Raw genomic sequence first — 72,089 nt, 5'->3', positions numbered from 1 at the left:
AAGGACCAGTTTTATCAATTTATGAACTTATTGTGAATACAGTTTGGGGGATTTATGATATATTGTTCGATTAAATGTTTTTATGTACAGTACAGACCAAAAGTTTGGACACACCTTCTCATTCAAAGAGTTTTGTTTATTTTCATGACTATAACACAAAAAAGTGTGAAACAACTGAACATATGTCATATTCTAGGTTCTTCAAAGTAGCCACCTTTTGCTTTGATTACTGCTTTACACACTCTTGGCATTCTCTTGATGAGCTTCAAGAGGTAGTCACCTGAAATGGTCTTCCAACAGTCTTGAAGGAGTTCCCAGAGATGCTTAGCACTTGTTGGCCCTTTTGCCTTCACTCTGCGGTCCAGCTCACCCTAAATCATCTCGATTGGGTTCAGGTCCAGTGACTGTGGAGGCCAGGTCATCTGGCGCAGCTCCCCATCACTCTCCTTCATGGTCAAATAGCCCTTACACAGCCTGGAGGTGTGTTTGGGGTCATTGTCCTGTTGAAAAATAAATGATTTTCCAACTAAACGCAAACCGGATGGAATAGCATGCCGCTGCAAGATGCTGTGGTAGCCATGCTGGTTCAGTATGCCTTCAATTTTGAATAAATCCGGAGTGACATCATCAACAACATCAAAGGTCCTTTACCTGTATTTAATGCTCACCACAGGTCCTATTCAACAAAGGAGACACAAGGAGATGGCGGGCTTCGCGATCAAGTGGACTAAGGTGAGTTAAATTATTATTATTATTTTTTTAACCCCTCCAGCGCTGTTTTACTATGCATTCTGTATTCAGAATGCTATTATTTTCCCTTATAACCATGTTATAAGGGAAAATAATACAATCTACAGAACACTGATCCCAAACCCGAACTTCTGTGAAGAAGTTTGGGTACCAAACATACGCGATTTTTCTCACACGAGTGCAAAACGCATGACAATGTTTTGCACTCGCGCGGAAAAATCGCGCATTTTCCCGCAACGCACCCGCCTCTTATCCGGGCCAAAAATAAGAGGCTCATGTGAAAGAGCTATTCAGTGGGACACACCTTCTCATTCAAAGAGTTTTCTTTATTTTCATGACTATAACACAAAAAAGTGTCCACCTGACTTCTCCACAACGCAACTGATGGTCCCAACCCCATTTATAAGGCAAGAAATCCCACTTATTAAACCTGACAGGGCACACCTGTGAAGTGAAAACCATTTCAGGTGACTACCTCTTGAAGCTCATCAAGAGAATGCCAAGAGTGTTCAAAGCAGTAATCAAAGCAAAAGGTGGCTACTATGAAGAACCTAGAATATGACATATTTTCTGTTGTTTCACACTTTTTTGTTATGTATATAATTCCACATGTGTTAATTCATAGTTTTGATGCCTTCAGTGTGAATCTACAATTTTCATAGTCATGAAAATAAAGAAAACTCTATGAATGAGAAGGTGTGTCCAAACTTTTGGTCTGTACTGTATATGTTTTTTGAGTAAAAATACTTGCAAAATATTGTGAGCCAGCCATTCTTTTAAATATATTTGTTACAATCTTTGAGACTGGTGGGTGGCCAGCAGCCCGGGCTCCAATAAGATGGTGAGCGTCCTCAATCTTTTTGTATATAATTTATGAGGAGACCTGCATCTCATTAAATAGCATTCTCCAACAGCACAGGGGTATCGAAGACCACCAGTCTGTGGGAAAAAGACAGGAAAGATGCCACAAAAGCCAGAGCAAGAAATGCATGTAGAAAAAATTCAGGTGTGCCAGATTGAGGTGTTTAGCAGTAGTTACATAACATGAACTAGTCACCAGTAGATGGCAGTATGGGTCTGTGTATTACTAGCATATTCAGGCCTACTGAAAATCTTTCTCCTGAGGAAGGGGAAATGTTGATCCCCGAAACGCGTTGAGCCATATATCATACAATAAAGGTGATTTGATCAGAAGCGCTCTGCCTCGCTGCCATCATTCACTGAGATTCTACACACGATCCTGGCCAGGGGGGAACCGTCACAGGTGTTTTATGCTTATCCTGCTGACGACCCCCCAGTGAAGTAAGTGCCTCACTGGATGTTTCCCATCCATTTTATCTTATATTTCTTGTTTTTAACCTTTTGTTCTTAATCTCCTACTGATACCGTTAGCAGGAAGTGAACTTCATCTGTCTATCGGTTTCAATCCACTTTGTACTTTTTAAATATACCTTGTACTATTTTATTCCACTTTATATTGTGTTACTATACCACCAAGATACTACATTCTTTACCCACTCATAGCTTGGTCTGGTGCTTTTGTACGTTTCCCCACCTCCCTTGGTCATTTGAACTCCGTTCAATTGACCTCCCCCCTCCCTCATTTTTACATTGAGTGCCTTCATTGGACACTTCTTGAGCTGCCTTCCTTGCGTTACTCGGACCCACTTTACCACCACTGTTGGCGCCTACTTTCAGACACTCTGGGGATTTTTCCAGATCCTTGAGTGGTTGAATAAACTTCCTTTTTTCCTTTTTCTTCCTATTCTCCAACAGCACAGGGGTATCAATGACCACCAGTGTGCGGGGAAAAAAGACAGGAAAGATGCCACAAAAGCCAGAGCAAGAAATGCATGTAGAAAAAGACCACAGCCAAATTCAGGTGTGCCAGATTGAGGTGTTTTGCAGTAGTTACATAACATAACATGAACTAGTCACCAGTAGATGGCAGTATGGGTCTGTGTATTACTAGCATATTCAGGCCTACTGAAAATCGAATCATAATGGAGCCTAGGTATTACCATAATCTGTCTAAAGAAGAAAAAAATGTTGCAAGTGCAATATTTATAATATGTTATCATAATTATCAATAGATTAGATTATGTGCCCTCTAAATAGTGATAATAGCTGTCAGTTTCCTAAAAAAGGAAAAAAAACTTGCAGATTTGGCAGCATGATATCATATCCAGGGGCGGATTGGCCATAGACCTTACGGGGAAATTTCCCGGTGGGTCGATGCCCAGGGGGGCGCCTGAGTCCTCCTCCCGGCCAACCAGTGGAAATTTTTGGGTATGTATTTTCTGCTGTTGGTTGCAGTATTTTGTGATGGACTGTGGTATATGGGGTGGTATAATGTGCCACAATATGGTATAGCTGGCCCTGCCTTCCATCAGATTGGACTCAACTACAAAAAGGGACACTTTTAGTATTTTTTCCAGGGTCACTTTGAATTCCCAGTCTGCCCCTGATCATATCTATAGCCACGTTTATAGCCCACACAGTTTTATAGAATAAAGATGTGTCTAGTCTTATGGAAAGTTAAATAACTATATAATAAAAAGTTACACACATTTCTTGTGTATTTTTTAATTCAAGATCTCTGAGCAGAAACATTTATATTCGCACAACTGATGGGCTTGTGACAGTGTTTATGGTGTAGACAATATTCTTCTAGCCAGGACTAGTTTTCAGCCTCTGAATGTGACCAGGATTTTTCCATTCACTGACAGCAGAAATTATAAACCTTATGAGGAAATAACACAACTAATACAGTATTAGAAGGAAACAAACATGCTACAATAGCCCACAGCCTCACAGAACTGTCTAGGTAGTTGCTTCAGTCTCATGCTTTGTGAGATCTACTGTAGCTCTGTGATTATGAAGTCAATATAGCACCACCAAGAAGAGGCAGATGGTGGTCATCTATTCTATACAGGTAACTGAAATTATTTTGCCATTCCAAAATGGATGTATTTAGACATAAAGTTAAGTTCACACCGTTAGGAGCCTTCGTCACAGATTTCATAAAAGATGCTGGAGAAAATAGCTCAGGATGCAGCTCTAATTTGTCCAGTAATATACAAGATGCCATGACAGAAACCCAAAAGATTCCATTATAATTGAGTTCCATTGGTGAATGTCCTGTGACAATCCAACACTGCCAATATTATTATAATGGAAAAAAAATATGAAATAATAGCAGAGATGCGAATCCGGACTAGGACAACAAAACAAACAGCCTGTGGCATAAAAAAGAAATGAGCTTCTTTTTATCTTCAGAATTTAACTGGCAAAGACCCAGAACCACTGCCATTCAATTACCTCTATTTTATCAGTAGGATAGTAAATTATGTATTATGTTTTTATATACACGGCTATAAAATGCTCAACACAGTAACAAAACGTATCATAACATTTATCAATATGAAACTGAATAATATATTATGTTCCAAATACACAAACAATACTAAGAATCCTTATCAGGTCCAAAATATAGACTAAAGATCTGCCAAATTTATCACCTTGGCTCAGGCTGGATCATAAATCTGGCACACCTTTAGACACATTTGTTTAACCTTATGATTGGCTTACTTTACAACAGAATTTAGTGCCAGAATTTTGGAGCAAAATGACGCATTTTAAACCCTTCCCCTTATCCACACTCTCTTGGCAGTTGTAACACAGTGAATACAGGTAAGTTTTTTTGTTTACTTGTTTCCTAAATACAGTGGGGAAAATAAATATTTGATACATTGGCAATTTAGCAAGTTTTCCCACCCACAAAAAATGGAGAGATCTGTAATTTTTATCGTAGGTACATGTCAACTGTGAGAGACACAATCTAAAAAAAAATCCAGAAAATCACATTGTATAATTTGTAAATAATTAATTTGCATTTTATTGCATGCAATAAGTATTTGATCACCTACGAACCAGCAAATATTCTGGCTCTCACAGACCTAGTTTTTCTTTAAGAAGTCCTTCTACTCTGCACTCATTACCTGAATTAATTGCACCTGTTTGAACTCGTTACCTGTAGAAAAGACACATGTCCACACACTCAATTAATCACACTCCAACCTCTCCACCATGGGCAAGACCAAAGAGCTGTCTAAGGACACCAGGGACAAAATTGTAGACCTGCACAAGGCTGGGATGGGCTACAGGACAATAGGCAAGCAGCTTGGTGAGAAGGCAACAACTGTTGGTGCAATTATTAGAAAATGGAAGAAACAAAAGATGACTGTCAATCTTCCTCGGTCTGGGGCTCCATGCAAGATCTCGCCTCGTGGGGTAGGGATGATTCTGAGAACGTTTAGGAATCAACCCAGAATTACACGGGAGGACCTTTTTAATGAACTGAAGACATCTGGAACCACAAAGATTACCAATAGTAACACACTACACCGTCATGGATTATAATCTTGCAGGGTACGCAAGGTGCCCCTGCTCACGCCAGCACATGTCCAGGCCCATTTGAAGTTTGCCAGTGACCATCAGGATTATCCAGAGGAGGCATGGGAGAAGGTCATGTGGTCAGATGAGACCAAAATATAACTTTTTGGTATCAACTCCACTCGCCATGCAGTATCAACTCCACTCGCCAGCATCATTGTATTGAAACAGGCTAATCAAAGCTGGCAGTCTTGGTCCCATCCCCATCTGTGGCTTTAGTTCTGAGAAAACTGAACTTTTAATATACAGTCGTGGCCAAAAGTTTTGATAATTACATAAATATTGGAAATTGGAAAAGTTGCTGCTTAAGTTTTTATAATAGCCATTTGCATATACTCCAGAATGTTATGAAGAGTGATCAGATGAATTGCATAGTCCTTCTTTGCCATGAAAATTTACTTAATCCCAAAAAAACCTTTCCACTGCATTTCATTGCTGTCATTAAAGGACCTGCTGAGATCATTTCAGTAATCGTCTTATTAACTCAGGTGAGAATGTTGACGAGCACAAGGCTGGAGATCATTATGTCAGACTGATTGAGTTAAAATGGCAGACTTGACCTGTTAAAAGGAGGGTGATGCTTGAAATCATTGTTCTTCCATTGTTAACCATGGTGACCTGAAAAGAAACGCGTGCAGCCATCATTGCGTTGCATAAAAATGGCTTCACAGGCAAGGATATTGTGGCTACTAAGATTGCACCTCAATCAATAATTTATAGGATCATCAAGAACTTCTAGGAAAGAGGTTCAATTCTTGTTAAGAAGGCTTCAGGGCGTCCAAGAAAGTCCAGCAAGCGCCAGGATTGTCTCCTAAAGAGGATTCAGCTGCGGGATTGGAGTGCCACCAGTGGAGAGCTTGCTCAGGAATGGCAGCAGGCAGGTGTGAGTGCATCTGCACGCACAGTGAGGCGAAGACTTTTGGAAGATGGCCTGGTGTCAAGAAGGGCAGCAAAGAAGCCACTTCTCTCCAAAAAAAACATCAGGGACAGATTGATCTTCTGCAGAAAATATGGTGAATGGACTGCTGAGGACTGGGGCAAAGTCATATTCTCCGATGAAGCCTCTTTCCGTTTGTTTGGGGCATCAGGAAAAAGTCTTGTCCGGAGAAGAAAAGGTGAGCGCTACCATCAGTCCTGTGTCATGCCAACAGTAAAGCATCCTGAGACCATTCATGTGTGGGGTTGCTTCTCATCCAAGGGAGTGGGCTCACTCAGAATTTTGCCCAAAAACACAGCCATGAATAAAGAATGGTACCAAAACACCCTCCAACTGCAACTTCTTCCAACAATCCAGCAACAGTTTGGTGAAGAACAATGCATTTTCCAGCACGATGGAGCACCGTTCCATAAGGCAAAAGTGATAACTAAGTGGCTCGGGGACCAAAACGTTGACATTTTGGGTCCATGGCCTGGAAACTCCCCAGATCTTAATCTCATTGAGAACTTGTGGTCAATCCTCAAGAGGCGGGTGGACAAACAAAAACCCACTAATTCTGACAAACTCCAAGAAGTGATTATGAAAGAATGGGTTGCCATCAGTCAGGAATTGGCCCAGAAGTTGATTGAGAGCATGCCCAGTCAAATTGCAGAGGTCCTGAAAAAGAAGGGCCAACACTGCAAATACTGACTCTTTGCATAAATGTCATGTAATTGTCGATAAAAGCCTTTGAAACGTATGAAGTGCGTGTAATTATATTTCACTACATCACAGAAACAACTGAAACAAAGATCTAAAAGCAGTTTAGCAGCAAACTTAGTGAAAACTAATATTTGTGTCATTCTCAAAACTTTTGGCCACGACTGTACAGTATGCAATATCCAATTGTCTCAATTCTCCCTGCTGCTGCCATGTCCTCTGCACTTTGATTGACATGGCAAGGCAGTGTAAACGTCATCACACTTTGCCCTGACTTCTCCTAGTCTTGCACCTTTGCAGTGCACTTCAGTACCCGTCGCAGGCACAGTACAGAGGAGAACTGCTGGTGAGCCTCTCACCTGTACTGTGCCTGCGCCGGGTACTGAAGCACATGACAAAGGTGCAAGACTAGGAGTGATGACATTTACATTGCCTGGCCCTGTCAATTAAAGTGCAGCGGGTGCGGAAAAAGGATATGTGTGTGGTGTCTGTTGTAAATACTACGTATTATAAAGCACAGATCAACAGAAGAAGTTCTATACAGACATTGAGCCAGTCTGATGAGTATTACAGGCTGTAAATCAATAGTACAATATTCATAAATGACAAGGTATGCATATCTTAAGGAAAACAAAGCAATAAAAATGCTAAAGGTTACACACAAACTCTTACAAATCACGAATGTAATGCAGATATATATGAATTTAACATACCACCAAATCCTAATGTTCAGTATAGGTTACATAATTGCAATTTTCCGTTTGCAGGTTTTGCCAACCCGCCCCCCACACACACCAACACAGACATTATTGCACGACTCCTTTAAAGGGAACCTGTCATCAACTTTATGCTGACCTCACTGAGGGCAGCATAAAATAGTGACAGACATGCTGATTTCAGCGATGTGTCACTCATGTAAGTGGTTGCTGAGAACCAGCATCATAATCATTACAGCCCGGGCCTTGAAAAGAGTCACATCTACCTGAGAAGAGTCCTGGTTATCCATAATCTCCTGCTCTCTCACCCATCTGCTGATGATTGGCAGTTCTCTCCTAGAGAGAAAGGGAGAAAACTAGGTAGTAGACTGTCAGTCATCAGCAGGTGGGCGAGGAGAGCAGGGATCCATGAATAACCAGGACTCTTCTCAGGTGGCCGGGACTCTTTCCCAGGCCCAGTCTGCAATGATTGTGATGTGGTTTCTCGGCAACCACTTACTTTTAACTTATAAATGACAGACCTGCTGAAATCAACTCACCGGTCTCTACTTTATGCTGCCATTAGTATGGGCAGCATACAGTTGATGACAGGTTCCCTTGAAAGAGCCAGAGGGAATATGTGCCCCACAGGTAGAAAGAGAAACTGCAGGCAGGAAAAGAGAGGCTGCAACCCCAGCTTGGATTGAACAGGCTTAACACTATTTTGTAAAGTAAATAGATGAAGGTGGGCATGGGTCACAGAAGATTCCAAGCTGAGGTACAGGTAAGTATTCCAGTAGACGTGTCTGCCAGGAGCAGGGAGATGTTGCTGGGCACGGACTGCCAGAATTGCAATTATAAAGTAAATCGTGTAATATTGTATAAAGCTACTGCAGTGGAAGAATTGTGTCTATCCAAAGTGCTAAGAGTGCAAATGAGAAGTGGCGATTGGAGAAAACAAGCACTTGTTTGAGGATGGACTCTGTAATCTCCAGAAAAAGCTTGCTTAATACATGTGGCAATTCATAGATAGGCCAACTAGAAAATAAAACTCCATACTATAAATTCTGAAATGTTTGCACTTTCAAAGCTTTAGGTATAGCACTCTAAAAGTCCCGGAGGCAAGAATGGTCTGTGGTAGACAAGCATGACAAAATCTGTTGGCAACACAAGAGTAACTGACCTACTGTAGTTTAGATATGTATTGTACATAAATGTGTCTACAAGTGTGAAGAACACTTGTTTACACATCGTGGAAATTTGCACTGCAGGACAGGCTAGGACATCTGCAAAAAAAAGATTTTGCTGTGGATATGACTATCGATTAACCATCTGCAATGCCGAAGGGTGAAGTCTGGAAAAACATGGATTGGGGAATCTGCCATGTCCTCAAATCCAAATAAGTTTCCCCAGTGAGTAAATGGCGTTTGTAAATACTTGCATTGCACAATACTTGATTCAGTGTAGAATCTGAACTGAAAATCTTCCACTTATAAAAATGGCCTCACTATATACAGTATCTCACAAAAGTGTGGGTACACCCCTCACATTTTTGTAAATATTTTATTATATCTTTTTATGGGACAACACTGACGATATTACACTTTGATACAATGTAAAGTAGTCAGTGTACAGCCTGTACAGCAATGTAAATTTGGTGTGCCCTCAAAATAACTCAACACACATCCATTCATGTCTAAACAGGTAACAAAAGTGAATACACCCCAAATTGTAAATATTTTGTGTGGCCACCATTATTTTCCAGCACTGCCTTAACACTCTTGGGCATGGAGTTCACTAGAGCTTCACAGGTTGCCACTGGAATCCTCTTCCACTCCTCCATGACAACATCATGGAGCTGGTGGATGTTAGAGACCTTGTGCTCCTCCACTTCCGTTTGAGGATGCCCCACAGATGCTCAAGAGGGTTTAGGTCTGGAGACATGCTTGGCCAGTCCAGCACCTTTATCCTCTTTAGCAAGGTAGTGGTTGTCTTGGAGGTGTGTTAGGGGTTGTTATCATGTTGGAATACTGCCCTGTTTCCCAGTTTCCAAAGGGAGGGTATTATGCTCTGCTTTAGTATGTCATTGTCACAATACATGTTGGCATTCATGGTTCCCTCAATGAACTGTAGCTCCCCACAGCTGGCAGGACTCAGGCAGCAGCAAACCATGACACTCCCATCGCAAAGCTTGACTGTAGGCAAGGCACACTTGTCTTTGTACTCCTCACCTGGTTGCCACCACACACGCTTGACACCATCTGAACCAGATAAGTTTATTTTGGTCTCATCAGACCACACAACATGGTTCCAGTAATACTAATCCATGTCCTTAGTCTGCTTGTCTTCAGCAAACTGTTTGCAGGATTTCTTGTGCATCATCTTTAGAGAGGCTTCCCTCTGTGACGACAGCCATGCTTTCACGGCTGAGGATGGGGAAAACCCTCAGCCATGCGAGGCCAGAAGATGGTAGGTCGCTACTTGGCCAGGACCACAGAATTAGGGAGCAGGTCACCTCCTAGAGCTTCCCTAATCTGACCCTGACTCCTAGCTACATGAGCCGACCTTGAAGGTAGGAGGGCTCATGCTCAGAAACCTCGGATCCCTACTCACCCTCCGCAGATCTCCGAGCTAGGAGCTGGGTAGACAGCCCGTTCCTCCTGGACGCGGAGAAACAGGAGTCTAAAGTGGCCAAGCTGCAAGGGGATAGGAACATGAACAGCCTATGGATATGGCAGGAGGATGAAAAGTACTTCCACACCTACCTGCCACAGACACACAGACTGGATCCCGTGCAATACAAGCTAGTGTCCACACCCAAACATAAATGGACACAGCACACACACAAACACACAGGAACCCAGATCCATAGGTGCATAAAATATGAAAGAGAAAAGAACATCAACTAAACATCATGTATAACATTTTATGACCACAAGGGTGGCCCTCACTGGCAGATGGTATTAGAGACCAGGAGGGTGCCTCCAGCTTACTACAAGGCTGGAGTACCCCTCAGACATCAGGTCTCAACTGAGGTTAAATAGCCCATGTAGCCACACCCACACAGACACACCCAGTGCACACACACTAGGAAGGAAGTTAACCCTTCCAACACCAGGGAAGGGAAGAAAGCCACTTAAAGGGGACGTGCACCCATAAATAAACCTCGTGCACAGAAACAGAAACAAGGCACACCTAAATAGACAGGTTGCCAGGTGCAACCGCATGCACAACATAGCAAGCTGCCTCACAACAGCTCAGGCTGCTATGCTGCCACATAAACAATGTTGCCAGCGGCAACCACAGGTGAGGCAACATACTACAGCCCTCACCTGTGATTGACAACCAGACCTAGACCGCAGGCAACTGCATGCGGTTACAGGAGTCACGACCATGGCCATGGCCGTGACATATGCAGACCAGTTTAATAAAGTGTGTGGAGTATGGTCTGAGTACTGACAGGCTGACCCCTGACCCCTTTCTCCTCTGCAGCCATGCTAGCATCACTTATACGTCTATTTTGAAAAGACAACCTCTGTATATGACACTGAGCACGTGCACTCAACTTCTTTGGTCACAATGGCGAGGCCTGTTCTGATTGGAACCTGTCTTGTTAAACCGCTCCATGGTCTTGGCCACCATGCTGCAGCTCAGTTTCAGGGTGTTGGCAATCTTCTTATAGCCTAGGCCATCTTTATGTAGAGCAACCTTTTTTTTTTTTTTCAGATCCTCAGAGAGTTCTTTGCCATGAGGTGCCATATTGAACTTCCAATGACTAGTATGAGAGAGTGTGAGAGCAATACCATCAAATCTAACACATCTGCTCCCCATTCACACCTGAGACCTTGTAACACTAACGAGTCACATGACAGCAGAGAGGTAAAATGGCAAATTGGGCACAATTTGGCCATTTTTCACTTTGGGGGTGTAGTCACTTTTGTTGCCAGCAGTTTAGACATTAATAGCTGTGTGTTATTTTGAGGGCACACTAAATTTACACTGTTATACAAGCCGTACACTGACTACTTTACATTGTATCAAAGTGTCAGATCTTCAGTGTTGTCCCATGAAAAGATAAAGAAAAATATTTACAAAAATGTCAGGGGTGTACTCAATTTTGTAAGATACTGTGTGTGTGTGTGTGTGTGTGTATATATATATATATATATATATATATATATATATACTTTTAGCCTTACAGTTTTGTTTCTCAAGTATAAATACCTACAGTCGTGGCCAAAAGTTTTGAGAATGACACAAATATTAGTTTTCACAAAGTTTGCTGCTAAACTGCTTTTAGATCTTTGTTTCAGTTGTTTCTGTGATATAGTGAAATATAATTACACACACTTCATACGTTTCAAAGGCTTTTATCGACAATTACATGACATTAATGCAAAGAGTCAGTATTTGCAGTGTTGGCCCTTCTTTTTCAGGACCTCTGCAATTTGACTGGGCATGCTCTCAATCAACTTCTGGGCCAATTCCTGACTGATAGCAACCCATTCTTTCATAATCACTTCTTGGAGTTTATCAGCATTAGTGGGTTTTTGTTTGTCCACCCGCCTCTTGAGGATTGACCACATGTTCTCAATGGGATTAAGATCTGGGGAGTTTCAGAGCCACTTAGTTATCTCACTTTTGCCTTATGGTACAGTGCTCCATCGTGCTGGAAAATGCATTGTTCTTCACCAAACTGTTGTTGGATTGTTGGAAGAAGTTGCAGTTGGAGGGTGTTTTGGTACCATTCTTTATTCATGGCTGTGTTTTTGGGCAAAATTGTGAGTGAGCCCACTCCCTTGGATGAGAAGCAACCCCACACATGAATGGTCTCAGGATGCTTTACTGTTGGCATGACACAGGACTGATGGTAGCGCTCACCTTTTCTTCTCCGGACAAGCCTTTTTCCTGTTGCCCCAAACAATCGGAAAGAGGCTTCATGGGAGAATATGACTTTGCCCCAGTCCTCATCAGTCCATTCACCAAATTTTCTGCAGAAGATCAATCTGTCCCTGATGGGTTTTTTTTTTAGATAATTGGCTTCCTTGCTGCCCTTCTTGACACCAGGCCATCTTCCAAAAGTCTTCGCCTCATTGTGCATGCAGATGCGCTCACACCTGCCTGCTGCCATTCCTGAGCAAGCTCTGCACTGGTGGCACTCCTCTTTAGGAGACGATACTGGCGCTTGCTGGACTTTCTTGGACACCCTGAAGCCTTCTTAACAAGAATTGAACCTCTTTCCTAGAAGTTCTTGATGATCCTATAAATTATTGATTGAGGTGCAATCTTAGTAGCCACAATATCCTTGCCTGTGAAGCCATTTTTATGCAACGCAATGATGGCTGCACGCGTTTCTTTTCAGGTCACCATGGTTAACAATGGAAGAACAATGATTTCAAGCATCACCCTCCTTTTAACAGGTCAAGTCTGCCATTTTAACTCAATCAGCCTGACATAATGATCTCCAGCCTTGTGCTTGTCAACATTCTCACCTGAGTTAATAAGACGATTACTGAAATGATCTCAGCAGGTCCTTTAATGACAGCAATGAAATGCAGTGGAAAGGTTTTTTTGGGATTAAGTTAATTTTCATGGCAAAGAAGGACTATGCAATTCATCTGATCACTCTTCATAGCATTCTGGAGTATATGCAAATTGCTATTATAAAAACTTAAGCAGCAACTTTTCCAATTTCCAATATTTATGTAATTCTCAAAACTTTTGGCCACGACTGTATATCATGTTCACATTTCATTAAATAACTCCATGCTTCTAACCCTGTTTTACACTCCAATATTTGTTTTAGCATTCCATTTTTTTTGTTAATTCTTTTACTTACTTATGAAACACTGACATATTCTGCAGTACTTTACAGATGTCTTTGGAGTGTGGGAAGAAACTGGAGAACCTAGAGGAAACACAAGGAGAACATACAAACTCCATGCAGATTTGGCCTTGGTCAGACTCAAATCTAGAATCCCAGCTCTGCAAGCCACCAGTGCTAACCTCAAGTAATGGTGTACTGTATTCTCTTTTTACAGACGTATGCGAAAAATGTCTATGATTAGTGACCAGACTAATTTGGAAGGAAAGCATCTGTATCAACTCACAGGATGCATACCAACAGCAGGTAAACACTATACTAATATACTAGATAGATAGACAGACAGATAGATACAGTAGATAGATCCATTTGTCAGACATGTCCCATTGGAACCTGTGATGATGTCCAGTATTATCCCAGGATGATGACTTGCAATACAAAGCTGATCACACTCATACATGTGCAGTGACCTGACAGTTCACTGCTAAAGGGTTAAAGTTATAATACAGACAATTCACAATGGTTTACTTCTAAAGTTCTTAAAATGTTTACTGAGATGCGAACTCTTTAACTGCACTTTCAGTTAATGTGACTTTACTATGCACTATGTATTCTAAAGTTCTGTATATGGGTAGGAAATAGTTAACAGGCAGTGTGCTGTTCCAGCTATGGTTTTGATCTAGAATTGTATTCTGTGTTATCTGTTCACCACTATACTTAAAAGGGTTATCCTGGAAAAGATAATCATGACTTATCCTCCGGATAGGTCATCATTATCACATCAGTGAGACCAAGTCCCGGCACCCCCACCCACTGTTTCAGGGAGCTGCATCTCTGGTGAGTAATGCGGGCTCCCAGCAGCTTTCCAGCGGGCTCCCAGACAGCGGCATACATTGTATAGTGGCAGCACTTGGTATTGCAGTCAGTCCCTTTGACTTGAATGGGGCTGAGCTGCGAGTAGGCCATATGACCGATGTACAGTAATGTTATTAGGATGAGGCTGCGGCACTCAAGGCCTATTCTAAGAGCTCATCAGCGGGGGACCCAGGTGTTGCACCCCCGCAGATCTGATAATGATGACCTATCCTGTAAAACCTCTTGTCAGTGATGGCGAACTTTTTAGAGACCGAGTGCCCAAACTGCAACCCAAACCCCAGTTATTTAGGCTACTTTCACACTAGCGGCAGCCTTCTCCAGCAGGCTGTTCTGGCAGGGGAACAGCCTGCCGGATCCGTGCTGCCGCTAGTGCACCGTGCGCAGGAAGTTCCTCTCCGTCCCCATTCACTATAATGGGATGGGCAGGAGGTCCGGCCGCAGCACGGAAAACATGCCAAGAGGCGGCTGGAATAAAACCATGACATGTCTATGGTGTACCAATAGGCCTTAGGCCCCTTTCACACGGGCGAGTATTCCGCGCGGATGCGATACGTGAGTTGAACGCATTGCACCCGCACTGAATACCGACCCATTCATTTCTATGGGGCTGTTCACATGAGCGGTGATTTTCACGCATCACTTATGCATTGCGTGAAAATCGCAGCATGCTCCTCTTTGTGTGTTGCGGTGCGATAATCCACGCAACGCAGGCCCCATAGAAGTGAATGGGGTTGCGTGAAAATCGCAAGCATCCGCAAGCAAGTGCGGATGCGGTGCGATTTTCACGCACGGTTGTTAGGAGACGATCGGGATGGAGACCCGATCATTATTATTTTCCCTTATAACATGATTATAAGGGAAAATAATAGCATTCTGAATACAGAATGCATAGTAAAATTGCGCTGGAAGGGTTAAAAAAAAATAAAAAATTATTTAACTCACCTTAATCCACTTGCTCGCGTAGCCCGGCAACTCTTCTGTCTTCATCTGAGTTTTGTGCAGTAACAAGGACCTTTGGTGACGTCACAGTCATCACATGCTCTTTTACCATGGTGATGGATCATGTGATGACTGTGACGTCACCAAAGGTCCTTGTTACTGCACAAAGCTCAGATGAAGACAGAAGGAGATGCCGGGCTACGCGAGCAAGTGGACTAAGGTGAGTTAAAATTTTTTTTATTTTTTTAACCCTTCCAGCGCTATTGTACTATGCATTCTGTATTCAGAATGCTATTATTTTCCCTTATAATCATGTTATAAGGGAAAATAATACAATCTACAGAACATCGATCCCAAGCCCGAACTTCTGTGAAGAAGTTCGGGTTTGGGTACCAAACACGCGTGATTTTTCTCACGCGAGTGCAAAACGCATTACAATGTTTTGCACTCGCGTGGAAAAATCGCGGGTGTTCCCGCAACGCACCCACACATTTTCCCGCAACGCCCGTGTGAAAGGGGCCTTAGACTTTTCATGCCATTCATCAGCGCAGGTCGCACTATGAACAGCACAGGCAGCGCACTGAATGTAGGCAGGCTATAATAGCTAAATGATAAATTACATGGAAGATATACTATACTGACTGATACGTTAACTGGCTTTCTATGACATTAGTCTTGGTGTATCTGTGTGTTTGAGGGAAATTGGTATTGAGACGATTTCAAATGTAATCAATTAAGATGCCTGATAAAGACTTTAGTTCAAGATTAAAGGGGTTCTCTAAGACTGAGAACCCCTTTTCATATCACCAGTGGGGAGAAAGGAAAGAAGAGCTCGGTGCTGGAACCAAAGCAACAGGCGAGTCTTATGTTTTTTTTAAATCTCTGCACCCTGCATGGAAAAATTAAAAGGAGTTCTATGTCCTGGAGAACCCCTTTAAAACTTGTTGCACTTGCCTCCTAATAAAATACAGCCACTTCAGCAAAGTCTTACAAATTGCCATTTGGTGTGGTTGTGTCTGTAAATGTTAGCATCAGGGAAGAAGCAATTTTTGACAATCTTTATTAAATGCATTAAATCCTATGGTGAGACCTTTGTAGTCATTGGCTAATTACAATATCTTTAAGAGCCCTTTTCAGGGGCCACTGATTGGAAAATAATGTTTCTTTTGGCCAATAGTTGCGCTGTGTAACAAGGGCCTTTATGTAATCATAAAAATGCTTACTGCTTGGCAGCACATTATGTAAACAGGGGACACGCTACCTATGTAATGTAAAGTGTAAGGAAGTTGGATGAACCGTCCCCCAGGCCGTTTTGATCAGCCCATGTAAAGGCTTTTTAAATTAGTGCCAATTATCTTGTCTTGTCTAGCCATAACTAAAGATGAACTGTATAGTGGTGGAGAACGATGTGCCTTGCAGTAACCCGCATAGAGAGCTTTCTATGGTAGTTAAAGGGAACCTGTCACCAGTTTTATGGTGTCCTAACTAAGGGCAACATAAATAAGTGACTAATTCTCTTAGCAAAATGCTGGGTCACTTTCTTTAATTGACCCAGTCAATCTGCCAACATCTTGTATTGAAAAGCTCCAGCTCATAATGATGAGTGTAATGAGATGAATGTAATATTTGCATGTCTTCTGTGTTTTGTACCCACTTCTGCTTTTGGCTACCAAATCATAAGCCAATTCTGATGGGACCGTAGTCCACAGAGTGGCCCAATGGCATAGTGGGTAGGTGGCAGCAGCATGAGGAAGCCACAGAGTGGCCCAGTGACATAGTGTTGATTTAGCAGCAGCATGAGGAGACCACAAAGTGGCAAGGTGACATAGTGTGGAGGTGGCATCAGCAGCATGAGGAGGCCACAGAGTGGCACAATGACAGAGTGTGAAGGTTATTGGCTGCTCGGCCAGGACAACAGAATTAGGGAGCAGGTCACCTCCTATCGCATCCCTAACCTGACCCTAACTCCTAACCATCTGAGCCAATCCTGATGGTGGGAGGGCTCATACACCGGAACCTAATACTTCCTACTCGCCCTCAGGATTGCCCTGGAACAAGGAGCAGGGTAAGACGACCTGTTCCTTCTGGACACGGAGGAACAGGAGTCTCACTGGCCAAGCTGCAAGGCGATGGGGTACATAAACAGACATATGGATATGGCAGGAGAACTACTCTTGTTCACACCTACCTGCCACAGCCTTGCTGACTGGATCCCATGCTCACAAGCTGATGTCCAGACCAAACATAAATGGACACAGCAAACACACATACACACACAGGAACCCAGATCCATACCTGCATTAAACATGAAAGGAAAACAACATCATCTTAACATCACATATAAACATTTATGACCACAAGGGTGGCCCTCACTGGCAGATGGTATAAGGGACCAGGAGGGTGCCTCCAGCTTACAAACAAGGCTGGAGTACCCTTCAGACTACTGATCTTAACTGAGGCTTTATAGCCCATGTAGCCACACCCACACACAGACACACCCAGTGCACACACACTAGGAAGGAAGTTAACCCTTCCAACACCAGGGAAGAGAAGACAGCAACTTAAAAGGGAATACACACACAATAAACCCTGTGCACACCAGACAAGGAAAGTGCACACATATAAACACACGTTGCCAAGTGCAACCGCATGCACAACATAGCAAGCTGCCTCGCAACAGCTCAGGCTGCTATGCTGCCACATAAATAATGTTGCCAGCGGCAACCACAGGTGAGGCAACATACTACAGCCCTCACCTGTGATTGACAACCAGACCTAGACCGCAGGCAACTGCGTGCGGTTACAGGAGTCACGACCATGACCATGGTCGTGACAGGAGGCCACAGAGTGGCAAGGAGACAGAGTCTTGAGCTAGCAGCAGCATGAAGAGGCCACAGAGTGGAAAGGTAACATAGTGTGGAGGTGGCAGCAGCATGAGGAGGCCTCAGAGTGGCAGGGTGACATAGTGTTTAGTTAGCAGCAGCATGAGGAGGCCACAGAGTGGCAAGGTGATATACTGTGGAGGTGGCAGCAGCAGCATGAGGAGGCCACAGAGTGGCAAGGTGACATAGTCTGGAGGTGGCAGCAACATGAGGAGGCCACAGAGTGGCAAGGTGACATAGTGTTGAGTTAGCAGCAGCATTAGGAGGCCACAGAGTGGCAAGCTGACATAGTGTGGAGGTTGCAGCAGAAGTATGAGAAGGCCACAGAGTGGCAATGTGACATAGTGTGGAGGTGGCAGCAGCAACATGAGGAGGCCACAGAGTGGCCAAGTGACATAGTGCCGATTAAGCAGCAGCATTAGGAGACCATAGAGGGGCAAGGTGACATAGTGTGTAGGTGGCAGCAGCAGCATGAGGAGGCCACAGAGTGGCAAGGTGACACAGTGTTGAGTTAGACAAACAAAAATGACCCAGGGTATCCCCAAGGCGGGTAAGAAACAGTGCCCACCCTGAATAGCCACAGGGGATACACCTAAAGTGTAACTCGGTAAAAGCTCCCGAGTGAAATAGCAGAAACAAATGAAAAGAGAGCTCATATTACCAAAAATATATAAATTTTATTACAATAAGTTAAAAAATGATAACAAAAAAAGGAGAAGGGTAAATTAATACATGAGATGCCGTGAAACAAGGTGATGGGAGCGGAGAAAAAACAACAGCACCACCCTGGGAGGAAGGAGCACACGGTTGAGACAAATGAAGAGATGTAATATACATAGTATCTGACATGGGAATAAGCGATCTTGGGTGCAGTGCCCAGTCCATGCAAGAAGTGAATGGAGAAATAGAACCATACAATATCAGGTAAAGCACGGTCAGCTCATGCACCCCCACTAGAAGTAGATACAAACATGTGAGGATGGAAATTGTATCAAACAGGGCAAAGTGCCGGTGGACAAGAATTGACCACACAATCAGCGGGGGGCAATGGGAGACCAGAGCTTACCTGAAATAACCGTGTGCAAAGAAACCCAGGGTGGAGTTAGCAGCAGCATGAGGAGGCCACAGAGTGGCAAGATGACATAGTCTGGAGGTGGCAGCAACATGAGGAGGCCACAGAGTGGCCAAGTGACATAGTGCCGATTAAGCAGCAGCATTAGGAGACCATAGAGGGGCAAGGTGACATAGTGTTGAGGTGGCAGCAGCAGCATGAGGAGGCCACAGAGTGGCAAGGTGACATAGTGTTGAGTTAGCAGCAGCATGAGGAGGCCACAGAGTGGTAAGAGGTGGCAGCAGCAGCATGAAGAGGCCACAAAGTGGCAAGGAGACATAGTGTTGAGTTAGCAGCAGCATGAGGAGGCCACAGAGTGGCAAGGTGAGATAATGTGGAGGTGGAAGCAGCATGAGACCCCATAGTTGCCTAGAGACAGAGTTGTCAGTTGGCTGCAGCATGAGGAGACCACAGAGTGGCAAGGTGACATAGTGTGGAGCTAAATCAAGGTGAATACAAGCAGCACACAATGGTATCCCAGAGCTTGTATGTGGAATGCAGCAGCTGTATCCAATACCACGGATCCCAGGTGGACACAGAACAATTGTAAAAAATTATGTTACAGCAGCATCTCCAACGATCTCCCTTATTGTAGTATTTCAAAGCATATGTGCAAACAAATAATGCAATGTTTCGGCTATCTTCAGCCTTTGTCAAGCATATGAGCATGCATGCTTGACAAAGGCTGAGGACAGCCGAAACGTTGCATTATCTGTTTGCACATATGCTTTGAAATACTACAATATAGGAGATCGTTGGAGATGCTGCTGTAACATAATTTTTTACAATAGTGTGGAGGTGGCAACAGCAGCAGCATGAGGAGGCCACAGAGTGACCCAGTGACATTGTGTTGAATTAGTAGCAGCATGAGGAGACCACAGAGTGGCAAGGTGACATAGTGTGGAGCTGGCAGCAGCAGCATGAGGAGGCCACAGAGTGGCCCAGTGACATAGTGTTGATTTAGCAACAGCATAAGGAGACCACAGAGGGGCAAGGTGACATAGTGTGGAGGTGGCAGCAGCATGAGGAGGACACAGAGTGGCAAGGTGACATAGAGTTGAGTTACCAGCAGCATGAGTAGGCCATAGAGTGGCAAGGTGACATTGTATGGAAGTGGCAGCAGCATGAGGAGGCCACAGAGTGGCAAGGTGGAATAGTGTTGAGTTAGAACCAGCATGAGGAGGCCACAGAGTGGCAAGGTGACGTACTGTGGAGGTAGCAGCAGCAGCATGAGGAGACCTGAGTGGGCTTTAGAACATATAACTGCACAGCCCCTTCATCACCCAGCTCCCATTTACGATCGGCTACATCATCATCGAGTATTGACTGCACGTCACTGATGTCCTCCTCAATGGTCTCTGAGCCAGGAGCCTGACCGCTCGCAACGCCAGCTCCCACGCCACTCTCCTCATCACTACTTGCCCATCTACCGGAGGAAGCGGCGGATGTCTCCCCCAGATCTTGGCTGGGCGGTAGCTGCTGACTGTCCTCTAGTAGCTCATCCTCGCTGTATAGTGAAGCTAAGCTCACAGCATATAATACTTCTCTGGCTGAGGGAACAGAAAAGGACAGAGGCAGGATGATGACAGGTTTGGGCACAGGGCCTTTTCCCCAGCCATGCCAACTAAGGGTTGTGTCTGACGAACCCACCGGCTCTTGGCTGGAGGTGTCTGATGTGACTTGGGACAACCATTCAAGAACTGCTGGGTTGCTGGTCAAGACACGACCGCTAGCTGACACTGGGAGCTCAGGCCACTGGAAGTAACCCTGCTGCCACGCCCTCTTACTCTGCTGTAACCTGTCCCTGCGCCAGAAACATTTAGACCTGTGCCCCTCCCCTGTGCAGGGCCTGTCACTTCTCTGTCTGACATACTGTTAGATCAAATAAGTAAATAAAAAGGAAATTAATACACCCCAAAAAAGGCTGCAATTTTGTCACTTTACCACACAACGGCAAATAATACATTTTTTGGGCCACTAATACACGCCCAAAAAAAGCTTTAGAACATATAACTGCACTGCTGAATGACCAAAAAAGCTTTAGAACACATAACTGCACCGCTAAATGGCAAATAATACTTTTTTTGGGCCACTAATGCACACCAAAAAGGGCTGTAATTTTCTCACTTCACCACACAACGGCTAATAAGCCCTTTTTTCCCACTAATGCTCACCAAAAAAGGCTTTAGAACATATAACTGCACAGCTGAACGGCAAATAATACTTTCTTTTTGCCACTAATACTGTCACGGCCTAAGGTGTACGCTGTGACACTGTTGCCACACTTGCAGTTGCCTGCAGCGACGTATTGCTGTGAGAGCATGTGGTGGCAGTGTCTCGGCCTTCTGTGTGATTGCTGTGACATGGTTGCCACGCATGCTGTTGCCGGTGGTTATGTGGTTTAGTATGCTTGTGTGTGCACTTCCCCTTTAAGTTGTAGCCTCCCTCTGTCTGGTACTGTAAGGGTTCACTTGGCTTATATCTTCTGTGGTTTCCTGGCTGGAGTCAGTGGTACTTCAGCTGTCGTTGGTGCTGGAGCTCTGCTCTAGTCCAGGGTGTTCCATCTGTCCAGTGAGGGCCACCCTTGTGGTCATAGATGTTCAATGTTATCCCGGTGTCTCCTTCCCTTCCTGTCCTTATTTGTATGGAGTGGGTTATGTTCAGTGTGTTTGTATGTCTTGTTTGGTGTTACATGTCTGGTGGTGTTTGGTGTCCAGCTTGCTTACTAGACATTCCCCTGTCTCATGTTTATTGCAGCTATGGGTGTCCTGTGTTCCTGTGTGGTTTCTGGTGTGTGCTGTGTCTTTTAATGTTGGTGTGGACAGCAGCACTAGTGCACGGGTTCCAGTCAGTGTGTCTGTGGCAGGTAAGTGTATTATTGGTTTCACTTATCTGCCATCTTCTTAAGCTGTATGTGTTCCCCTCTCCTTGCAGCCTGGCCTCAGATAGGGACTCCTGTTCCTCCATCACTGGGATGGACAGGTTGTCTCTTCCCTGCTCCTTGGTGAGGGATTATCAGGGCGACTTAGGGTCTCTAGGAATCCTGAGTATGAGTCGTCCTACCATCGGGGGCCACTCATACGGTGAGGAGTCAGGGAGAGGATTAGGGACACTGTAGGAGGTGACCTGCTCCCTTATTACTCCTTTTGGCCAGGCTGATCCCCTTTTACCCTTTGACACCGCACGGTGGGGGGTTTTCCCCACTCCCCGCCGTGACAAATACACGCCAAAAAGGGCTTTAATTTTCTTTCTTCACCACACAATGGCAAATAATACATTTTTTTGCTACTAATACATGCCAAAAAAGCTTTCGAACATATAACTGCACCTCTGAACGGCCAAAAAGCTTTAGAACATATAACTGCACCGGTGAACGGCAAATAATACTTTTTTTGGGCCACTAATGCAAACCAAAAAGGGCTGAAATTTTCTCATTTCACCACAAAACAGCAAATAATACTTTTGCCACTAATACACAACAAAAAAGGCTTTGGAATATATAACTGCACTGCACAAGGGCTAATAAGACTTAGAGATATGTCCTAGTAATACACCTTGTTAATGGCTGTATCACACAGCACTTGCACCCCAATAAAAACAACGGTTTGCTGGAATTACAGAGTTTTCATCTATTGCAAACCTGAAAGCAGCAGTATTGTGGCAATTTGGATTCGCAGTCAGTGCAGCAAGGTGTAATAGAATTGTTCTTATTACCCATGCTTTAAACTTTCCTATTGAAGCCTGCTTCAATACTGTGGAATAATTCCTCCCTATCCTTTCCCTACACTTCTAATGCTCTTTCCCTGAACTTCTATTCAGCAAAATAAAAGTTTTCAAGTCTTTCTTAGCACTTTCCCTAGCACCTGCTGACGTCTCTCCCTGCACTAAGTACACTGGAAAATGGCTGAATCGAAGATGGCTGAGGCTATTTATAGGGCTGTGACATCACAGGGCTGGCTGGCTGCTGATTGGCTGCATGCATGGCATTATGGGTGATCCCTCGTTTCCAGAGTTCCTTGCTCCATGTCCTAACATGTCCAGCAGCCATTTTAGGAATTCGTTACCACAAAGCGTGAGGAAATTTGGATTTGGTGTGAATAGAATTTTTCCAGAAATTCTGATCGAATTCCACTTCGTCAACTTCGATTCGCTCATCTCTAGCGATAACCTAAAAGTCTATACAAAAAGAGGGAAGCTGGCCATATACACTCACCTAAAGAATTATTAGGAACACCATATTAATACGGTGTTGGACCCCCTTTTGCCTTCAGAACTGCCTTAATTCTACATGGCATTGATTCAACAAGGTGCTGATAGCATTCTTTAGAAATGTTGGCCCATATTGATAGGATAGCATCTTGCATTTGATGGAGATTTGAGGGATGCACATCCAGGGCACGAAGCTCCCGTTCCACCACATCCCAAAGATGCTCTATTGGGTTGAGATCTGGTGACTGTGGGGGCCATTTTAGTACAATGAACTCATTGTCATGTTCAAGAAACCAATTTGAAATGATTCGAGCTTTGTGACATGGTGCATTATCCTGCTGGAAGTAGCCATCAGAGGATGGGTACATGGTGGTCATGAAGGGATGGACATGGTCAGAAACAATGCTCAGGTAGCCCGTGGCATTTAAACGATGGCCAATTGGCACTAAGGGGCCTAAAGTGTGCCCAGAAAACATCCCGCACACCATTACACCACCACCACCAGCCTGCACAGTGGTAACAAGGCATGATGGATACATGTTCTCATTCTGTTTACGCCAAATTCGGACTCTACCATTTGAATGTCTCAACAGAAATCGAGACTCATCAGACCAGGCAACATTTTTCCAGTCTTCAACAGTCCAATTTTGGTGAGCTTGTGCAAATTGTAGCCTCTTTTTCCTATTTGTAGTGGAGATGAGTGGTACCCGGTGGGGTCTTCTGCTCTTGTAGCCCACCTTTCTTTCCCATTCTGACATTCAGTTTGGAGTTCAGGAGATTGTCTTGACCAGGACCACAACCCTACATGCATTGAAGCAACTGCCATGTGATTGGTTGACTAGATAATCGCATTAATGAGAAATAGAACAGGTGTTCCTAATAATTCTTTAGGTGAGTGTACATTACAGTTGTTTAATGAGCACATTACCCAAATGTAGAATACATGTTAGGATTAGCATGTGGGTGACTAAATCTGATATTAGTGCTGATGTCTGGATTAAGAAGGACCAGATTAGTGCAACCTACTGATGCTAGTACACATAAATAGCCAGGGTAAATTCACATACGGCAGATCTGTTGCGGAATTTTCTGTGATTGAATGGATTTCTGCAAGCCCCATTGAGATAAATGGGACAGTCGCAAAAATTCCTGCAACAAAGCCCTTTAAAGGGATGTATGGGGCATTCCATATGGGCTGCCTGCAAGCTTGATTAGGTGCACATTTTAGGAGAGCTACTTGTAGCTATAAACATGACGGGCACAGTAAATACCGGTGTACATCAGTTATTAGAGATAACTAAGAGGTGCAAAGAAGAAGCTATAGCTTAAACTTCCAAATAGAAAGGAATACAAAAAGAAGAAAAGAATACAAATATTGGATGACGGATAGTTGCACAACCCTTAGTTTTGCAGTTGAGTCTTGTACTATATGGACTGTATAAATAATGTTAATTTGCATTTTCCCTCCTTTTATCATCTGTCTAGAACTAAGGCAAAAGCAAGAGATTATGATGAGAAACCAGATGATGTCTGTCAATCCTCAGGTTGTGGTGCCAGTCCAGCAAAGGATGCCATTTATTCCAACCCAGTTTGACTCGCGACTGTTAGACAGGTGCCAACAATGACTTGCTTACTGTGCTCCATATACTGAATTTCTCTCCCAAGCTGCATTCATGGGGGAGAAATACCAAGTGTTAGGTTCTGTCGTTGATCATCAGAACCTATGTTACTGTCTTAACAGTAAAAATGATATATAGACCAAATGACTGTTCTATTTTAATCTGTTAGTTCCCATTATTGTAAACTTGATTGTATGGTAAGAGCCCATTTACAAGGGCCAATAGGAAAGGCAATAATCAGAAACAAACTGTCCCCAATAATTGTGCAGAGGGGAGAGCTGAATTCACATGTAGCAATGATCTCCTCTGCAAGGGGACAAATGATCACCACTATGATCTTTCATGCCCATAGCGATTAATTGCTTGTGCTGCCACCAAACAATGATTTTATGTGCCACAGAAATGACTGATCACCTAACAAATCAGCAGATTGCTCTTTTTTCAGGTGATCAGCGGCACATTAACATGAGGCAATTATTGGGAACGAGTTTTCGCATGAATGTTCATTTCTCATATTGACCCAATAATGAAGCAAAATGTACAATTTTATTATTTTTAGAAGATATACACCACTCAAAATTTAGAATATAATTACTGCCTAGCCCCATCCATTACTCAACATACCAGGACATGACTCATATATTCTGATTATAGAAAAACAAATGTTATTTATTTTTGTTAGAGGGGAACTATTACCATCAAATGATCTGATGATTCCCAATGACACAAGACAAGTGCATTTGTCGGCACACTTTGGATCATCAATTCCTGGTCATTCAAGTGTCATGCCCAACAGAGCTTTCTCTACTCCAGGTAATGCTATAATCACATATATAGCGATCGATCTGATACAGATTCTTCTCCTGTAATATATATTTACTGAAATGTCACTCTCTAATGCAATCATCAGAACCACTTGAATCGGATGTGTATAAACAGCTCCTCTGCTTTGTTGATAGGTTACAGCAACTTTTTACACACTGAGCCTTTGGATTTTATGGCCAGGAGACAGGAGCTACTACAGAAACAAGCTTTGAACAGGTATTTAAAAGTTTCAGCTAATGATACAAACTAAGTATAGAAGAAAAAATATATTTACAAAGGGTCTATTGTTAAACCTTTTTTGTGGCATAAATCAGTAGCTCATGTAAATAGATAAAACATTGTTATATCTTATCAGGAAAAAATTTCAATTTCCTCACTTTTAGGCAGCCTTTATATATCTATCTAACCTGTTGGTTCAATCAGATGTACATTTAGGGCACTGGCGCTATAACTCTTAGTGCAAACTGTCAAAAAATGACATGAGCAGCAAGGGTCATATGTATCTTATAGCATGCAATTAGGGTTGTCTTAATATATTGGTCGGTCCAGCGGCAAAATTTCATGAGTGGGCCTTCCCTTAGTGCCCTCACACTGTAGTTATGCACCCTTAGTGCTAATTCACAGTAGTTATGTCCCATCACATTAGTCATACCCCCATAGTGTCCCCTCACAGTAGTTATGACCACTTAGTGATTCCTAACTACAGTAGTTATGACCCCTACAGTAGTTATACTACGTTAGTGCCCCCTCACAGTATTTAAGCCACCTTACTGCCCCTTCATAGTATTTATTCCACCTTAGTGCCCCCTCACAATAGTTATGCCACCTTATTTCCCCCTCACATTAGTTAAACCCCCTCACAGTAGTTATGTCACCTTAGTGCCCCTTCACAATAGTTATGCCACCTTAATGCCCCCTCACAATAGTTATGCTACCTTAATGCCCCCCATATGGTTATGTTAACAGGAAAATGTAAAGGTTATGGCTCCCATAATGCAGTGATGGAAAAAAAAATTGTGTTGACTTTAGGTCCTAAATAGCTGTGTCCTAAATGGGTTTTCCACCACTGGACCACTGATCTAATGGTTCTTCTCTATTCTGTTACAACTGGGATACATTTGTCCATCCAGTTCGGCCTGTTATCCTGCAAGTTGATCCAGAGGAAAAAAAAAAAACTGTGATGTATAGTAAAAGCCAATTTCCCTCACTTTAGGGTGAAAAAATTCCTTCCCGACTCCAATCAGGCAATCAGAATAACTCCCTGGATCAGCGACCCCTCTCTAGTAGCTATAGCCTGTAATATTATTACACTCCAGAAATACATCCAGGCCCCTTGAACTCTTTTAGTGAATACAAAGATAACATAAAATCTTCTTACTCTAAATATTAATATTCCACATAGTGCATGCAGTGCAAAGCTAATTATTTATTGTATGCTCAGAATATTTGCAAAGATATACAGCTGTCATACTGTTTTCTTACAGGAAGAATTAGGTTTAACCATAGCATAAAAAATACATTTAAAGGCTATGAATCCCTTCAGAAGCAATTTTTTTAATCAGTACATTTTACTCATTTTGGGCTAAAGATAATTTTTTTCAATTGGTCCTTAGTAAAAAAAAAATTACAGTTTTTCTCCATTTCCCTCTGCTTTATAAGTGAGTCCATCAGGGTGCTGCTCTGATGGCTCAATGTATAACCCTTATCTCTGATGTCCTGACGGCTCAAAAACACTCATTATAGCTAAATTCTTATCAAACTGATAAGAATATAGTTTCAATTAAAGGGGTTATCTCACTTCAGCAAATGGCATTCATCATGTAGAGAAAGTTATTACAAGGCACTTACTAATTTCCCGTAGTCCTGGCCACCAGATAGGCCATTGCTGTTTCCTAGGTTGTAGAAGCACGACCACCGCTTCTGGATTGCAGGGTGGTTGTAACCCCTGACTACGAGCAGTGTATTATGTGATGGAAAAAATGGATCAAACCAGCAAAGGAAGCAATATGGACAATCAGAATACATTAGTAAGTGCCTTGTATTAACTTTCTCTACATGATAAATGCCATTTACTGTCTATGAGTGGTCAAGACCAATTGAAAAAAAATATTTCCAGCCCAAAATGAGTAAACTACAATGATAAAAGCCTTTAAGCAAAAATAGTTCTTTCATATGTCAACTTTATAATAAGTAACTTGGGGTTACATGGGGTTGTCTTGTCCCAACAGCCTCTGTCCATATGCCTTATTACGTTATGTGGGTGTCATAGATAAAGGTCCACTGCTTGGAAGCCACCTTTATGGACTGCCACAGTCAAGCATCACCTCCTGCTCTGGCAGACCTGATCTATCCATGTATTTATTACAGTACACGGACAACCATCAATATGAATGTGTGTAACATTACATCTACCTGTAATGGTTGTTGAATAGGACAGGTTGGTTGTAATTTCTCCAGCAGTATCTAACAATATATTCCCTTTATTGATAGTTTACTTCTTTCAGTTTACTTTAAAAAGCTCATTTTTACTTTGTTGTACAGGATGGATATGGACATTAATGCAATGTATCACCAAAGGGAAATAGAAAAGTCTCATAGAAAAGGTTTTGTTGATATGGACACACCATTTCTCTACCATGGGATGCCATCCAACCCAGTAGCCTTCAGAGGTCGGCAGATGTGTCCAGAAGGCCAGCTTCCCTCCGATTTGTTTGTCCATCGCAATGCTCTGGACATCCTTCACGGCAGCTCAATTTTAAAGACCAGTCCATATACTCCCATAAACAGCTTGCAAAGAGAGAGAGCACGGAGACCAGGCAGAAGAACTGGCAATCCAAAAATGGCAGAGAGCAACATGAGTGTGCCCAAGAGCATAGCAGAAAATAAACCCCAGTCTTCACCTTCTGCTACTGAAGAGGAGAAAGAGGAGAAAAAAGAAGAGGATGCAGAGGCCTTAACAAGATGCGACCAAGAAAAATCAAATAGAGATTCTGCAACAGAAAAGACTGTGATGGAAACCCAAGACAACCAGGAGAAGACAAGTAATCCTGTTGATTCCATGTCCAACAGAAGTAGGACTGGGGCTGACAAGGAACTTACCAATCCAGGGCCAACATTTGATGACAGATACCTTTACCAGTCTCCAGTTCACCTTTCAACAAGTCCATTCAGCTTTCCAGTAGCAGTGAATCCTTCTCTGCTTGCAGGTGTGAATTACACCTTCTTGTTCAATAACGTATCCAATGTATTCATACATTAGTAATGTAGATAAAAACAATATGAGACACCTCACTTAGGCACTGCATGTTTTTATAGTACAGCTAAATTGACATGCAGTGATGGAGCACATGATTGTCGGAAGGGAAGAATTGGAGGAGGTGAAGAGCATCATTTACATGCCGCTGTCACCTCCACAGTATGACGACGAGCGATGGCTACTGCTATCACTTGTCCTCATACAGATGTATTCTTTCTGGGCAGCAGAGTGCTGTTTAGACATTACGATCTGCTGTCCAGAAACAATGATTTAGGTGTCCATGTGAACGACTGTTTCACCTGATGAATGAGCGTTTCACTTGCTCATTGGGTGATGTGGGGCAGTTTTAGAGGGGCAGATTACACAGACAGATGCATAGTGAATGCGAGAGGAACAATTCAGTTGTATTCATTATCGGCAGCACATCTAGGGATTTGCTGCCGATAATGGGTATCGTTCATCTTGATGAAAGATGCCCATCACCCAATGAACAAGCGTTTATAAACAGAAGAGGCAAGCCATGTGAGGCTGTGGTAAGAAAAACTTTGTCAGGCCACCTGCACACACTGCGGAATATGTGCGGAAAAACCGCAGTGTGTTACAGTATCAGCAAAGTGTATGATATTACACTTTGCAGATTTTTTCTGCGTGGATATTGACTTGCATTGCGGATTTCAAAATCTGCAGCATGTAAATTATGTTTGTTGCAGATTTCACCCTTTTCAATGGAAGGGTGAGATCTGCAGCAAAACCGCATAAAATTAGCAGCAAATCAGCACATAACTCCGCATGGAAATTCGTGCAAATCTTCCGCACCCGTATGCAGACGGCCTTGGTCTCACACTGGCAAGTTCCATTTCTTGACAGATGCATTTTCACAATTGAAGTTAAGTGGATCCAATTCACGTAAACAGTGGCTGCACACAATGCAGATTAGATGCAGATTTTGTGCGGCTGCTGCTAGTGAACGTGTGCCCCCGGACTGCCGCTCCGTCCTTATTGACTATAATAGGGGTGGGGGCATAGTTCCAGTGGAGGCACAGCAGCGCACGGCGAGAGGCTGCTGGAATAAAACTACGACATGTCAGACATTTATTCCGGCAGCCTCTCACCGTGCGCTGCCGTGCCTCGCCGGGAACTCCGCCCCGCCACCCTCATTATAGTCAATTGGGACAGAGCGGCAGTCCGGGGGCACACGTTCACTAGCGGCAGGACGGATACGACAGGCTGTTCACCCGACGGAACAGCCTGCCGGAGATCCGTGCCGCTAGTGTGAAAGTAGCCTTAGGTGCAGAAATTGATCTGATGTGCGGATTTTACAATCCTCAGCATGCCAATTGTTAGTGCCAAAAACCACACAAAAACGCGATGAATAGTATTGATTTATGTGCGTTTTTTGTTGCAGTTTTGGTGCAGATTTTCTGCACATAAATCCGCACTGTGTGCAGGCACCCTCATGAGCTCTTTTTTTTTTTAAACCCTATTTTGCTTTTACTTTGGTGTCCGCCTTCAAAGCGGAATGGAGACGGAACGGAGGCAATCTGATGCATTCTGAGCGGATCATTTTCCATTCAGAATGCATTAGGGCATAACTGATCCGTTTTGGACTACTTGTGAGAGCCCTGAACGGATCTCACAAACGGAAAGCCAAAACGCCAGTGTGAAAGTAGCCTAACCATGCATACAAAAATATCTTGACTATATTCCTGAGTAATGACACTTTTTCTTAATATGCAAATGATGCCTTTGGTGCAAGGAGGGCATGATCGTTGCACTTGTTGCACACAAGCTCCACTCCTTTCTGTGATCGGCTCTCCCACGCTGTTTTGCCACTGCTTAGCCCTATCAATCAAAGCAGCCAGGAAGGGTCTGACCACAGAAAGGAGTGGAGCTTGTGTGCAACGATCATGCCCTCCTTGCAACAAAGGCGTAATTGGCATATTAAGAAAAAGTATCATAACCCGGGAACGGAGCCTTTGGATTAACAAAAGAAAAACAGCATTTTCATCAGGTGAACCACAGCTATGTGTCTATGTGAGCAGTTGCATAGAGAGTTCGCTGGGGACAAATTAACTGCGTTCAGTGAAACGCGCACCATTTTGCAAGTAAGATCAGTCAGTTTGGTCTGCGATTGAGTTCAGTTGTTTTTTTTTTCTGTGCGGGTGCAGTGTGTTTTGATGTTATTCACGCGCGTAAAAAAAAAAACTGAAGGTTTGCAAACAACATCTCCTAGCAACCTCAGTGAAAAACGTATTGCATCCGCACCTGCTTTCGGATTACACATCCATAGGGCCAGGGCAGCAGTGAAAAATGCAAAATATAGAACATGCTGCAATTCTCATGCAACGCAGAACTGATGCGCGAAAAGAAAAAAGCTCATGTACATAGACCCATTGAAATGAATGGGTCAGGATTCAGTGCGGGTGCTATGCGTTCACTTCCTGCGGAAAACTTGCTCTTGTGAAGGAGGCCTAAGGCTGGTTTCACAAGAGCGTACGCATTGGACTCGCAGCGTGTGTCTGCGGAAGCCCCCGTACTGACCTACAGTATGTAGCACTGACAGGGTCCAATAGCATTATATTGATTTAGGATCCTATGTAACCCTTAGGCCCCTTGCAGATGAGCGGATTAGGTCCAGATGCGTTGCGTATGCGTTCAGTGAAAAATGAGTGATTTTGCAAGCAAGTTCATTCAGTTTTGTATGTGATCGCGTTCAGTTGTTCAGTTTTTATCGCGCTGGTGCAATGCGATTTAATGCGTTTTGCACGAGGGTGATAAAAAACTGAAGGTGTACAAACAACATCTCTTAGCAACCATCCATGAAAAATGCATCGCACCCGCACTTGCTTGCATTCACTTCTATGGGGCCAACTTTGCGTGAAAAACGCAGAATATGGCTGCATGCACACGAACGTATTTTGTTTCCGCGTCCGTTCCTTTTTTTTTTTTTTTTGCGGATAGAATGTGAACCCATTCATTTCTATGGAGCTGTTGAAAATGCGGATAGTCAACCGTTTGTTTTCCACATCCGTTGTCCGTGGTTCCATTCCACAAAAAAAAGTAAAGCACGTCCTATTCTTGTCCACAATAAACGGTTTGCGGACCAATTTAAGTTAATAGGTCCGCAAATGCGGATAACAAACGGAAGCCATCCGTATGTCATCTGCATCCGCATTTTTTGCGGATGGTTGCTATGAAACCCCTGTCTAAGGCCTGTGAACTTGTACACAAAGTTTAAACTGGTTTTGGCCAGTGCTCTTGGAAAAATGCCCCGTTGGGATGTTGAAAAGCTTATTACGCGTGTCCAGAAATGCCCAGAGCTCTGGGACACCAGCACCAAGAAATAAAAAAGATGGGAGAAAGCGGCACGACGACTGAAGCCTGGAGAATGGGACAGAGCAGACAGCAGAGGTCGTGCAGATTTAGGTTAGTGCAAGCTATGTGGTTTTGTGTCCTTGCCCTTGTGTCCCCCCCCCCCCCCCCCACCTGTGTTCTCCATAATTTATTTTGCAAGTAGTCACATGAGGTAATATTCGTGTCCCTTTTGTGGACACGCTTCTGGTTTGGCCTGGGCATGTTTGTCATTCATTATGTGTTTTCAAATGTGTGAAGACAAACATGTTTTAATGCATGTCCTGACCTTTGCTCCAGCACACAGTAGTGATGTCTACACAGCGTGTGCCCTTTACAGTACACATGTGGGCTTGTTAATATCGATATGGCGACATCTGTCCCCTTTCCAAACATATTATATTGTTAAAGGCCTAGTCACAATATTCACCTCCTACATCCATTTCTTACACATTAGTATCCAGTGCTCAACATCAGTACAACGATGTACTGTCCGACATTGCCCGGGTGTGTTTTTTCATAGGCATTTGATGTTCATGTACGTTTTCAAACGCTGCTGTGAGCCAGACCTGGGCCGACATGTTGGAAAGGACATTGTTTTGCTGCTGTGGAGTTTGGCCTGGTGAGGTGACAGCGTAAGCGGCCACCATAGTAATCCCTGCTAAACAAAGTAGAAATGCATTAGCTGTGTATACAGAGCTAACTCAGACTGGAACACGCCTGGGCCGTGTAGTTACAGCGGGCGGCCCATGGACATCTGGGACTGATATGTAGGCTGCGGCCTGTTAGTGAGCTATGCCCTACTGTACTGTTTATTATCCCTTTTTTTTTCAAGCTATTTTAGTTTAGGATCATCATTTGATGTTACTTCGAATGTGTATTTTTTTTTTTAGACAGACCTTATGTAATTATTGTTCGAAATGTTTTATGCTTCCACAGTCAAAAAACCTAAAAAGTTGCAGAGACCAGTTCCGTCGGGAAATAACAGAGAAGGAGCGCAGTGGTGAAGGTGGATCCCGCAAAAGGCCGTACATGTATACCGAACAGTTACGGTTCCTTAAACCAGTTATCAACAAAAAGAGAAAATCCGGCTCTTGAACAACAGGAGACACTTTATTTAGCGGTAAACCTTCCAATCCTCATAGGCAAGGGTATAGTTAACGCTTTTCGGACCTTCGTGTATCAGTCCATAATCATGACATGATGTCATGATTAAGGACTGATACACGAAGGTCCGAAACGCGTTGACTATACCCTTGCCTATGAGGATTGGAAGTTTTACCGCTAAATAAAGTGTCTCCTGTTGTTCAAGAGCCGGATTTTCTCTTTTTGTTGATTTGCTGTTACGGCCGTGTCCAGGCTGGTACTGTGCTCACCACAGGTGCAGGAGGTGAGAGCTGCTCAATCTTCTCATTTATGCCTTAAACCAGTTATGGATTTGAGGCTGTAAGTTTTGTTCATAAATCATAAAGCATGTTTGTAACTGTATGTCATTGCCCGCTATTTGTATATTGTAAGACCTTTCATCCAGATTTGGTCTGAAATATATGATGGCTGTGGCCTACCCATCTGATTATATTTTTTTAACAGAGGATGCACAGTTTGGTTTTGTGCTGACTTCTAGTTGATGCTTGGCAGTTCTTTTTTATGTTGGCTTCCAACCCGCCTGAGCCAAAATCTCCAAAATCACTGTTTAGCAAAGTATGCCAAGCAATGTTTTTTGCCCTATCCCTTTATATATACAGACTGACCGAATTTCCACACTTGGTTAGCTCAGGAATGTGTTGACATTTTTTAAACTCGGACAGCTCTAAAGAACCATGAACCTACATTGGTCTTAGGCTATTTGAACAATATTCAAAGCAACAGTCTGTCAATTGTTTGATTATGTAATTTGCCAACAAATGTTTAGGGCAAACATTTGTAACCCTTGTTGGTTCTGTGCCGGCTGACCTTATATTTAGGACATGCAGCACTATTTTGCTAAGAATTGCATTATATTCAGAATGTTAGTTGTGGCTAATGTCCTATATATTTTTTATCTGATTTGCCCTACAGTACTGTGGACAGCCTGGATGATCCGGAGGCGGAGGAATCTCAGTTTTCCGATCTTGGTGGTGCTGAAACTCCAGCTGTCTTCTCGTCAGCATCCACTCCAACCCAGACCCCGGCTGAAGATCCACAACCCCAGCCGAGGGAAATGTCAAGGCCTGCAGTGGGGTGCACTGCACCAGCCCAACGACCACAGATGAGGCGAAGGAGGGGAGGCACTCAGCCTTCTTCGGGGCTATCTACTCGGGAAATAATAGATTCACAATTTATTGACTACCTAGCCCGGAAGAGGGATGACGTTCAGGAGGAAATAATGATGAGGGGAATGGCACCATTGCTGCGGCGTGTAACTCCAGAGAGGCAAAGTAGTTACATGTCATCTACAGCAAGTGTCCTAGAGATGTATGCCTCCCCATACCAAGGGGACATACATTCCCTAATAGACACAGTGGGGCACCAGGTGATCTTGGCCCCAAATCAAATACCCACCACCTATCCACCTTGCCAGCCACCAGTCCGAGGTCCTTCGGTCCAGCCACAACGATTTGCCATGAGCCAAACCACAAACCCCCTTTTTCCCAAGGCAATTGTCCAGCCCATTACACATCAGGGGCCCCGGATCAGGGGAATGTTCAGCATGAACCCTCTTATGGGGCAACCAGTTTTACCAGGGATTTGTTAAATTTGTCAAAAAGTGTTTTTTTATTTTTTTATTTATGTATCCTGTAACGTTACTGACATGGTTTGTCTTTATTTGTTTGATTTGAGGTTTATAGGATAAGTAAAAAACATAGTTCAAAATCGCTTGCCTTATGGTTTTGCTTGTAAACAAAATTATGTCATCATTTCTACACATTTTAACATAAAAGATAGACACACACACAGTTTATCAAGTACTATTAGTTTAATAATTGGCATACTTAAGAAAAATATTCCTTATTCAATGAGGTATTAGGTTTTTTGGCCAAGATTGCAAATATATTTACTGATGTATTCCAAAGTACACTTTGAACTGCATCTGTAGTCATTTTCATCAGATTTTATTTATTGTTTAATGGCCAAAAAAAACTCAGCCCACAAGCCCACGTCAAGGGTCCTTATTATCTTGTGAGTCCCTACACTCAACTACAACATAAATTCAAAAAGCTATCTAGAAAAAATAAATAAAACTACCAAGCCCAGAAGATATCAAACCCAGCCACGAATAGCGTCCAACTGCCATGGCACGGCCCCCTCTGGGATGCTGAAAAAGTCTGCATACATTTCTCGAACTGCAATGCCTGCAGTACCAGATCATCTATGCAGGGTCAGATCCAAACCCACACCTGATGATGTTGGAAATTGGTTCTGGTCAACAGCAGAGGAAGGATTGTGCATCCTGGTGAAGTTGTGTAGAACAACACAAGCTTGAATCACCAGGGTAGCATTCTCCGGATCCATCTGTATAGATGACCTAAACACCCTCCACTTGCTGCAGAGTATGCCAAAAGCACACTCAACATACCGACGGGCACGAGTCAACCGGTAGTTGAAAATACTCCTCCTGATATCCAAACCGCTACTGGGGAAGGGCTGCATAACATGGGGAGTCAATGCAAACCCTTCATCAGCCACGATGACAAATGGAGCCGGCGGACCTGCATATCCAGGCAGTCTTCTGGTAGTTACTATCAGCCAAAGCCAAAAGCACTACCGAAAAATATTGTTTATAATTGAAGAATCAGGTGCCAGAGTGAGGCGACTTCTTAACACGAATTTGCTTGCCATCCAGTGCCCCGATGCAGTTAGGAAACTGCGCACATTCATTGAAGCCCTTAGAGATCCGAACCCAATCCTCGGCCTTGGGCTGTGGCATCACCGCCTCTCGAAGTCTGTGCCAGATGACATGACAAGTGTGATGCACAATCCGAGAAATCGTTGAGGTTCCCAAAAGAAACTCAAAATGCAGGGATGCAAATAAGTTCCCAGTTGCCAAAAATCTGTGGGGGGAAAAAACATTTACTCCTTCCCGACCAGCGCCATAATGGTACGGCGCAGCGGGACGTGACTTGCCGCCCAGCGCCGTACTATTACGGCGGGCTGATCGGGAGGGTGCAGGAGCTGCGCCCGCCCGATCAGCGGCAGGAGTGACTGACAGCTGGACCCCTGATGTATACGCCGACATCGGTGAAAACACTGATGCCAGCGCATTAACCTTTGATGTTTATGCGCACTGACCGTGGCACATGCGATGTATGGGGAGGGAGGGAGCAGCCATCGGGTCCTCGCGCTGCTATGACAAGGACCCGATGGCAGGGAAGGCAGCCCAATGCCTTACTTAGGCATCAAGGCTACCTTCCCTCTTAGCCTGTGACATTCAGCCCCCTGGATCTCATAGGCATGCAGGCTGTAAGTTAATTACACTAGTAATACACTTCCAGCCAATGCATCACAATACAGAAGTATTGTGATGCATTCAAAAGGGGATCAGACCCCCAAAAGTTCACCCCCCCCCCCCAGAGTGGGACAAAATAATAAAGTGGAAAAAATAAAAATCAAGTTTCAAAAAAATGCAAAGTTTCAAGTAAAATAAAACGCATCTTTTTCCCATAAAAAAGTAAAAAAATATATATATTTTTAAAAAAGGGGAAAAGAGAAAAGTAGACATATCACATGACCTAACCCCTCAGATGAACACCGTCCAAAAAAAACTCAATTCACTAAAAGTGCAACACCAAGCGATCAAAAAGGCATATGCCCCCCCCCCCAAATAGTACCAATCTAACTGTCACCTCATCTCACAAAAAATGAGCCCCTATCTAAGGCAATTGCCCTAAAAGTAAAAAAAAATATGTCTCTCAGACTATGGAGACACTAAAACATGTTTTTTTTTTGTTTCAAAAATGCTTTTATTGTGTTTAATGTAAAAAAAATTAAAATATATGGTATTGCCGCATCCGTAACAATCTGACCTATAAAAATACCACATGACCTAACCCCTTGGGTGAATATTGTAAAAAAGATCAAATGAAAACTGTCAAAAAAGCTATTTTTTGTCACCTTACATCACAAAAAGTGTAATAGCAAGCAATCAAAAGGTCATATGCATCCCAAAATAGTGCCAATCAAACCATCATCTCATCCTGCAAAAATGATACCCTACCTAAGAAAATCGCCCAAAAACTGAAAAACTATAGCTCTCAGACTATGGAGACACTAAAACATGATTATTTTTTTGTTTTAAAAATGATAAAATTGTGTAAAACTTACATAAATAAAAAAAAGTATACATATTAGGTATTGCCACGTCCGTAACGACCTGCTCTATAAAAATATCACATGACCTAACCCTATGAAAGCCATTTTTTGGTCACCTTACATCACAAAAAGTGTAATACCAAGCTATCAAAAAGTCATACGCCCCCCAAATTAGTACTAATCAAACCGCCATCTCATCCCGCAAACAATGAGACCCTACTCAAGACAATCGCCCAAAAAATAAAAAACAACTATGGCTCTCTGAATATTGAGACATTTAAACATAATATTTTTTTATTCACAAATGCTGTTATTGTGTAAAACATAAATAAATAAATAAATAAAAGTATACATATTAGGTATCGCCACATCCGTAAGAACCTGCTGTATAAAAATATCACATGAACTAACTAACTCCTCAGGTGAACACCGTAAAAGAATAAAAATAAAAGTGTCAAAAAAGTCATTTTTTTTCACCTTACATCACAAAAGGTGTAATACCAAGCGTTCAAAATGTCATACGCACCCTAAAATAGTACCAATCAAACTGTCATCTCATACCGAAAAAAAATGTGCCCCTACATAAGACAAATCGCCCAAAAAATAAAAATAAATGATGGCTTTCAGAATATGGAGACACTAAAAATTATTTTTTTTTAAAATGCTTTATTATGTAAAACTGAAACAAACAACAACAAAAAAGTCATATTTGGTATTGTCGCGTCCGTAACAACCTGCTCTATAAAAATAGCACATGATCTAACCTGTCAGATGAACATTGTAAATAACAAAAATAAAAACGGTGCCAAAACAGCTATTTTTTGTTACCTTGCCTCACAAAAAGTGTTATATAGAGCAACTAAAAATCATATGTACCCTAAAATAGTACCAACAAAACTGCCAACCTATCACATAGTTTTCAAAGTGGGGTCTTTTTTTGGAGTTTCTACTCTAGGGGTGCATCAGGGGGTCTTCAAATGTGACATGGCAGCTTAAAATTATCCCAGTGAAACCTGCTTTCTAAAAACCATATGGCGTTCCTTTCCTTGTGTGCAATGCCGTGTGCCTGTAAAGAAGTTTACGACCACATATGGGGTGTTTCTGTAAACTAAAGAATCAGGGCCATAAATATTGAGTTTCTGTTTGGCTGTTAACCCCTGCTTTGTTAGCGGAAAAAAATGGATTAAAATGGAAAATCTGCCAAAAAAGTTAAATTCTGAAATTTCATCTCCATTTTCCATTAATTCTTGTGGAACACCTAAAGGGTTAACAAAGTTTGTAAAATCTGTTTTGAATACCTTAACCACTTCAGCCCCGCTAGCTGAAACCCCCTTCATGACCAGAGCACTTTTTACACTTCGGCACTACACTCCTTTCACCGTTTATCGCTCGGTCATGCAACTTACCACCCAAATGAATTTTACCTCCTTTTCTTCTCACTAATAGAGCTTTCATTTGGTGGTATTTAATTGCTGCTGACATTTTTACTTTTTTTGTTATTAATCGAAATGTAACGATTTTTTGGCAAAAAATTTTTTCACTTTCAGCTGTAAAATTTAGCAAAAAAAACGACATCCATATATAAATTTTTCGCAAAATTTATAGTTCTACATGTCTTTGATAAAAAAAAAATGTTTGGGCAAAAAAAAATAATGGTTTGGGTAAAAGTTATAGCGTTTACAAACTATGGTACAAAAATGTGAATTTCCGCTTTTTGAAGCAGCTCTGACTTTCTGAGCACCTGTCATGTTTCCTGAGGTTCTACAATGCCCAAACAGTAGAAAAACCCCACAAATGACCCCATTTCGGAAAGTAGACACCCTAAGGTATTCGCTGATGGGCATAGTGAGTTCATAGAACTTTTTATTTTTTGTCACAAGTTAGCGGAAAATGATGATGATTGTTTATTTTTATTTTTTTCTTACAAAGTCTCATATTCCACTAACTTGCGACAAAAAATAAAAAATTCTAGGAACTCGCCATGCCCCTCACAGAATACCTTGGGGTGTCTTCTTTCCAAAATGGGGTCAGTTGTGGGGTAGTTATACTGCCCTGGCAATTTAGGGGCCCAAATGTGTGAGAAGAACTTTGCAATCAAAATGTGTAAAAAATGACCGGTGAAATCCGAAAGGTGCACTTTGGAATATGTGCCCCTTTGCCCACCTTGGCAGCAAAAAAGTGTCACACATGTGGTATCGCCGTACTCAGGAGAAGTTGGGGAATGTGTTTTGGGGTGTCATTTTACATATACCCATGCTGGGTGAGAGAAATATCTTGGCAAAAGACAACTTTTCCAATTTTTTTTATACAAAGTTGGCATTTGACCAAGATATTTTTCTCACCCAGCATGGGTATATGTAAAATGACACCCCAAAACACATTCCCCAACTTCTCCTGAGTACGGCGATACCAGATGTGTCACACTTTTTTTCTGCCAAGGTGGGCAAAGGGGCACATATTCCAAAGTGCACCTTTCGGATTTCACCGGTCATTTTTTACACATTTTGATTGCAAGGTACTTCTCACACATTTGGGCCCCTAAATTGCCAGGGCAGTATAACTACGCCACAAGTGACCCCATTTTGGAAAGAAGACACCCCAAGGTATTCCGTGAGGGACACGGCGAGTTCCTAAAATTTTTTTTTTTTTGTCGCAAGTTAGTGGAATATGAGACTTTGTAAGGAAAAAAGAAAAAAAAAGAAAAATCATCATTTTCCGCTAACTTGTGACAAAAAATAAAAAATTCTAGGAACTCGCCGTGCCCCTCACGGAATACCTTGGGGTGTCTTCTTTCCAAAATGGGGTCACTTGTGGCGTAGTTATACTGCCCTGGCAATTTAGGGGCCCAAATGTGTGAGAAGTACCTTGCAATCAAAATCTGTAAAAAATGGCCTGTGAAATCCGAAAGGTGCTCTTTGGAATATGTGCCCCTTTGCCCACCCTGGCTGCAAAAAAGTGTCACACATCTGGTATCGCCGTACTCGGGAGAAGTTGGGGAATGTGTTTTGGGGTGTCATTTTACATATACCCATGCTGGGTGAGAGAAATATCTTGGCAAAAGATAACTTTTCCCATTTTTTTATACAAAGTTGGCATTTGACCAAGATATTTTTCTCACCCAGCATGGGTATATGTAAAGTGACACCCCAAAACACATTTCCCAACTTCTCCTGAGTACGGCGATACCAGATGTGTGACACTTTTTTGCAGCCTAGATGCGCAAAGGTGCCCAAATTCCTTTTAGGAGGGCATTTTTAGACATTTGGATCCCAGACTTCTTCTCACACTTTCGGGCCCCTAAAAAGCCAGGGCAGTATAAATACCCCACATGTGACCCCACTTTGGAAAGAAGACACCCCAAGGTATTCAATGAGGGGCCTGGCGAGTTCATAGAAATTATTTTTTTTTTGCATAAGTTAGCGGATATTGATTTTTTTTGTTTTTTTCTCACAAAGTCTCACTTTCCGCTAACTTAGGACAAAAATTTCAATCTTTCATTGACTCAATATGCCCCTCACGGAATACCTTGGGGTGTCTTCTTTCCGAAATGGGGTCACATGTGGGGTTTTTATACTGCCCTGGCTTTTTAGGGGCCCTAAAGCGTGAGAAGAAGTCTGGAATATAAATGTCTAAAAATGTTTACGCATTTGGATTCCGTGAGGGGTATGGCGAGTTCATGTGAGATTTTATTTTTTGACACAAGTTAGTGGAATATGAGACTTTGTAAGAAAAAACAAAAACAAACAAAAAAATTCCGCTAACTTGGGCCAAAAAAAAGTCTGAATGGAGCCTTACAGGGGGGGGGGTGATCAATGACAGGGGGGGGGTGATCAATGACAGGGGGGTAATCACCCATATAGACACCCGGATCACCCCCCTGTCACTGATCACCCCCCCCTGTAAGGCTCCATTCAGACGTCCGTATGATTTTTACGGATCCATGGATCGGATCCGCAAAACACATGCGGACGTCTGAATGGAGCCTTACAGGGGGGTTATCAATGACAGGCGGGTGATCACCCATATAGACTCCCTGATCACCCCCCTGTCACTGATCACCCCCCCTGTAAGGCTCCATTCAGACGTCCGTATGATTTTTACGGATCCATGGATCGGATCCGCAAAACACATGCGGACGTCTGAATGGAGCCTTACAGGGGGGTGATCAATGACAGGCGGGTGATCAATGACAGGGGGTGATCAGGGAGTGTATATGGGTGATCACCCGCCTGTCATTGATCACCCCCCTGTAAGGCTCCATTCAGACGTCCGCATGATTTTTACGGATCCATGGATACCAAAACACATGCGGACGTCTGAATGGAGCCTTACAGGGGGGTGATCAATGACAGGCGGGTGATCAATGACAGGGGGTGATCAGGGAGTGTATATGGGTGATCACCCGCCTGTCATTGATCACCCCCCTGTAAGGCTCCATTCAGACGTCCGCATGTGTTTTGCGGATCCGATCCATGTATCCATGGATCCGTAAAAATCATGCGGACGTCTGAATGGAGCCTTACAGGGGGGTGATCAATGACAGGGGGTGATCAGGGAGTGTATATGGGTGATCACCCGCCTGTCATTGATCACCCCCCTGTAAGGCTCCATTCAGACGTCCGCATGTGTTTTGCGGATCCGATCCATGTATCCATGGATCCGTAAAAATCATGCGGACGTCTGAATGGAGCCTTACAGGGGGGTGATCAATGACAGGGGGTGATCAGGGAGTGTATATGGGTGATCACCCGCCTGTCATTGATCACCCCCCCTGTAAGGCTCCATTCAGACGTCCGCATGTGTTTTGCGGATCCGATCCATGTATCCGTGGATCCGTAAAAATCATACGGACGTCTGAACGGAGTCTGACAGGGGGGTGATCAATGACAGGGGGGTGATCAGGGAGTTTATATGGGGTGATCATGGGTGATCAGGGGTTTATAAGGGGTTAATAAGTGACGGGGGGGGTGTAGTGTAGTGTGGTGTTTGGTGCGACTGTACTGAGCTACCTGAGTCCTCTGGTGGTCGATCCTAACAAAAGGGACCACCAGAGGACCAGGTAGCAGGTATATTAGACTCTGTTATCAAAACAGCATCTAATATACCTGTTAGGGGTTAAAAAATTCGGATCTCCAGCCTGCCAGCGAGCGATCGCCGCTGGCAGGCTGGAGATCCACTCGCTTACCTTCCGTTCCTGTGAGCGCGCGCGTCTGTGTGCGCGCGTTCACAGGAAATCCCGGCCCTCGCGAGATGACGCGTATATGCGTCGTTGAGCGCAGGGCTGCCGCCTCCGGACCGCACATCTGCGTTAGGCGGTCCGGAGGCGGTTAAAGGGGTATAGTTTCTAAAATGGGGTCATTTTTGGGTGGTTTCTATTATGTAAGCCTCACAAAGTGACTTCAGACCTGACTGGTCCTTAAAAAGTGGGTTTTGGAAATTTTCAGAAAAATTTCAAGATTTGCTTTTAAACTTCTAAGCCTTCTAACGTCCTCAAAAAATAAAATGGCATTCACAGAATGATCCAAACATGAAGTAGACATATGGGGAATGTGAAGTAGTAACTATTTTTGTAGTTATTACTATTATAAAAGTATAGAAATTTAAACTTGGAAATTTGCAAATTTTTCCAAATTGTTGGTAAATTTGGTATTTAAAAAAAAATTTAAATGAAATAATTTGACTCAATTTTACCACTGTCATGAAGTACAATATGTGACGAGAAAACAGTCTCAGAATGGCCTGGATAAGTAAGTGTTTTAAAGTTATTACCACATAAAGTGACACATGTCAGATGGCCTGGGCAGGAAGGTGAAAACTGGCCCTGGGGTTGAAAGGGTTAATAATAAGGATTTATGGCATTAGGAAAATGCTTACTTAAAATTGTTGGTAGTAGACAAAAAAAGAAAACATTCGATGTCCCTTTTTAGTACCTAATTTCATACCAAAAACATTTACAACAAAGCGAAACACTACAACAAAAATGGCGTGTGGGCCCTACTCTGATAAACTCTTTTATATTTACCATTTTCATGGTAAATATACAGTATGGGCAACACATGATGTTGTGAACACTCTCAGCATGATGTTGGCGTGCCCAGACAAAAAAAACAAGCTTCACATAGAACACTACCTTTAATCTTTGCATGTCATTTGGCTATTAAAATTACAAACTATTTAAATTAACAATAGCACAAATAAATAAGGGACAAAGACTGGTAAGTTCAGTTTACATTAGCACATGTGTAACATCAGGCGCTTAAAGAGCCATGTTACTAATGACATAAGCCCTCTACATTACTGTTAGCAATAAAAGAACATATTGCTTACCCCAGCGTGACTCATTATTGTGTCCTGGAAGCTGAGGACAGTACGTAGACACAACAGCAGGCAATCAAAGGTAGACACTGACATCCGACAGAACGGCCAGAACTTTTCAGGATACTGACGAAGATCAGTGTACAGGGTATGGAAGTGGCCTTTCGTGTATCGTTGGGAAATAATGGGATGGACCCAAAGTCTTCTCTTTCTCCTCGGTTCCTCGTCCAGCAGAAGTGACTGCTGTCTGCTTCGCCAAGTAAAAAGCCAGTACAGTATGGCCTCATCCTCAGAGTCATCGCCATGGTAAAACCAAGACTCAAAGCGCATAAATCCTATGAAACCAAAGTGTGAAAAACAAAAAAAAGGAACACAGATCCGCGATTTGCGGACCGCAGAAGACATACGTTCGTGTGCATGTAGGCAATAGAACATGCTGAGATTTTCATGCAATGCATAAGTGATTCGTGAAAAACAACGCTCATGTACACAGACCCATTGAAATGAATGGGTCCGGATTCAGTGCGGGCGCAATGCGTTCGCATCACGCATTGCACCTGTGCGGAATACTCGCTCGTGTGAAAGGGGCCTTAGATTTCTGGAATGTATTGGGCTTGTTCACACGACCGTGCCGTGTTTTGCGGTCTACAAAATGCGGATGCTGCCCATGTGCCTTCTGCAATTTGCGGAATGAAACGGACGGCCCTTTATAGAAATGCCTATTCTTGTCCACAAAACTGACTGATAATTTTTGAAGGGCCATGGAACGGCGCAGTGTTAAAGTGAATAGGTCCGCACCCGAGCCGCAAAAAAATGCGGCTAGGATGCGAAACCAAACCACGGTCGTGTGAATGAGCCCTAACACTGACATATAATTCTATGCGACCCCTTCAGTGCTACAGAGGTCAGTACGGGAGCTTCTGCCGACGCACGCTGCGAGTTCAATGTTTTGAACTCGCTCATGTGAAACAAGCCTAAAGGCGCAATGGCATCTAAAAAACTGTGGTGTGCAACTTTTTTATGGCAGAAAACTGCCATGGAGGAGTAGAGAATTTGTTATTGCTTTTCAGGTAATAATTTCTTATTTTGTATATGAAAATTATAGTATTGTAAATTGAGAAAGATTAGCTCATTTCATTATACTTTTTAATAAATATATATATTTTTTTCCTTGTGTTTGAAAAAAGGCGGACATGGCCTGTTCCTGAATAGAGAAGAGATGCCCACTCTTCAGGATATTCGTAAATGGTCTTCTCAGGATGTCTATAACTTTGTGTCCAGCCTGCCAGGATGTTCTGCTTATGCACAGGTGAGGTGGTTGTGGTATCTGCTGCCTTCTCACAAGAGATGAGCTAATGTGCTGGCTGAAACAGTACAGACATGGCAGCCTATGAATTCATAAGTAACTCATTGCTGGGGTAGAACATTTACTAGCAAAACAAACTAAGATAAAATAAATAAATGATTTCACATTTATTTGCCACCTAAAAAATATGCACCTGTTCACATTCCCATGCTGGAGCCCCTTACATGTGCCGCAGGTACAGCAGACCTGTGGACAGATGAGTGTATGTTTTTCCTTTTAATTGGGCACAGGTTCCGAGGTTTCTGTTTGTCGGCTCCTAGGCTGGACAACCTCTTTATAGGGAACTTTAAAGTCTTAATATGCTCTAATAACAATAAATGCTGATCAGGAATGTATTGACTGGATCATGATATGTGATCAGGTTTGTAGAAAGGAATTGCATTGGGACCTCCTGAATTTTCCCAGCATGTGCTCACCTATAGTGCAGCTTGTTTCAGTACAATAACAGTCCATATGTCAAGAATCAAGAATGAGATGAATGGAAGGAGAGGGCTTAGGTAGGGTTTATCGATGTATGGTGTGGATGATAGATTGGTCAGCAGCCTGATGTCTAATAGGGTTAATGTAAAACATGCTTAAAGCGTCACTGAGCTTTCAAGACTCCGCATTAGTCAATAGTACGGTGTGTGTACACAAGGAATAACACTATTTCTGGCCACTTTATCACTTGTATCCGGCATTGTTTAGAAGTTTTCCACTGTGCTTGCTGAATATCTGGTTTGCAGTTCTCTCAGAGATGTTGGCTGAAGGCTAGCTGCCATGCACTGCCCATACAGGGAGGATAATCTCCTTCCTATCTGTGTTCCAGTCACTTAGAAGCAACCCCAGGATAATGGAGGACATTACAGAAAGCTATAAGCTTCCTATGTATCTGTGTAGTCTGTGTGTGTGTGTCTCCTTAGCTCCTGCTCACTCCTCCCCCTCCCCTCTCCATAGACATGTGTACTATGATCCTCCTGCATGGTTGATCTGTCCCGGGTGGGAATAAGGCATTTTCCAAAGTGAAAAGCAATAAGTTGAGGGGGGAGGGTCTTGTAAACAGCCGGTAACAGGAGAACTAGACATTGCTCACTGATAAAACATATTACAAAGTTTCTTGTGGTTGCTTGTACTATTGATTTATGTAAAGTTTTGTGAAAAGTTAGTGACCATTTAAGGTAAATCGGGAAAATATAGCTCTTCCGTTACAAAGGAAGTTGAAACAAGTCAGGCAAGAACAGATTTACTTTGGACTGTGCCTGATTGCATGCACGGTGTATGGCACTGTACAATAAATGCTGAGTCTTTACTACACAGCAATGCAGAAATCTCCATAAATGATTGCTGAGTACATAATGTCACATTAAATCATCTGAGAGTGCATCACATGTTACCAGAACATATACATTTCAGTATTGCTTTGGGGAGTTGTCCAAACCTCTGGACGTGCCCTCTACTTTATATTCACTTGGAGTGCAGAATTACCAGGCTGAATTCAGTAGTGAGCACTCCTGGCTGTGAGCTAAGGGAAGGCAGATTTACATTCTGGTGGTGAACTAAATGTACTTCCAGCATTAGTTACTATATCTAAGTATTCCTTAGTGCTTGACTACTATACTTACTTGCATTCATTCTTAAACAGAAAACATAATCTGAATAGACATTAAAGAAGAAGAAGCATGAAAGTTAGTAAATGTCCTGCAGTCTCCTGGATGTGACATATGCCTAGAGAGAAACCATGACTGCATATTAAAAGTTTAGCACAGGATCTCCCTAAGGCTGGGTTCACACGGGCGAGATTTCCGCGCGGGTGCAATGCGTGAGGTGAATCCTGACCCATTCATTTCTATAGGGCTGTGCACATAAGCAGTGATTTTCACGCATCACTTGTGCGTTGCGTGAAAATCGCAGCATGCTCTATAGTGTGCGTTTATCACGCAATGCAGGCCCCATAGAAGTGAATGGGGCTGCGTGAAAATCGCAAGCATCCGCAAGCAAGTACGGATGCGGTGCGATTTTCCCGCATGGTTGCTAAGATGACAGTATATTTACTGTATTATTTTCCCTTATAACATGGTTATAAGAGAAAGTAATAGCATTTCTTTAATACAGAATGCTTAGTAGAAGGTCGATTGAGGGTTAAAAAAATAAAAAAAATTAACTCACCTCCTCCTCTTGATCGCATAGTTGCCGGTCTCTACTTACTTCTTTAATCATGAGTTGACGGCTAAAAAGGACCTGTGGTGACGTCACATCACATGGTCCAATCACATGGTCCATCACCGTGGTGATGGACCATGTGATTGGACTATGTGATGAGCTCAGATACATCACCACAGGTCCTTTGACAGGTCCCGAAGAAAGAACAGGAGACGCGATCAATTGGAGGAGGTCAGTTAATTTTTATTTTATTTTTTAACCCTCAATTGACCTTGTACTAAGCATTCTGTATTAAAGAATGCTATTATTTTCCCTTATAACCATGTTATAAGGGAAAATAATTACATCTACACAATACCGAACCCAAACCTGAACTTCAGTGAAGAAGTTCGGGTCTGGGTACCACATTCAGTTTTTTATCACGCGCGAGCAAAACGCATTGCACCCGGGACGCATCCTGAGCCAAAACGTGACTCCCATGTGAATCCAGCCTAAGGCTACCTGCACACGGGTGCAGGCTGTCTAGCAGAAATTCCCCATGAATTTCCATGCAGAATTCTGCGCATTTCCAAAACAAAAACCATGCTTTACTTGTGGTGAAATCCACACAAAAGAACTGCACAAAGAATTGACTTGCTGTGGATTTTAAAATCCACACGGCAGGTCAATTACCGCCCAGAACGAAAAAGCAAAGTGTACATGAGATTTGTCTAATCTCATATGTTTTTGCTGGTACTGTATTATTCTGCGCTTTTTCCTCACGAGAATCCACAGTAAAGAAGTTACATGAGTCATACATATAAACCTACAAAAAACCTCTCTGTCTATAATTGACAGCACAACGTTCCACCTGGAATAACATACAATGTCATAACAAAAAAGCCAGTGGAGATAATATATCCAAATTCATATCACTTTATTATGTATAAAATATAGAGAGAAAGGGCAAGATGGAAAAAGTATACAGAGAAGCAAAGGGCATATATTCCACTGGACTATCATGTATCCCCACAAGGCTAATAAGCACTTACCGGGTACCAGGTCCATGCTGTGACTCACAAGCATCCAATGTACACCAAAGAGGTGTATAGTATATGATATACACACCCCAATGGAAAATTGCATAGTATAATACAATTATCTTAACCCCTTCACGATCGCAATCCGTATACATACGTGATAGCTGCACATACCCCGTGCAGCTACCACGTGTATAGACGTCATGGCAGCTCTTTAATCCAAGTGCTGCAAAGCGCTTGGATTAAAGTTTCTGCCCCTGTCCTGCTGCTGTCACGGACAGCATACAGTTCAGTAATGCCGGCAAGGGACCAATCAGAGTGGCCCCTTACCGGCAATCGATCCGATTGGTTAGTCTGTGCAGACTAACCAATCGGATCGTGGCAGTGAAAAAATGCCGGTTTCAGGCTCTGATCTGCGCTCTGCAGATCAGAGCCTGAAATCAGGTAGTGTCCTCGTGCCCCCCCGATCTGTGCCCCTCCAAATCTGTGCCCCTCCAAGCCCCTCCCTTGTGTCCGCCTGCCCCTGAAGCTCATCTCCCCATTCAAGCCTGCCCAGTGCCCTGATGCGGTCCGCCCCCTCCCCGCCCCATACATTCCTCCTGCCCCCATTTCGTGCTGCCTCACCTCCCTCAATGTTGGCCGCGATACCCCCCCCCCCCCCCCCGTTCCAGTGCTGCCCCCGATGCGGTTCGGTCCCCCTGCTGTGTGTGATGGCGGCGGCTCCATTCCTGAGCTGCCACCATCAGCAGAGAGTGTCAGCTCTATGCTGACACTCTGCTGTAACCCCATAGATGCCGCGGCTCCCTCTCTCCACCATCGGGGCTGCCGTGCTGCGATGGCAGCGCCCGATGGTTGCCATGGCAACCGGACGCTTTGCAAAAGCGCCCGCTGTTGCCACCTACAGGGCATCTGATTGAATAAAACTTTGTAATGCAAAGTATAGTACAGCCATCAGCCCCACTGGATCTTCAAGATCCAAGAGGGACTTGAAAATAATAAAAGTAAAAATGTAAAATGAAAAAAAAAAATTGCCTTTTCCTATAAAAAATAAATAAATATACACATATTAGGTATCACCGCGTCCATAACGACGTCTCTATAAATAGATCACATGATAGACCCTGTCCGATAAACATCATAAAAAATAAAATGCAAACCTTACATCACAAAAAGTGCAAAAGCAAGCGATCAAAAAGGCTTATGATCCCCAAAATAGTACCAATCAAACCGTCACCTCATCCCGCAAAAAATGATACCCTATTTAAGACAATCTCCCCAAAAATAAAAAAGCTATGGCTCTCAGACTATGGAGACACTAAAACATCATTTTTTTTGTTTCAGAAATGCTATTATTGTGTAAAACTTAAATAAATAAGAAAAAGTATACATATTAGGTATTGCCAGATCCGTAACGATCTGCTCTATAAAACTATCACATGACCTAACCCCTCAGATAAACGCTGTAAAAATAAATGAATAAAAACTGTTCCAAAACAGACAATTTTTTGGTCACCTTGCCCCATAAAGTGTAATAATAAATGATCAAAAAAATCCTATGTACCCAAAAATTGTACCAATAAAAACCTCAACTCTTTCTGCAAAAAACTAGCCCCTGCACAAGACGATCGGCAGAAAAATAAAAAACATATGGCGTTCAGAAAATGGACACACAAAAACATAATTTCTTTTTCAAAATTGCTTTATTATGTAAAACTGAAACAAACAAAGAAAGTAGACATATTTGATATCATTGCATCCGTAACAACCTGCTCTAAAAAAATAGCACATGATCTACCCTGTCAGATAAATCTTGTAAAAAAAATAAAAATAAAACTGTGCCAAAACAGCCATTTTTCAGTTACCTTGCCTCACTAAAAACTTTATATAGAGCAATTAAAAATCATATGTACCCCAAAATAGTACCAATAAAACTGGCACCTTATCCCCTAGTTTCCAAAATAGAGTCACTTTTTGGGAGTTTCTACTGTAAGGGTGCATCAGGGGGGCTTTAAATGGGACATGGCATCTAAAACCAGTTTAGAAAAATCTGCCTTTCAAAAACCATACGGCGCTCCTTTCCTTCTGCGCCCTGCCGTGCGCCCTTACATCAGTTTACGACCACATGTGGGGTGTTTCTGTAAATCGCAGAATCAGGGTAATAAATGTTGAGTTATGTTTGGCTGTTAACCCTCAATGTGTTAAAGAAAAAAATGTAATAAAATGGAAAATCTGCCCAAAAAGTGAAGTTTAGAAATTTCATCTCCATTTTCCTTTAATTCTTGTGGAACACCTAGAACACCTAGTTTGTAAAATCAGTTTTGAGTAACTTGAGGGGTGTAGTTTCTACAATGGGGTCATTTATGGGGGGTTTCCACTATGTAAGCCCCACAAAGTGACTTCAGACCTGAACTGGTCCTTAAAAAGTGGGTTTTGGAAATGTTCTTAAAAATTTTAAGAAATTGCTTCTAAACTTCTAAGCCTTCTAACGTCCTAAAAAAATAAAATGACATTTCCAAAATGAGGCCAACATAAAGTAGACATATGGGAAATGTTAAGTAATAAATATTTTATTAGGTATGACTTTCTGTTTTAGAAGCAGAGAAATTGAGATTTTAAAAATTGTGAATTTTAAAAAAATTTGACAAAATTTGGGATTTTTTCATAAATAAAGGTGAAATATATTGACTCTAATTTATGACTATCATGAAGTACAATGTGTCACGAGAAAACAATCTCAGAATGGCTTGGATAAATAAAAGTGTTCCAAAGCAATTACCACCTAAAGTGACGCATGTCAGATTTGTAAATTTTGACCTGGACACTGGGGCATCAATGACCCTTGGTCATGAAAGGGTTAAAGAAAATTTCATGGATGTTAGTGCGATCCACAGCCTACGTCCATGGTAACCGCAAGCAACATATATATATATGGTGCCTGGTACCAAAATATCCACAGCCTAATCTAAACACAACACACGATAACATATATATATATATATATATATGACCTGATCAATAACATAGGCCTAATATAGAAGCTGTATATGACAGTGTCTATAATGATGTCTCGATAGACACATTTGTTCTGGGACGTACCTGGGACGTACCTGAAGACATGACCAAGCCCAGATGGATGTAATAGCCCTAAGTGCAGGACCTCCACGTGTGTTTCACCTCAGCGGCTTTCTGACGAAGCCGCTGAGGTGAAACGCGCGTCACATTGGATGCTTGTGAGTCACAGCACGGACCTGGTACCCGGTAAGTACTTATTAGCCTTGTGGGGATACATGACAGTCTAGTGGAATATACGCCCTTTGCTTCTCTGTATACTTTTTCCATCTTGCCCTTTCGCTCTATATTTTATACATAATAAAGTGATATGAATTTGGATATATTATCTCCACTGGCTTTTTTGTTATGAGTGATACATAGGCAGAGGGAATGTTTTTTGAGCAAAATCCAGGAGGAATAGGAAATATAAAGGAACGATGTCTTCCTGTTGAATTAATTCACTTATGTCTCAAAACCAACAAAAAACAGCAGTCTTTGTTGCAATTTTTTTATGCAGGTTTTTTAGACAACCCAGAAGTGGATTCAAAATTAATGGATATAGTAAGGAGGGACTTTCCTGGCTGTGACTCAAAAAGCTGCAGCAAATACTGCAGTGGTGTTTTTCTATAAAAAAAAAAAAAGAAAAAAAAATGCTGCATGTGAAGCCACAGCTTCATTATATCATTACCTCTGTACCTTACATATTTGTAATTATTTTCCTTCTAGGTGTTTAAAGACCATGATATTGATGGACTAACCCTCCCTTTACTGACAGAGGATCACCTCTTGGACACAATGGGGCTGAAGCTTGGACCTGCACTCAAAATTCGCACACAGGTAAATGTAGGTTCAGATTGACCCACCAGAGCACTGGAAGATCCTCCGGTGGGCCCAGGATCTGAAATGATAATAAGACCCAAAGATCCAGGAGAGAAAAAACTAATTTACTGTCTTTGGAGCCAATCACTTGCTTTTAGGTTCTATTTCTTTTATTCAAAACCTATCAAACTTTATTGATGATATAGGGGCTTGGGCCTCAAGAAATATGTCCTCTGGTGGGCCCAAGGAACTCCAGTCTGTCAGTCTGACACTGGATAAATGTAATATTCTGTTAACCCCTTCCCGTTGACTGATGTACTACAACATCACTGAGTGTAGTAAATTAAAGGGGTTGTGCAGGCAATATATTGATGATCTATAGGACAGGTCATCAATATCTGATTGGCGAGGGTCCGAAACCCAGCACCCCTGCTGTTTGAAGATGAGACGGCGCTCCATGCGTTGTCTCCCTTGCAGTGGGGGCGTAGTGTAAAAAGTACTCAGTCCATTCAATTACACTGCACTGCCGAGACTTCCAAATCAGGCAGTGTAATGTACAGGAGGCAGCGCTCGCATGGGGCGCAACTTCCTCTTCAAACAGCTGATCAGTGGGGTTCTAAGTATCGATGATCAAATACTGATGACCTATCCTGATCCTGAAGATGTCATCATATATTGCCAGCACAACCCCTTTAACCCTCAGTGCCATAATAGCACATCATGGTGATGGAGCAGGCACAGGAGTTGTGTCTGCGACATCACTTGTGGATGTCAGAAGTATTATACAGCTGGCACCCTGCTCTCACTACCAGGTTTGTCAGAATTAATATTGTCGGTCACCTTGACTTTTCCCAAAATAATAGAATAAATCATTATCAAAAAGTTGCATGTGTCCCAAAATGGTATAAATAAAAATTACAGATTGCCCTGCAAACAATGAGCCCTTGATAAGGTGAGGCTCTGACAACTATATGGAGCGTTACCTGCTGAGAAGTGGGCAGAAATCGACTCCCTAGGCGGCAACTGACACTGAGAGTGTGGACGGGATCTGTCCTAAGAAGGCCACGTTTCCTCCCTCCTCGCCGAGACATGCATCGGCAGATGAACAAGAAGCCCCAGTTAACAATACACAGCTGGATCTTTTTGAAACCTCTGGCAAAGCGGTGGATGTCAAGATGTTAGCCACTGAAGTGGCGAAACAGTTAGCCCCCAATATTATAGCCTCTTTATCAACTACCCTGCATGCGGCGCTTAACAAATTACAAGAGGAGGTGGAATTACAAGATCACAGGGTATCTGAGGTGGAGCAGCGGGTGGCTTGTATTGAAGAGGAGGCTACAGACACTGCACAGAAGATGCAGGACTTATACCAGCTGGCTGAAAAGCTAAATGACCGCGTTGAGGACCTTGAAAACAGGTCCAGGCGCCGTAATTTACACTTGGTCGGTGTACCTGAATCTGTGTCAATAACGGAACTTCGCCATGTTTTTGAAGTGGAACTACCGCAGGCTCTGGGTCTCCAGGGAGGAAGAAGGAAAGTGGAGAGGGCCCATAGAGTGTAAAGTGGACCAGAGGCCCAGACATGCGATTTGTAAGTACTACTCCGACAAGGAGGATATTCTACGGGCTTACCGAACGAGAAAGGAGCCATTGATTCTTAAAGGAACTAAAGTCATGCTTTTCGCAGACTATTCAGTGGAAGTGGCGCGAAAGCGGAGGGCCTTTGGGGCAGTTTGCACTAGCCACTATAAGAACGGGACCAGATTCCAACTGGCCTACCCTGCTATTCTGCGGATACAACTGTCTGATGGTAGCTCCAAGCATTTTACGGATCCAATGGAGGCGAAGGAATTTATGCGGAATCAAGCGGATCACAGGCAGGGATCCGCTGACATGGAGGATGATCGTTGAGATACCAACATGCGGGCTGGAGGCAATGGATGGCACCAGGTGCCTCAGATTTCTTCATCTCTTCCACAGAGGTTGGCTACGTTTCAGAAATCTTCGGGAGCAAAATTTGCGAGGAAGACGGGAGGACTATGATTTCATTGTCAGGTTACGTCCTGGTTATTTGGACCTACTCTGCAAATTTTTTATTTTTTTTCCTTTCTAGTGTTCCAGGAATGTTCACAGGGACATTTAATAATTTTTGGGGACTTTAGATTATAGCAGCTAGTTGGCGGTGGTGTGCCGCGTCCAATGCTAGAAAAAAGGAAGTTCTTGAGCTGATTGTGGTGTCCACTACCTGTTATTTACTTTTGTTAGTTTTATTCATTTTTCTTAGCCATGGTTTTAATGTGGCTTATTTTTCTTTGTTTTGGGGCAATGTATGAGCAATCAATTTCTAATGATCCGTGGAGTGCTGTCGGGCTGGGAGGCAGCGCTTCAATAGATAATGTTCAAGCTATGACGGAAAGGTGGGGAGGGGTTTTCTATCGACAGGTGGGTCTTACGCTAGTGACAAATTTATGAGAATAGTCTCGTGGAACGTGAAAGGATTCAAATCTCCTAACAAGCGCATGAAAGTTCTGAGACAATTACGTAGGATGAAGGCGGATATTGCCTTGTTGCAGGAGACCCATCTGTCGACAGCGGACTTCCATAGGATGAAGAAGCTATGGGTGGGGGAGGTGTACGGTTCTGCGGCTGTAGATAGGAAAGCAGGAGTTTTAATTTTAATAGATCATCACTTGTCGCATATAGTTCATTCTGAGGAAGCAGATGACACGGGGAGGGTGTTGCATCTTCACATTTCGGGCCCTTTTGGGGACTTTAGTCTATACAATATTTATGCACCGAATCAGGGTCAAAAAGCCTTCTTTGACTCGCTATGTACTAGAATTTTGCAAGACGTGCATAGCGCAAAAGTAGTGGGGGGGGGGGGGGACTTCAATGCAGTGATGAATCAGCATGAGGATAGGAGGTCAGCTAGTGGCCATAGTCACCAATACACTCTGGTGGACTTTGCTGAGTCGTTGTCTCTCAAGGATGTGTGGAGGTTTTCTAATCCTCAGGGGAGGGAATTCACTCACTAATCGCATTCGCACAAGAGTTGATCTAGAATCGATTATTTGTTCTTGTCATCAGCAATTTTACATAGAGCGGCTGATATTGCAATAGGTGAAATGGTAATTTCGGATCATTCTCCGCTTCTAATAGATATTAGAGAAATGTATACTGGGGGAAGTGAGTTCATATGGAGGTTCCCTAATTACCTGGTAAAGGATGACGAATTTGTGAAACTTTTGAAAGGGTGGTGGATGAAATTTGTTGATAACAATAGGGAACATGCGAATAATCCAGTATTGTTCTGGGAAACGGCTAAAGTTGTTCTGAGAGGTAGGTTGTTGGCTTATGTCTCCTCTATTAAGAAGGTAGCTAGGATGCAGTATGAAAAATCGAGTGCATACTTAAGGGATGCTTACAGTAACTTTCTCTTGGCCCAGACCCAGATAGCCAAAGAACGCTGGGTCTCGGCTAAGAGAGACTTGAGATTTCAAAACGGTCTCAGTTAGATGCTTGTCTGCACAGATTTGGCAACAAATCGGGGAAGTTGCTGGCCTCATTGGCCAAAGGTAGGCGCCCATTAAACCATATCCAGGTGGTGAGGAAAGGTGACGGGACCAGGGAGCACAGGCCGCAACAGATTAATAAGTTATTTGGACACTATATGGCAGCATTGTATCAAAATGCTGGTGATAGGGTGGAAAAGGGGAAGGCTTTCTTAGAGCGAATTTCCTAGCCAACTCTGACAGCAGAACAATTGAGTGCTCTGAACGCCCCATTAACGGCAGCGGAGGTGCAGGCAATTATAAAATCCTTTCGCTCTGGTAAAGCCCCAGGCCCGGATGGGTATACGTCTGACTTTTACAAAGCTATGGATGCTCAGGTAGTACCGTATTTGACGTCGCTTTATTCTTCTCTAGTTGAGGGGAATGTGTTGCACGAGCGAATGAATACAGCCCACATAACGTTACTTCATAAGGCTAGAAAAGATCCGGAAAGCCTGACATCCTATAGGCCAATATCCCTAATAAATCATGATCTTAAAATTCTATCGAAGTTGCTTGCTAATAGGTTGGCTGTTGTTCTCCCCACTTTGATTTCCCCTACGCAAGTAGGCTTCATTAAAGGTCGGGCGGCTGTTACCAATTTAAGGAAGGTACTGCTAGCCCTTTCAATGGCGGGGAAGGCGGAGTACCGGGGGCAGGACCCAGCCATTCTCACTTTAGATGCTGAAAAGGCTTTCGATAGTATTAACTGGAAATGGCTGGGTCTTACCCTGGACTCGGTAGGTATTAATGGGATGTTTCGTATGCAAGGGAAAGGGTATGTACAGGAGGATATCTGTCTGATTCTTTCTCGCTGCAAAGGGGAACTAGGCAGGGTTGCCCATTATCTCCTCTCTTGTTCGACTTGGCGATAGAGCCATTGTCAAGATGGCTGGACTCGGAGGAACTATTTGAGAGTATGTGGTTAGGTAAGAAGCAGATGCATGCGGCTCTATTTGCTGACAACATCTTACTTTTCATGTCCAACCCTGTTAGGGATGTTGGGAGGATTACTGGGGCATTGGAGGAATTCGGTTCTCTTTCTGGGCTAAAAATCAATAGATCAAAGAGTGAGTTCCTATTTTTGAAGGGTGGGGGGCAGCAGGGTGACGGGAAGTGATCTGGGGGGTATACCAATAGCACGCTCTCACATAACTTACTTGGGTATAAAGGTTGGGGCCACTCCTGAATCCATGTATAGACTGAATTATGATCCGTTAATAACTAAAATAGTTAAGGAACTACATAGATGGCATGATCTTCCGCTGTCGTTGCTGGGGCGAAATCATCTTATTAAGGCTGCTTTCACACTAGCGTTCGGGTGTCCGCTCGTGAGCTCCGTTTGAAGGGGCTCACGAGCGGACCCGAACGCCTCCGTCCAGCCCTGATGCAGTCTGAATGGAGCGGATCCGCTCAGACTGCATCAGTCTGGCGGCGTTCAGCCTCCGCTCCGCTCGCCTCCGCACGGACAGGCGGACAGCTGAATGCTGCTTGCAGCGTTCGGGTGTCCGCCTGGCCGTGCGGAGGCGTGCGGATCCGTCCAGACTTACAATGTAAGTCAATGGGGACAGATCCGTTTGAAGATGCCACAATATGGCTCAATCTTCAAGCGGATCCGTCCCCCATTGACTTTACATTGAAAGTCTGGACGGATCCGTCCGAGGCTATTTTCACACTTAGCTTTTTTTTGCCATTTTAATGCAGACGGATCCGTTCTGAACGGAGCCACCGTCTGCATTAATATGAGCGGATCCGTTCAGAACGGATCCGCCCGAACGCTAGTGTGAAAGTAGCCTAAGATGATGTCAGTCTCTAAATTGCTTTATCCTATGCAGACTATCCTCATTTTGTTAAAACATAAAGATGTCTCTAGAATTGTTAAAGCATTCAAGAACTTTTTGTGGCATGGAAAGAGGCCTAGGATACCAATACGTTCCCTAATGAAGGGGATTGAACAAGGAGGGATAGCCTTTCCCGATATAAGAAGTTACAATTTGGCCTGCATGGCAAGCATGTTTGCGATTGGATAAATGGTTCTAGCTTTTACTCAGCCTTAATGTTAGAGAGGGAATTCTGTGCTCCCTGGTCTCCTGTGGCGTTGCTACATTCAAGGTTGCGGGTTATTCCGGTGTGGATCAAACAATCTTTGTTGTTCAAAGATACAATAGCTGCGTGGAGGATTCTTCGGAAAAAGTACTGGTTGTCCTACAGGATCTCCAAGCATCTTCCTTTATGGAATAATCCTGAATTCGCACAGGGTAATAAGAATAAGTTGTTTGAGGAATGGAGGCGGAAGGGGATTTTATATGTGAAACATTTATTGCATGACACTGAGCCTAGATGGCTGACGGGAGAAGAGTTGATTGCAAAGTTCTCATTGTCGTCCTTCCAAACTATTCAATGGTCTCAGGTGAAGGTGGCTGTGATAAATCAGCTGGTGTTGGTGCAGAAAGAGGTTTGTAGGAATGTTCTGTATAGGATTCTAGATTTGGGAGGTGGGAAGGTGTTGATTTCTACAATCTACACTGACATGAAGAAGGAGGATGGGACTAGAGATAGGAGCAAAAGATTTGGGAAATGGGCCGAGCAGTTAGATGATGGAGATATTGAACAAAAGATAGTGAAAGGTTGGGAAGTGATTAGGAGGCATGTTGTCAATGAGTCATGGAGGGACACTCAGGTTCGACTTATGTATAGGGCTATCTATGGCTTTAATATCCCCCCTCATCCAGCTAAACCAGATAGAATAACCAATTGCCCGAAGTGTGGAGTGGGTTTCTCTGATTTATTTCATGGGATTTGGACGTGCCCACAGAGTAAGAGGTTGTGGGAGGAAGTGGGGAATTCACTGTGTGCATGGTAGTGAAGCGCAGTATTCTGCGAAAATGGCTTTAAGCTGATACTCCAGAGTTGCAGTTCATAATAAAACAACCAAAAAAATGTATTTCATTTGGAGAGGTTAAATTCTCTCGCTGCAAAAACACGAGAAAGCTAAGGGGTTATTTCAAAAATGGAAACCGTTTATTATTCATTGTATGTCTGATGAAGAGATACAGTTAATTATGAGACTTTTACACACTTACGGAATGGTACCTTGAGAGTCAACTGAAGAGGACGTTAGGTCGTCTGTTACTCTGATCTGCTAGTGTGTCTTAATTCTATGTGAGGAATGCTTGAATATGTCATCATATTTTGATTGCTTGCACTGACTGTACTTTATTTATGACTGCATAATGCCCCTATGTATTTTATTGAATTGCTCATTGCACTTATGTTTTGTGTTCAGAGATGTACACTCTGGATGTATTGTCTGTCTTGTAGGAAAAATAATAAAGAATTATAAAAAAAATATATAATTATTGTCCCCTATAAAACACGCCCAAAGTAGCTATGTTGATGGAAGAAAAAAAAAAATGGCTTTTAAAATGCAGAGAAAAAAAAAAAAATTGGGGAGCCATAAGTACCAAACTAGGCTGCATGCTTATGGGGTTAAATCATGTGTTCAGAAAAGGAGGATGTATAAGGGGGAAAAAAAACATACTAGGGGACTGGGAAGTAAGGAGCGGTAAGAAGTTTGCATGTTGAAAACTCGTGACAGATCCTCTTTAACTGACTTCCAAAATAACTTTACAATTTCCAACATTATACTCTTCAGTCTTTATTTTTTGCTTCGTGTCCCTGTGTTTCACATACTTGGATATCACTGTCGTGTTGCTTAGTCCTTCCATAGAAGTCTATTCCACAGTAAAATGCTGCGGTCTAGTAATAGTGCAATAATTCTAGCTGCTGTGATATATTTTCCACTTAGTCAGCGACACAGACTCGACATTCAGAACTTGTTAGCTATAATCATAATCGTCAGTGTGTTAGGACAGCATTCCATGGCCGCCACTGCCCTGCTCCTCCCTGTGGGCATGGATGCCACGTTACACGTTACTCATCGTGCTGCTGGTTAGGGGTCCTTGGGTATTTAAAGGGAACCTGTTACCGGTATTTTAGGTATAGAGCTGAGGACATGGGTTGCTAGATGGCCACTAGCACATCGCAAAACCCAGTCCCCATAGCTCTGTGTGCTTTTATTGTGCATAAAAACCGCTTTGATACATATGCAAATTACCCTGAGATGAGTCAGAGCTTGAAAATATGACTCTTCTCTGGTCACACAAGTAAGATATGACTCTTTTATGCTAATTTGCATATGTATCAAATCTGGTTTTTTTTACACAATAAAAGCGCAGAGAGCTATGGGGACTGGGTATTGTGGATGTGCTAGCGGCCATCTAGCAACCCATGTCCTCAGCTCTATACACAAAATCCTGGTGACAAGTTCCCTTTAAGGCAGAGTGTACCTGAGCTTTAGGGTTCCTAAAGGTGTTGAAGTCTACTGAGTCTGTGATTCTCCTGTGTTTTGCATGGCAATTTGGATGGCAAGTAAATAAATTAATTTCATTAGTGCAAATTAAATGTACACAAGGTCTCACAGAAGGTATCACTAATCAAAGGATTCAGTTGAAGATGTACATAAGTATATGCAGCTTGTTCATGCTGGACGTTTCAGTCTTCCCAGACCTTAATCTCATCAATCACTGCAACAGAAAGAGATGAGTATGGAGCATAAATGAATGTGTATGTGAGATCAACCTAGAAAGGGTGAAAAATACGCAAATTAAAATGCTAGGTATACAAGAGACTAGTATACATGAGTCATATAATCTAATGAGGGAAACAATAATAATAAGAGTAATGAAAAAGTTAATACTGGCAGGAATAAATTGACAGGAATACCACAAAAAATAATCATACCATACTATATCATGCCCATGATATAGCTCAGTAATACTACATGCAAAGGAATATGCTTTGACTATTTTCATACAGAATCCAACAGAAAAAATTCAGAGGACACCAGGGGAGTCTATGATTGTATAGTGCTTTCATACTTGTGTGTGCATTAGGCCTTTGTTTTAACCCCTTAAGGACACGGCCCTATTTCACCTTAAGGACCAGGCCATTTTTTGCAAATCTGACCAGTGTCACTTTAAGTGCTGATAACTTTAAAACACTTTGACTTATCCAGGCCATTCTGAGATTGTTTTTTCGTCACATATTGTACTTCATGACACTGGTAAAATAAAGTAAAAAAAAATAATTTTTTTGCATAATAAAATACCAAATTCACCAAAAATGTGGAAAAATTTGAAAATTTCAAAGTTTCAGTTTCTCTACTTCTGTAATACATACTAATACCCCCAAAAATTGTGATGACTTAACATTCCCCATATGTCTACTTCATGTTTGAATTATTTTGGGAATGATATTTTATTTTTTGGGGATGTTACAAGGCTTAGAAGTTTAGAAGCAAATCTTGAAATTTTTCAGAAATTTACAAAAACCCAATTTTTAGGGACCACTACAGCTCTGAAATCACTTTGCGAGGCTTACATAAAAGAAACCGCCCAAAAATGACCCCATTCTATAAACTACACCCCTCAAGGTATTCAAAACTGATTTTACAAACTTCGTTAACCCTTTAGGTGTTGCACAAGAGTTATTGGCAAATGGGGATGAAATTTGAGAATTTCATTTTTTTGCCAAATTTTCCATTTTAACCCATTTTTTCCACTAACAAAGCAAGGATTAACAGCCAAACAAGACTGTATCTTTATTGCCCTGACTCTGCCGTTTACAGAAACACCCCATATGTGGCCGTAAACTACTGTACGGCCACACAGCGGGGCGTAGAGTGAAAGGTGCCAGATTTTTGGAAGCCAGATTTTGCTAGACAGTTTTTTTGACACCATGTCCCATTTGAAGCCCCCTGATGCACCCCTAGAGTAGAAACTCCATAAAAGTGACCCTATCTAAGAAACTACACCCCTCAAGGTATTCAAAACTGATTTTACAAACTATGTTAACCCTTTAGGTGTTGCACAAGATTTAATGGAAAATAGAGATACAATTTCAAAATTTCACTTTTTTGGCAGATTTTCCATTTTAATATTTTTTTTCCAGTTACAAAGCAAGGGTTAACAGCCAAACAAAACTCATTATTTATGGCCCTGATTCTGTAGTTTACAGAAACACCCCATATGTGGTCGTAAACTGCTGTACGGGCACACGGCAGGGCACAGAAGGAAAGGAATGCCATACGGTTTTTGGAAGGCAGATTTTGCTGGACTGTTTTTTGACACCATGTCCCATTTGAAGCCCCCCTGATGCACCCCTAGAGTAGAAATTCCAAAAAAGTGACCCCATTTTAGAAAGTACGGAATAGGGTGGCAGTATTGTTGGTACTAGTTTAGGGTACATATGATTTTTGGTTGCTCTATATTATACTTTTTGTGCAGCAAGGTAACAAGAAATATTACATTATTTACAACATTCATCTGACAGGTTAGATCATGTGGTAATTTTATAGAGCAGGTTGTCACAGACGCGGCGATACCTAATATATAAGTTTTATACATTTAAAACCAAAAAATTGTTTAGTGTCTCCATAGTCTAAGAGCCATAGCTTTTTCAGTTTTTGGGGGATTATCTTGGAGTAGGGTCTAATTTTTTGCGGGATGAGATGACGGTTTGATTGGCAATATTTTGGGGTGCATATGACTTTTTGATCGCTTGCTATTGCACTTTTTGTGACGTAAGATGGCAAAAAATGCCTTTTTTTACACTGTTTTTATTTTTATTTTTTTACGGTGGTCACCTGGGGGTTAGGTCATGTGATATTTTTATAGAGCTGGTCGATACGGACGCGGCGATACCTAATATGTATACTTTATTTTTATTTATGTAAGTTTTACACAATGATTTTATTTTTGAAACAAAAAAAAATCATGTTTTAGTGTTTCCATAGTCTAAGAGCCATAGTTTTTTCAGTTTTTGGGCGATTATCTTGAGTAGGGTCTCATTTTTTGCAGGGGATGAGATGACAGTTTGATTGGTACTATTTTGGCGTACATGCGACTTTTTTGATCACTTTTATTACCTTTTTTGGGAAGTAAGGTGGGCAAAATTTCAATTTTCTCATAGTTTTTATTTTTTTATTTTTATGGCGTTCACCGTGCGGGGAAAGTAACATGACTGTTTTATAGATCAGGTCGTTACGGACGCGGCGATACCCAATATGTGTAGTGTATTTAATTTTTTTAATTTTTATTCAGTGATAAATGTTTTTTTTTATCTTAACTTTTTTCACTTTTTTTTACATTTTTTTGACCCAGACCCACTTGGTTCTTGAAGATCCAGTGGGTCTGATGTCTCTATAGGGTTCTGTACTGTATTTTACTTACACTGAACAGATCTATGCTTTTAGCATAGATCTGTTCAGCACCATGGACAGCAGGACGCCTGAGCAGGTGTCCTGTTGCCATGGGAACCTTCCCCGTCTGCCACAACTTCGCAGACGGGGAAGGGTGAGGATGGGGCTTCGGGGGGCTGCCTGGGGGCTCTCTCCCTCTCCATCGGGGGGCTACAAAGGCACAGCAGCCCCCCGATGGGAGAGGGAGGGAGCTCCCTGACCGATGACAGTTAACCTTTTCCATACAGCGGTCCGTACGGACTGCGGTATGGAAAGGGTTAAACGGCTGACATCTGCACAGATGTCAGCTGTTTATACCAGTGTGTCAGCAATGTGCTGGCACCCTGGTATAACCCACTAGATGCCAACGATTATTCAAGGGGAGGCGGGCGGGGGATCGCGATCCCGCCTGCCGCACCGCCCGCCTCCCGCAACGCCCCCACCGCCTGCGACCCCCCCCTGCACCACCCGCCGCCATCAAATCGTGCAGGGGTGCAGAGGGGGTGCAAAATCTCTAATTTAGGCACTCTAAAGTTTCTGATCCCCGCGGTCAGGGACCGCGGGGATCAGAAACTGCAAAAAGCGCAGCAAACCGCAGGTCTGAATTGATCTGCGGTTTGCTGCGATCGCCGACACGGGGGGGTCACATGACCCCCCCTGGCGTTGTGACAGGATGACGGCTGAATGATTTCAGCCGGCATCCTATTCAGATTAACCCCTGGGGCGCCGGAATGCCTATTTAAAGTTAGGACGTACCGGTACGTCCTGTGTCCTTAAGGACTCGGGAAACAGGGCGTACCGGTACGTCCTATGTCCTTAAGGGGTTAAAGGGAACCTGACAACCAGATATTCAACATTTAACTGTGCTCATTACCTTATTATTTCAAGCACATTGTCCCCCATTGTGCCGTTTTTCTGCTTTTGTGTTTCATGGTTGCTGACAAAATCAACTTTATTCCACGCTCCGGCTCCTGCCATATGCTATTGGGCGCTATGAAGTCAAGGAGGCTGGGTCTTACATCTTCAAGTCAAGTTTCACGCACCCTCTTCTTGCCTCCTGTCCCTTGATTGACGTGTCATTCCCTTAGCTCCCCACATCTCACATACATTTCTCACAGGTGCACTCTGTTTCCTCCAGGGAGCCTGCGCAGCGAAACAGGTTGTACAGCATCTGGCTTCTTTGTTTGTCCACTTGAGCTATGCGTGAAGTAGGGATGAGCGAACTTGTGTTTTCAAGTTCGGCATACAAGGTTCGGGTTATCTGAGAATTCCATTATGGTCAGTGGTAGCAGAATCTATAACTTATAGCCTGTGGTAGTGGAATCCATAACAGAATTCTTAGATAACCCAAACCTCGTACGCTGAACTTGAAAACAAAATTTTCACTCAATACTAGTGTGCAGTGATCGCTTGCTGTTGGTCATCTAGGTTGTATGCAAACCTTCCAGACGCACACTGCTTCCCTTGCCTGGTGCAGGAACAGAGGAGTGCTGAAGGCAGGCACTGTACACTCTGTCTTCTTCAGGATGCCTGTCCAGTGAAGGTGAGTGCACCTGTGTGAGATGTGGAGAGGCCAGGGGGTGACTTTGCTTTGCTCTGTAACGTCAATCAAGGAGCAGGAGACAGAAATAGGGTGCAGAGAACTTGACTTGAAGGATGTCAGAGTGCTCATTACCATATGGCAGGAGTGGGAAATAAAGTTGATTTTCTTTGCATCCATAAAACACAAAAGCAGAATAACAGCACCATGGGGGTAAGTGTTCTGTCCTTCCTCAGTTGAATGAATTTTTTTTTTAACTGGTGGGTCATTTTAAAGGGGTTATCCAATAGTACAAATATCTCCCACAATGCCCAGGCCCCTCCTATAGACAATACTTACCTGGTCCCTGGCACCCGCGTCCCTCTGGATTCCTGCACCGCCGCATCTCCCCGTTGTGAGGTCTGCCGACGGGGCGGGAGAGGCCAATAGCAGGCTGTGACGGTGACCAGCCTCCCGAACGTCACCTCTGGCAGAAGAAAGGCTAAGTGTCCCCCCTGTCCCTTGCCACAAAGCACTGAGGGAAGGGGGGGCCCTCTGCTGTCTGTGTCCGCCCCTGGGAAGTGCTCATTAGTATTCACACCATAAGACACACAGGCATTTTCCCTTCACTTTGGGGGGGGGGGGGGGGGGTGCGTCCTATATAGCAAAAAATACGGGTAACTTAGTTCTGTAACTTGATCTACATTCATATGTGCCACTAAGGTATTTTCATCTGATTTTCTCTTCCCAGATCTGCTGTCGCCTGGGTAACATATTTCATATGACAAGCCTGCCATTACCTGGTCCTGTGTCATCGGCAGCTCCAGTGCCGTCAGATCAACCACCTGAAGTGATATCACCTACCACATGTAGCAATAGTAATACAACTGCACCTAGTCCGTGTGCTCATGATTCTGACACTTTACGAGCTACAGATATAGGAACGACAGAAGATAAAGAGAATCCGTGTGATTTGTCAGCTACACAAAGTGATTTTGCAGTAAATTTTCTGAAGGTCTGAATGCCAAACCCTAAACCTATACAGCTGTGGAACTGGAATATTGGAGTGATTTGTTGTAAGCAGATTATGTTAAACTCCATAAAATGATAGAACATGCAACTTCCATAGCGTACATTATTTCTTTCCATGGAGAGGGCTTCTGTAAAAGAACTATACAGGGAGTGCAGAATTATTAGGCAAGTTGTATTTTTGAGGATTAATTTTATTATTGAACAACAACCATGTTCTCAATGAACCCAAAAAACTCATTAATATCAAAGCTGAATATTTTTGGAAGTAGTTTTTAGTTTGTTTTTAGTTTTAGCTATTTTAGGGGGATATCTGTGTGTGCAGGTGACTATTACTGTGCATAATTATTAGGCAACTTAACAAAAAACAAATATATATCCATTTCAATTATTTATTTTTTACCAGTGAAACCAATATAACATCTCAACATTCACAAATATACATTTCTGACATTCAAAAACAAAACAAAAACAAATCAGTGACCAATATAGCCACCTTTCTTTGCAAGGACACTCAAAAGCCTGCCATCCATGGATTCTGTCAGTGTTTTGATCTGTTCACCATCAACATTGCGTGCAGCAGCAACCACAGCCTCCCAGACACTGTTCAGAGAGGTGTACTGTTTTCCCTCCTTGTAAATCTCACATTTGATGATGGACCACAGGTTCTCAATGGGGTTCAGATCAGGTGAACAAGGAGGCCATGTCATTAGATTTTCTTCTTTTATACCCTTTCTTGCCAGCCACGCTGTGGAGTACTTGGACGCGTGTGATGGAGCATTGTCCTGCATGAAAATCACGTTTTTCTTGAAGGATGCAGACTTCTTCCTGTACCACTGCTTGAAGAAGGTGTCTTCCAGAAACTGGCAGTAGGACTGGGAGTTGAGCTTGACTCCATCCTCAACCCGAAAAGGCCCCACAAGCTCATCTTTGATGATACCAGCCCAAACCAGTACTCCACCTCCACCTTGCTGGCGTCTGAGTCGGACTGGAGCTCTCTGCCCTTTACCAATCCAGCCACGGGCCCATCCATCTGGCCCATCAAGACTCACTCTCATTTCATCAGTCCATAAAACCAAAAAATCAGTCTTGAGATATTTCTTGGCCCAGTCTTGACGTTTCAGCTTGTGTGTCTTGTTCAGTGGTGGTCGTCTTTCAGCCTTTCTTACTTTGGCCATGTCTCTGAGTATTGCACACCTTGTGCTTTTGGGCACTCCAGTGATGTTGCAGCTCTGAAATATGGCCAAACTGGTGGCAAGTGGCATCTTGGCAGCTGCACGCTTGACTTTTCTCAGTTCATGGGCAGTTATTTTGCGCCTTGGTTTTTCCACACGCTTCTTGCGACCCTGTTGACTATTTTGAATGAAAAGCTTGATTGTTCGATGATCACGCTTCAGAAGCTTTGCAATTTTAAGAGTGCTGCATCCCTCTGCAAGATATCTCACTATTTTTGACTTTTCTGAGCCTGTCAAGTCCTTCTTTTGACCCATTTTGCCAAAGGAAAGGAAGTTGCCTAATAATTATGCACACCTGATATAGGGTGTTGATGTCATTAGACCACACCCCTTCTCATTACAGAGATGCACATCACCTAATATGCTTAATTGGTAGTAGGCTTTCGAGCCTATACAGCTTGGAGTAAGACAACATGCATAAAGAGGATGATGTGGTCAAAATACTCATTTGCCTAATAATTCTGCACTCCCTGTATATATGAGCCCTTTGCGCAAAAGCTCATCACAACACACTCCTTAGATCCTTCTAGCAATTCAATAATACATAAAACTGCAATATAATAGATAGTAGGAAGCAGTTTTAAAGGGGTTGTGTCAATATAAAAAGTTATACGATGACTAATTAGTGGTGGTCTGACCGCTGGGATCCCACCGCTCCTGGTTCTCAGGATCAGTGAGGGTGGCAGCGCCGAACACCAACCAATCAGTTAGTTATCTCCTATTCTCTGGATAGGGGATAACTTTCCTACTTGGTATAACCCCTATAATGTTGAGAGTGGGACCCATTATCTGCTTGGGCCCATGTTCAGGTGCACATGTGGTATGTCTGGCCCTCTAGGGTGCTGGGCAGTTCATTAGTCCATTGGTAGTTAAGATGGCTTACAGTGGGGGAGTTCAAAGGCTTCTTCTTACCACATTGTGACATTTGGTTTGGATGTTGATTACTCATGGTATGGATTACTTCTACGTTATTTTAAATAGCTCATGATTTATTAAATGGATTTAAAGGCCATACAGTATTCTATTTTTTTTGTTTTCATGGATGGTTTAAAATGTTTTGTCAGCTGTGGTTTTTGATGTCTAATTAAAGTTGATGTCTTTAATAAATGATACTTTGGGATAACTGAGTTGGTGTGTTATAGGTTATTATTATTGTGGCTGTGAAAAAAGACAAAGGGTCTGAAACACGTTGCAGAGAGAGTAGCTTTGTCATTCTATAATATAAAATTTGTTATGACTCAACAGATCGGTTAGTAATGACATTTTAATGGATACCAATAAAGGCGATGCCTTTTAACAGGAGTAGAGCTGTATCTTCTTTGAACTTTCTACAAGTAACATTTTGAAAATGCTGAGGTGACCTACGTATGGATGATGAGCTGGCTTTGTTCTTATCTCTGTAATTTACAGTTTACATACATTGACTTCTTTTACCTACACACCCGCTTGTTTTCAAAGTAGTCTAGTAGGCGTAAAACGTATCTAAAACACATAATACATTTCACATATGGCATGTACAACAGTCTTAGGCTGCTTTCACACTAGCGTTCGGGTGTCCGCTCGTGAGCTCCGTTTGAAGGGGCTCACGAGCGGACCCGAACGCAGCCGTCCAGCCCTGATGCAGTCTGAATGGAGCGGATCCGCTCAGACTGCATCAGTCTGGCGGCGTTCAGCCTCCGCTCCGCTCAATGTGGCTCAATCTTCAAGCGGATCCGTCCCCCATTGACTTTACATTGAAAGTCTGGACGGATCTGTCCCAGGCTATTTTTACACTTAGCTTTTTTTTGCTAATATAATGCAGACGGATCCGTTCTGAACGGAGCCTCCGTCTGCATTATTATGAGCGGATCCGTTCAGAACGGATCCGCCCGAACGCTAGTGTGAAAGTAGCCTTATGGGTATGGGGAGCTCCTCACTCTGCCCTGACAGATGATGTCAGGAAAGAAAAGGTTCTGGCACATTGAATTTCAATCCCCAATCCTTTTCTTCTCACAGAAGATTAGGCTTTCTCCTCTCTCCACATTGAAAACACAGCCCAGCGTGTGCATGTATGGATTAGTCAAGAGAGATAGCTATTGGTCAAACGCTCACTATTGAAGGGCACTTTTACACTTACCAAAATTGACACGTTCATGCTCCTATGAAACAATGCCACTTTCCCAGAAAACTCTTTCCAGGGTCTGAATTCTGGTGCCTCTACAAAAGTGCCATAGGCACATAGGGATTCTGGTACCGATGACCTATCCTCAGGATAGGTCATCAGTGCGGTATCTGATAAGTGGGGGTTCAACACCCGGGACCACCGCTGATCAGCTATTTGAGAAGGCACTGGCACCAGGGCCGTCTTTTATATTGATTCGACCCTGGGCAAGAATTTACTTGGACCCCTGGATACCGCCTTCCCACACCCTAGCATGTGGCCACTAGGCAGTGTTTACATTAAAAAGCTTGGCTTGCAGAGACATGCTGTAGACACCAGAACTACTACGTTTAGCTGTTGTGGTTCTGGTGACTATAGTATCCTTAATATAGAGAAAAAAGAAAGAATCAGCACAAAAGTATCAAATAAAATGGCTGTATCTGTGACAACCACCCGCAAATCCTGTCGTACTATTCCACAGTTACCATACAGGTCTCATCCTCTAGAGACTTGAGGCGAATCCACTGTGAGCACAGTAGACATGTAAGATTGGTTGGTGTGCCCATACATTATACAATCGCGATTGTATGTACAATCGGTAAAATTTGCGCTGGAAATCAAATTCTTTTCTGCCACCACTCTTTGTATTGAATCGGGCGAAGAGACCCCAGCTAGCTAATCCTATAGGGACGAAACGGTTATTTGCTAGCTAACCAATTAACAATGTATAAAAATAAGACAAATGCGGTAGTATGTCTCCTCTGAGGACAGAGTTCTTAGCATAGACCAGATAATCAGGTAACAAGGGCAAAACTGGAACGATTAAATCGTTAGTTTTATTTTAAAAACTATACACAAAAACATACATTAAAACTGACAGATAAATATACCTGTCAGTCGAAGAGATTGGTTGGATGGAAAGGAGTAGAATGTCTGTAAGTTCAGAATTACAGCGGTAGGGTCCAGTAAAAGATAAAGTATTTGCAAGGAATAATTCAAGATGGTGGTGTGCCCGTGTCCAGCGGGCGGTCCTGATGTTAATCAACTTTAGATGGTAGGTGAAGGACCAGGACCTGAGTAGGTCACTGTGTTTTACCCACTCTGTAGCTGGGAGAGGCTATGACACGTACAAGCCCAGCCCTGTGTAATTGGAAGAGGGGCAGTTCTTGCCCTGAGAGGGAGAAAATCTGGCAGAATCTTGGCTTTGCCAGTTTCTCTGTACACATAGGTCAAATTAAGAAATAAAGTTCATATTTATAATCAGGACAATTTTACGCATCATCTGATACCAAATATGACTGGAAGATAATACAGGGTCCCTAAGAACCGTTATATCTAAGAGCGGGAATTTCCAATTGACTTGCGGATCTCCTGGAAGGTGTGTTAGAAGAACCGAAAAATGTTCTGAAGAGATTGTTCATTTCGTATTTTCCTAACCCAGGAAATATGAAGGAAATATGGGAAAAATATGAAGTCTATTGATTGGAGGTGACCTTAAGGTCATCTTCCTTCTTGTACCAACCAGCTATTTGAAAAGGATCTGTCCTTCTCTCCGCTTAGACTAGAGAGAAGGCCCGTTTATGAGGTTTTGTCATGATGATATCAGATTGATGGATGTATAACCTGACAGGCGGGCAGTAGGAATCTTTGGCCAGGGTTTGCTAATTAACCTCTGCTCTGTGAGCTGTAACAGAAAGTTTTAACTCTGTGTGTGAAGGAGAGGGCTCTGACGATTCTGTAATTTTAGAACATGATGCAGTCGCGATTTCTTCGTATTGCCGAGATTGCGAAACGTCACAGTATCATTATTCTAAAAATTAAAAAAGCACAACTTCTGACACAACTACATAGTATTTTGCAGATTTTTTTTTTTCAATGTGCAGATAGTACTGTAACTAACCCCTCCATCCACCCCTCCCTCCCTCTTCTCCACCCCCCCTTTTCCAACCACCCAGCACCCTTACTCACATAAAACTAGTAATATATATATATATATATATATATATATATTATAGCTTACAGTGAATTACTGTAAATACTTACAGTTCTGAAGACTCAGCAGGCTCAGGATCAGTGCTCTGGGCAGCTGGGCTCGGGGCTGGAAGTGGGCACCGCTCTGCAGTTCAGGAGGGAGACCGAGGCTCGGCTCACCCTAGCGTTGCAGTGCCTCTGCGTGACGTCACGTGCGCGGTGTACGCAAAGGGCAGGGAAGGTTGGGAGGAGGAGCAAGCAAGTAGGTTTTAGAGGTGGACAATAAGAAAAAAATATTTGCCATTATACCTCAGGTCAGACCACCAATCAGACCCCCAATGTTAATCAGACCTCAGCTAACAGCCCCAATAGGATCCCCAATGTTAATAAGACCCCAATAAGACCTCAGATCAGACCCCTAATAAGACCACAGCTCAGACCCCAATATTGATGACCCCCAATAAGACCTTAGATAAGAGCCCTATGCCTCTCATCAGCCCCCAGTAGCCTCATATAAGCCCCCTTTAGCCTCATAGCGGCCCCCAGTAGCCTTATAACAGCCCCCAGTAGCCTCATAGCAGCTTCCATTAGCCTTATAGCAGCCCCCAGTAGCCTTATAGCAGCCCCCAGTAACCTCATAGCATCCCCCAGTAGCCTCTCATCAGCCCCCAGTAGCTTCTCATTAGCCCCCAGCAGCCTTCCCATCAGCCCCCAGTGCCTCTCACCAGCCCCCAGAAGGGTCCATCAGCCTTATAAAAAAAAAATACAAAAAAAACACTTACCTCTGCTGCTCCTGGACGCCGCCGCTCCTCTCCTCCAGCACGATCTGCATCCTCCTGCTGTCGGCTGTGCTGTGAAGGCTGCATACAGCGTTTCGTCACAGAGCGCCTCACACTGTGCGCAGCCCTGCATAGCCAA

At 43.0% G+C, this 72,089-nt stretch overlaps 1 protein-coding gene across 1 annotated transcript; it reads left to right on the top strand.

The window, feature by feature from the left end:
* Window positions 1–13,581: 13,581 nt before the first annotated feature.
* Window positions 13,582–65,817, top strand: SAMD7 (sterile alpha motif domain containing 7). The gene is made up of 8 exons (XM_044291064.1): window positions 13,582–13,666; window positions 24,863–24,989; window positions 25,679–25,809; window positions 25,956–26,037; window positions 28,363–29,027; window positions 45,220–45,341; window positions 52,334–52,444; window positions 65,548–65,817. Exons 1-8 carry the CDS (start codon window positions 13,582–13,584, stop codon window positions 65,815–65,817), a joined length of 1,593 nt encoding a protein of 530 aa, XP_044146999.1.
* Window positions 65,818–72,089: the final 6,272 nt, after the last annotated feature.

The sequence above is a fragment of the Bufo gargarizans genome, chromosome 4 (genome assembly GCF_014858855.1).
Source record: "Bufo gargarizans isolate SCDJY-AF-19 chromosome 4, ASM1485885v1, whole genome shotgun sequence".
NCBI classification, from domain to species: Eukaryota; Metazoa; Chordata; class Amphibia; order Anura; family Bufonidae; genus Bufo; species Bufo gargarizans.
The sequence above is the reverse complement of the archived record's forward strand: the minus strand, read 5'-3'. Positions and strand labels throughout refer to the sequence as shown.

What these genes read in the sequence shown, in the direction of transcription:
- SAMD7 (XM_044291064.1), top strand. Translation starts at nt 13,582, where the DNA reads ATGCGAAAAATGTCTATGATTAGTGACCAGACTAATTTGGAAGGAAAG. An exon ending in GACTCGCGACTGTTAGACAG is followed by an intron (nt 24,990 to 25,678) that starts GTGCCAACAATG and finishes TATTTTTGTTAG; the next exon opens with AGGGGAACTATTACCATCAA. An exon ending in GATGTTCTGCTTATGCACAG is followed by an intron (nt 45,342 to 52,333) that starts GTGAGGTGGTTG and finishes TTTTCCTTCTAG; the next exon opens with GTGTTTAAAGACCATGATAT.